This window comes from Muntiacus reevesi, chromosome 3 (assembly GCF_963930625.1).
Source record: "Muntiacus reevesi chromosome 3, mMunRee1.1, whole genome shotgun sequence".
NCBI lineage: Eukaryota > Metazoa > Chordata > Mammalia > Artiodactyla > Cervidae > Muntiacus > Muntiacus reevesi.
Window position 1 is genome coordinate 187,542,407 of NC_089251.1, and position 60,948 is coordinate 187,603,354.

At 41.0% G+C, this 60,948-nt stretch overlaps 2 protein-coding genes and 3 non-coding genes across 6 annotated transcripts; 1 reads left to right on the forward strand and 4 right to left on the reverse strand.

The window, feature by feature from the left end:
- Nucleotides 1-15,644: 15,644 nt before the first annotated feature.
- On the reverse strand, nucleotides 15,645-18,723 carry RPS12 (ribosomal protein S12). The gene is made up of 6 exons (XM_065927776.1): nucleotides 18,619-18,723; nucleotides 18,443-18,493; nucleotides 18,153-18,269; nucleotides 17,315-17,417; nucleotides 16,770-16,871; nucleotides 15,645-15,734 (listed from the first exon to the last, which is right to left on the reverse strand). Exons 2-6 carry the CDS (start codon nucleotides 18,454-18,456, stop codon nucleotides 15,672-15,674), a joined length of 399 nt encoding a protein of 132 aa, XP_065783848.1. The 5' UTR covers nucleotides 18,457-18,493; nucleotides 18,619-18,723; the 3' UTR covers nucleotides 15,645-15,671.
- On the reverse strand, nucleotides 15,865-15,994 carry LOC136165843 (small nucleolar RNA SNORA33). The gene has a single exon (XR_010662810.1). It is a non-coding gene; the product is annotated as a small nucleolar RNA SNORA33 (small nucleolar RNA).
- LOC136165866 (small nucleolar RNA SNORD100) lies at nucleotides 16,952-17,028 on the reverse strand. Its single transcript, XR_010662830.1, has one exon. It is a non-coding gene; the product is annotated as a small nucleolar RNA SNORD100 (small nucleolar RNA).
- On the reverse strand, nucleotides 17,859-17,931 carry LOC136165798 (small nucleolar RNA SNORD101). The gene has a single exon (XR_010662768.1). It is a non-coding gene; the product is annotated as a small nucleolar RNA SNORD101 (small nucleolar RNA).
- Nucleotides 18,724-28,775: 10,052 nt separating the features above from the next.
- SLC18B1 (solute carrier family 18 member B1) lies at nucleotides 28,776-58,933 on the forward strand. Of its 2 annotated transcripts, XM_065927777.1 has the most exons (14): nucleotides 28,776-28,948; nucleotides 30,541-30,680; nucleotides 40,232-40,327; nucleotides 40,644-40,717; nucleotides 41,436-41,583; nucleotides 43,147-43,303; nucleotides 49,558-49,694; nucleotides 51,658-51,759; nucleotides 53,047-53,138; nucleotides 54,421-54,516; nucleotides 56,212-56,286; nucleotides 57,633-57,726; nucleotides 57,822-57,874; nucleotides 58,101-58,933. In XM_065927777.1, the coding sequence occupies exons 1-14, from the start codon at nucleotides 28,906-28,908 to the stop codon at nucleotides 58,165-58,167; spliced, it is 1,374 nt and encodes a 457-aa protein (XP_065783849.1). In that variant the 5' UTR covers nucleotides 28,776-28,905; the 3' UTR covers nucleotides 58,168-58,933. The 2 variants fall into 2 exon arrangements, 1 of the variants encoding a protein (XP_065783849.1); XR_010662224.1 differs by lacking the exons at nucleotides 57,822-57,874; nucleotides 58,101-58,933 and adding an exon at nucleotides 54,949-55,055 and having other exon boundaries at nucleotides 57,633-57,687.
- The last annotated feature ends 2,015 nt before the right edge of the window (nucleotides 58,934-60,948 follow it).

A 60,948-nucleotide genomic window follows, 5' to 3' on the forward strand; every position in this document is an offset into this window, starting at 1 on the left:
CAGAGGTGTTAAGTAAGCAGTGCAAGGATGCTTCCAGAGTTCAGGGAAAAGGTCTGCAACAGACATATAAATCGGAAGCCCTCCACATCTGTGTGGATGAGACCACTAAAAGAGTGTGCATAGACAGAGAAGAGATTCGGGGGATGAAACCTGCATTCTCCAACATCAGGTCAGAGACAGGATGAAGAACTGGTGATGCAGACCAAGAAGAAGGAGCCAATGAAGTAGTAAAAACAGAAGACTAGAAAGTATTTCAGAGAGGAGGAGGCAGTCAACTGGCAAATGCTACTGAGAAGTCAAAAACAGGTAAGGGCTGAGACATGACCATTAAGTTTAACAACATGGGCATGAGTCTGAGCAAGTTCTGGGGCTTAGTGATGGACAGGGAAGCCTGGCGTGCTACAGTCCACGGGGTCCCAAAGAGTTGGACATGACTGAGTGACTGAACTGAACTCGCCAGTGACCCTGAGAAGTCTCAGAGAAATTCTGAGTGAATACATGACTGGAGTGATTTGAAGATGAACTGGAAGCAGAACTGAAGACAGGGAATATAGGCAACTCTTGTGGGTAGTTCTGCTCTAAATGAGAACTGAGTAACAAGGATGATATCTGAAGAGGATTTGGGATCAGATGCTTTGCCCATGGACTTTGTCACTCTCCTCTCACCTCAGATCTTCACCTCACCCTGCATGCTGATTCTGGCTGGTGACCTTGCTTTTTTCAGTGAGAAAGAAAGAGAAACAGTCAGGAAGAAACATCAAGTTGCCACCACAATTTTAACCTCCTACCTGCATTCTTATATATTCAACATGAAACCAGTTGGTTTGGTTGTACGCTTTTATGCAGAGGTGTTTGCCTATGTGGTTCACGGATGGACCGGGAGAAGTACTGTATTAACCAGGGTTAGGGGTGTGCTAGGTGAGGATGATGAGGGTGCCAGGGACATGAATAAAATAACTATAACTCATACATTCCATTGTTTTTGAGTCCTAAAAAATATAAGACAGCCTGATTGTCAAAGTCAGGCTTCCCTGGTAGCTCAATGGTAAAGCCAATGCAGGAGACACAAGATATGTGGGTTCGATCCCTGGGTTGGGAAGATCATCTGGAAAAGAAATAGAAACCCACTGTAGTATTCTTGCCTGGGAAATCCCAGTGACAGAGGAGCCTGGAGGGCTAGAGTCCATGGGGTCTCAAAAGAGCTGGACATGACTTAGCAACCACACGACACCACTGTCAAAGTCAGGGCCCTGCCGGTCTAGTAGAATGACTCAATCCTGGTGGAATTTGGCAACAAGGAGTTCATGATCTGAGCTACAGTCAGCTCTCAGTCTTGTTTTTGCTCACTGTATAGAGCTACCCCATTTTTGGCTGCAAAGAATATAATCGATCTGATTTTGATACTGACCATCTGGTGATGTCCATGTGTAGAGTCTTCTCTTGTGTTGTTGGAAGAGGGTGTTTGCTATGACCAGTGTGTTCTCTTGGCAAAACTCTGTTAGCCTTTGACCTGGTTCAGTTTGTACTCCAAGGTCAAATTTGCCTGTTACTCCAGGTATCTCTTGACTTCCTACTTTTGCATTCCAGTCCCCTATAATTAAAAGGACATCTTTTTGGGGTGATAGTTCTAGAAGCTCTTGTGGGTCTTCATAAACCATTACGTCCAGATTCTTCAGCATTACTGGTTGGGACATAGGCTTGGATTACTGTGATATTGAATGGCTTGCCATGAAAACGAACAGAGATCATTCTGTCATTTTTGAGATCACATCCAAGTACTGCATTTTGGGCTCTTTTGTTGACTGCGATGGCTACTCCATTTCTTCTAAGGGATTCTTGCTCTTAAATTAAAGAAAGTAGGGAAAATCAATAGACCATTCAGGTATAACCTAAATCAAACCCCTTGTGATTATACAGTGGAAGTAGCAAATAGATTCAAGGGATTAGAACTGACAGACAGAGAGCCTGAAGAACTATGGATCCATGACATTGTACAGGAGGCAGTGATCAAGGCCAGCCCCAAGAGAAATAAATGGAAAAAGGCAAAATGGTTGTCTGAGGAGGCCTTACAAATAGCTGAGAAAAGAAGAGAAGGCCTTACAAACAGCTGAGAAAAGAAGAGAAGCTAAAGGCAAAGGAAAAAGGAAAGATATACCCATTTGAATGCAGAGTGCCAAAGAATAGCAAAGAGAAATAATAAAGTTTTCCTTAGCATTCAATGCAAAGAAATAGAGGAAAACAATAGACTAGGAAAGACTAAAGGTCTCTTCAAGAAAATTAGAGATACCAAAGGAACATTTCATGCGAAGATGTGCACAATAAAGGACAGAAATCATATGGGCCTAACAGAAGCAGAAAATATTAAGAAGACATGGTAAGAATACGCAGAAGAACTATACAAAAAAGATCTTCATGACCCAGATAATCACAATGATGTGATCACTCACCTAGAGCCAGACATCCTGGAATGTAAAGTCAACTAGACCTTAGGAAGCCTCACTATGAACAAAGCTAGTGGAGGTGATGGAATTCCAGCTGAGCTATTTCAAATCCTAAAAAATGATGCTCTGAAAGTGCTGCACTCAATACGCCAGCAAATTTGGAAAACTCAGCAGTGGCCACAGGACTGGAAAAGGTCAATTTTCATTCCAATCCCAAAGAAAGGCAATGCCAAAGAATGTTCAAACCTCCGCACAATTGCACTCATCTCACATGCTAGCAAAGTAATGCTCAAAATTCTCCAAGACAGGTTCAAACGTACATGAACCGTGAACTTGTAGATGCTCAGGCTGGATTTAGAAAAGGCAGAGGAACCAGAGATCAAATTGCCAACATCCGTTGGATCATCAAAAAAGCAAGAGGGTTCCAGAAAAACATCTACTTCTGCTTTACTGACTACAACAAAGCCTTTGACTGTGTGGATCACAGCAAACTGTGGAATTCTTAAAGAGATGGGAATACCAGACCATCTGACCTCCTCCTGAGAAACCTGTATGCAGGTCAAGAAGCAACAGTTAGAACTGGACATGGAACAACAGACTGGTTCCAAATCGGGAAAGGAGTACATCAAGTCTGTATATTGTCACCCTGCTTATTTAACTTATTAGTAGAGTACATCATGAGAAATGCCAAGCTGGATGAAGCACAAGCTGGAATCAAGATTGCCGGGAGAAATATCAATAACTCAGATACACAGATGACAACACCCTTACAGCAGAAAGCGAAGAACTAAAGAGTCTCTTGATGAAAGTGAAAGAGGGGAGTGAAAATTTTGGCTTAAAACTCAACATTCAGAAAACTAAGATCATGGCATCCAGTCCTATCACTTCACGGCAAATGGATGGGTAAACAATGGAAACAGTGAGAGACTTTATTTTGGGGGGCTCCAAAATCACTGCAGATGGTGACTGCAGCCATGAAATTAAAAGACACTTGTTCCTTGGCAGAAAAGCTACGACCAACCTTACAGCATATTTAAAAGCAGAGACATTACTTTGTCAACAAAGGTCCGTCTATTCAAGGCTATGGTTTTTCCAGTGGTCATGTATGGATGTGAGAGCTGGACTATAAGAAAAGCTGAGCACCAAAAAATTGATGCTCTTGATGCTTTTCTGGGAGTTGGTGATGGACAAGGAAGCCTGGCGTGCTGCAGGCCATGGGACCACAAAGAGTTGGACATGACTGAGCGACTGAACTGAACTGAATCCTGGTAGAACTGCCAAGATGGCAGCAGTTCACGGTAACTTTAAAGCCCAGAGATTTGTTAAGAGCTGCCGCCTCCATTAACCATTCCTTCTACACTTGCCTCTACACTTAACTAAACTTACTCTTCTCAGCCCATATCACCACTTGCAGTTACATATTACCTACTCAGTCCATAAAGTAACTTTCTGTTTTATTTCTTTCCTAAGTTAGCCTAAATTATAATGGGAAGACTGTTGGTTAATCTATACCATACGCATTCCCCATCATAGTATTCAATTGTCATCCTTCCAGGATAAAGAGCCTCCATTTCAGCCTAATCATTCTTGGCAGTGTTTATATCCCTAATACACAAAATATGACTGCAGTTCATAGTCACATCTTCATTTTTAAGCAGCATTTGAACAAAATATCTTACCAGGCATTAGGGAAAGTACATAAGAAGAGTGTTTCCTACCTTCAAGAAACTCTTACTCAAGTCTGCAATTTATAAGCTGATGTGGGCAGCACAAATGGGCAACCAGAAGGAAGGACAGAGAAAGAAGCATGATTATCTGACCTCTCTGCTCAAAGACCTAACCTGTAACTGAAAACAAACAAACAAAGGACCCAAAGTCAAAGGGTTTTCAAGGAAAAGACCAAGATTTTCAAAATACTTATTTTGTTTCTTAGGCAAAAACAACAACAGAGTAATTCTACAGAAATAAAGTGAACACGTTGTGTTAAACATCCAGTATGTTCGTACGAACAAAATTTTCTTGTTTGGGAAATACTGTTCAGAGTAAAAGTTCTAAATGACCACAACCAACGCTCTTAACTCAACATGCATGTTGTCTATGGAGGTACAAAGCCAGTTGAGAGCTGAAGCCAAGAATAGAAGCCTGAACAGACATAAACTCCCACTGGGCAGAACACTTTTCTATAATCTTTTTAAATAATCTTCAGACCAGCTTCTGTGAATCCCTTAGGAACAGGACCCTAATAAAGTCCATGGCCTATGAAAGCTATTTATAAAACTTTTCTGAGAAGGTTACACAAATATATTGTCTCAAGCACTGTGTAACGATAAGTTATAACCTATTCCTTAGAGGATATCCAAGTTTTTAACAGATCTTAAAGCTATCTTTATGTAGGTTAGGGATTTGCAAGGAAAAAGTAGTCTGATTATACTTGTTATATGTATTCAAATCTGCTGTGATAATTCTTTATCATCATAATAACCACCATCATTTATCTTCTAGACACTAAACTAAGCACTTTACATATACTTTCTCAGTTAATCTTCACACTCACACATACACACAAAACTATGAAACAGTAATAGTATTTCTATTTTAGAGGAAAAAATTGGGATTTAAATAAACTAAACGACTTTTCTAGCATCTCATAACAACTAACCAGCGAAACCAGGATTCACCCCCAAGCCTCCACCCCAACCACTGACCATAAAGCCAGTGTGGGCTAAGCAGTCACTATGTGTATGTGTGTGTGTGTGTGTGTGCGCGCACACACGCACTGCAATACCCTTATCAAGTGGATTGGTATGAACACTATAACAACCTGTACTAACCAATCTGATGCCCAGACATCAGCCTTACAAAAACACCAAAAACCTGTCAAATCCCATTTTTAAATTCTTCATATGTCAGAAGGGATGAAAATTAGTACCAGTGATTTTGTTTACAATTATTTAATGGGGAGACCCAGCATATTGAAAAAGAAAGGTGGAATGGGTTTTAAAATCAGATATTCCCTCCCTACTAAGTATAGGCTCAGTGGTAAAGAATCTGTCTGCCAATGTAGGAGACGAAGGTTCAATCCCTGGCTCAGAAGGATCCCTGGAAGGAAGAAATGGCAACCCATTCCAGTATTCTGGACTGAGAAATCTCATGGACAGAGGAGTCTGGTGGGCTACAGTCCATGGGGTTGCAAAGAGTCAGACACAGCTCAGAGCACACACACTAAGTGTGGAAGCCAGGATAAACCTCTGACCGCATTATGATTAAATGTCTACGGTTTTCATTTATTCAAATTCACACTCAAGTAATTATTTCTGATAAAGTAATCCTGCCAGTGATATTAGCTGCCAAGCGGTAAACTAGATTTCATGTTCACCTGCTGAATCTATAAATGCTATATTTATGCATTTATTAACCCAAGATTTTAATGGAAAAAATGAACATATTATTAAAATGTTCTATTTAGAACACACAAGTCAAATTTATGCCATTAAGGAAGGGTTGCTTTCTCAAAATGGGGCCGGGGTCAGGGAAAGGCAAGTACTACCCAAAGCAGATTATATGCAGACATGAGGAAATTAAAAATGAAAAGTAAATGAAAATGAGCAACAGAAATCCATATTTCAGAGATAAGGTTTTTGCGAAATATCTCCTAAATGAAACTTTAAAGAATATAGAATTTTTAAATGAAAGTTGAGGCTGGGATGCAACTCACCAATGTAAAATAATCCTTTGAATCTCTTCTTTTCTAACCAGAGTAAAGACCTAACATAAGTAGCAAGAAAATTTCTCAATTTCGGCCCTCATTTTCTCCTCTTTTTCTTAAAACCAATACCTGGTAATTCACCATGGTTAAATTTACTGAAAGAAGCTAAGAAAGCATACAAGTTCTTTACACACATGCAAATTTATGTATATAGATAGATAGATATAGATATTTATATATATATATGTATTTAGGCAAAATATATCCCAGTTGCACATTGCAGGCTTGTATTCCATGGAAGCTGCCCCCTCAAGGAAAGCAAACTGGATACTAAATAGAAGCTGAGGTCTTAAGATCTTGAGGTCCATAGATTTACCAATCTAATCTTTTCTCTCGTGTACTAATATTGCAACAAAACAGATGGTAATAATTCAGATGCATATATGTAATTTTTTCAGCCTGAGATCTGGGTTCCTTATTCCTTATTATTAAGATCACTTTAGAAATTTGAGAAGAAATAAGGCAGATGAGTCTACTGCTCTTAGAAAATTACGACTCCATAAGAAAAAATAAAAAATTAGAGATTAAAAATCTCCCAGCTAGGGATTCAAGGTCTTAGTTAGGCATGTACAGCTTTCTAAATCCCATAAAAATCTCAACATCTGACCCATTTCATTTTTACAAGGGAAGGGGCGATTGCTCTGGAAAATATGCGTAAAAATCCGCAGCATTCAGAGGCATTAAACAGTTTTATTTCACATTTGTTTCCTGTGTATCCGGCTTGATAGACACGCCGCACCACCTGCCGCAGTAACTCTGCTCCTCGTCAGCTCCCCGCCTTCTTGGTTCGGAAAGCGCTGTTTGCGCAGCTTTCCCCACAGCCGAGGTCATGCTGCCCCCTTCTGGCCACTGCGCAGAATGTCCTGAAATGACCCTCGAAAGGAATGCAGAGGAGAGCTAGAGATTGTTGGCTCGTTTATAAAGTGTCTTTCAGCCAGTAAATTAAAACCAATTTTATTCAAGATGGCAACGCTATAATAATTCTAAATTTGGTATGTTTTAATAGAAGCTATTCCTGAGAAGTTTTGAAGTCTTTATCTAAACATTAAATTGATAGCTCTGATTTTTTTGAATACGGTTTTCATATTACCTAAAGTTTAATGATCTATTTTGTACAACGTAAACATAAATAAAACATTTTAAAATATTAAGAATAACAATCATGTATGGTAAATTGTAATACTGGCTAAGGCATTCTATTTCTCGCCAATGAATCCAAATTTAGCAACACTCAAAGGGAAGCAAGGAAGTGAAAGACAAAAGCTAACAACAACAGAAATTACACTGGAATTTCACCAAAGCACATATACAAGAAAATAAAGGCACTTTTCAAAAGGTTCTTTTTGTCTCTAATTTTCAGAATCTGAAAACATATCCACTAGAATTCCATATCTCAAAAAAATAGTTTTTCTTCTGCTCTTGTTATCACTACAAATCAATAACTGGCATGTTAATGCAATTGTCTCTCCAGATTTTTGTGGACAGGAACTGCATGTTAGTTGAGCATGAGAATCCATGTCTTATGCTCATTCATCTTAGATATCTTTAAAAAGCAGGTTCTTCTCTGTAAACATTAGCAACATTCTGTCAACACTATAGAATGGATACCTAATCCTGGATTATTTTTTAAAAGCCCAATTCCCCTAACAACCAATTATAGATAGCAATATTCCTTTATTTATAACTGCTTTCAAAAATTACATTAATTTTTTACTTTATTTGACGGCAAAGAACTAGCTGTAATCTTTTGCAAAATACTCTTTCACGATTTCACCTGCAGGCAGGTCTTCACATCACTCATTTCTGGACAAATGGCTCCCCTTGTCTTTCCTTCTCTTTAAAGGCACATCCTTGAATCTGCCAGTTCACTTGTGTATTAAGGGCCTAACAAGGATTCCGTTGTTAAGCCCCTAATTCAGGAGACTCCATTGTTCTACATCACTGCTGGTGGCCTAAATTAAAGGGAACAAGGGCGGATCAGGAAAATACTGCACAGACTCGAAGTGCAGAGTGCAAACGATGGCCTGAGGGAGATGATGCTTGTACATATTGGTTTTGTAAGAGACATTCTTCCACATCCGTACACACCTCCGTGGAAGCTAACAAATTGCCCTTGTAGCTTATTTTTCAGGCACTAGAAAGTGTTTCTGGACTCATAGTATGTTTATGGTCCTTATCCCTGATAGTCTTCACCAACACAACTGTATCAATTTACAAAGTATATTCCTTCCACATATATTAAATAGAGAATATTTTAATCTTTAACAAAATGACAATTCCTATCATCAGTTTAGCCACAACTCCAAAGGCTTCTTGGAGCATATCCTGGGATATGGGGCTCTGTCCTCTCAGGTGGAAAATGAGGGAACCAAACGAGATCATTTTTCAGGCCTTTCCAACTGAAAAAATTCAGGTTCTTACTGCAAGTAGAGTCTGCAGTGGGAGACTTCAAGCCTCAATTCCCAGCTCAGTTCTCTCTGGTCAAGACAGAGCATCTTCTCCAGAAATACAGGAAGAAAGTAGCAAGGCCACATTTTGGTGAACATACAGTTATTTCTAGAAAATAACACAGCCAGTAATGATGCTACTAACTCTAGAGAATAATTTACCACAGTCACCATTAATGATTAGTTTAGGTGATCGTATTAAAGGATATCACTTGTGCCATTAAGCAGAAGACTTTGTCTAATTCCCTAAATTTTGTATCATTTAGAAATAAGCTGAGAGGTAATCATGATAGATATTATAGAAATACAATGTTTTTTTACACTAAATCAGTCATCTTAAATAGAATCCAGAACCCAGAATTACATAAGAACCCCTTCCTGTTAGACCCTCTTCAAAGGACTAAAATGAAACATGAAGCAGTTTGGGAATTGCCTGGGATAGCAAAATGTCAAGATAAAAGAAATGCCTGTATTTCTTTTCACAGTTGGTTAACTTTCATTATCAAAATACCAAAGCAGAAATCAAGGAATCATAGAATTACAGGGATAAGGAACAGTTTACATGCTGCTCCACTCAATGCTACATAGGGGTTTTGCTTTTGTTACATGTTGTTTATATGTTGGGGAAATTTTTCTTTGGTTATTTCCCAGTTTAGATAAAGCAATAAATAAGACTTTGCATCTCTGATCCAAACTGGCTGATAATCACCAAATGTGAATGCCTTACTAGGAAGGCAGAGTTGAACTGTCTAAGTAGAGCAAAATATTTTACTTTGCTGCTGAGAAAAAATTTCAACATATAAGGACAAGTCTGGGGACTGGCAATGATTAAAGTGCACAGATACCATTTCAGCTGAGACTCACCAGGGAAAGGAACTACTGGGGCTACACCCGATGCAACAGATGTGTGACTGCTCAGCTAATACGCAACTAAATTATATTTATTTTCAACTAATGATTTCTAATGTTAAGTGAATGCTGACCTTCTAAAATCAAAGGTGAATGTTGACATTCTCGCTTTTTTAACTGAAGAAAATGTGTAGACTAAGTAAATCTTTTTAACTAGTTCATAATAACCTGAATATGCATCATTTCTCTCTCTCTCCCTCTCCCCTCCCCACATCTCCCTCCTTCCATCTCTCTTCCTTTCTGCCTCCTTCTCCACCCGCCCATCACTCCTCTCCAGTCTTGTCTTTCTCTGCCTTCTTCTCTCCTGCATCCCTCAGAAATACAGCTTGCTTTAAAAATGTTACCTTCACTTGCCACAAATAACCTGTACTCTTACTTGAAAATGGAGAGTCCTGAGATTCATCCAACAGGCAGGTTTCTGCTTCATTAAAGAAACCTGTTGTCCACTGTTCTACTAGCCTGATAAGAGAAAGGTCCTCAGCAGTTTTACCAAAACACATTAGTTTCTTTAAAGAGCAGCTCATTTCTTCACCTGTCTTATTTTTACTACCACCCAAAAGGATAGTTTCAAACTGTAACGGAATGTCAGCTAAACCTCCATCTGCCCTGCAGTCTATTAGCAAGACTCCACGGGGCAGTAATACAGCCTGGGACACTTTGAATGAGCCTCACTTTACACAGCAACGCTAGGCAGGCAATAATAAAGGTAATAACAAGCACAAGTTTTATGCCTTGACCAGTTATTTAAAAATCTAAAAAAACCTCAGTTTCCTCTCTACATAGGGCTTTGAACTTTGCTTCTGCACGTTCACGTCATCTGCATTATCATTTTCATATTTTCTTGAATATAAAATTTCTAGACTCCATACATGAGAGAAATCTGGAATCAAATTTTGAACTGGATTATTTTATTTCAAAATGCAGCTTGTGGGTGGGGGTAGAAAAGGTTTTATTTCTTCTTTAAAATTATACATGTATACTCCTACTAAAATAATGGCATAACTGTATCGCTTTATGATCCATGTGTGGGTAGATACCTCCCAGCAAGACACAACACACACCCATTTAGCCACGCATCTGCTGACCCCTGGAACTCACTACAGTATATCCAAGCATCAAATCTAAAAGAGAAGACAGGATTTTTAATTTGCAGCGTTTTGTATGTTAATACTTTATTTTCCCCTTACAGATCTCATATTTATTTTTTTATATGCATTTTGCTCCTTTTAACCTGGTGTTAGCCCTGCAAAATAGCACAAGCCTTTGACCCCGTATTTCTCTAACAAGCCAACCAGGTTCAAACGGGATTTTTACATCTGTTTGTAAATTTTAGTTGGGGGCAGTTGAGAGAAGGAAAACTAAAAAGACAAATACTACATTTGTGTACGGTTTAATTCACATCAGAGGTACAATTTTGTGCTGTTGGCATGTGTCTCAATAAACAGGCTTCAAAAAGAAATTACTGCAGCGTAAAAATAGTTTCCCTGAACTCATGTGCTTTTTACTGTTCCCGGGTCTCATAATAGCTTTTAATATTATTTTTTCAGGCTCTTAGAGCCATGTACCCCATATTGTGATAGGATATGTTTCTCTGCCCTGCTCCCTACAGGAGAGTTGGACACAGGGGAAGTTCAGACAATGTGGCACCATCCTAGTGTAGAAGAGGCCCAACTCGGGAGTCATTTCTGTTGCCAGGGAAAAAAAAAGAAAGAAATTAAAGTGTCAAAAATGGTTAAGGAATTTAAGCCTATGAAGAGAACCCTCAAATTAGCTAAACATAAATTGGCAGTTCAAATCTACTCATCCGACAGAAAATATTTGAGTGCCTACCACACCTAGCACTATTCTAGGCACCAGAGATAAGAAAGTCAGTGTTTCCATGGAGCTATACCTTCGATTATAATCCAGAGTACAGTTGTAACTTTGAGGCTTTCGAAATTATGCCCATTTTTAAGAACAGGCCTGCTCTGAAACCTTGGGGCTTTCAGGTGGCTTCAGATAAATTCTTGGTATAGTGGCAGAGAAGGAGGCTTAATATACAATCGACTATCACAGAGCAAAACCTCTTCCTCCAGGAACATGTAGAGTTCAATTTCTTAGTTGTAGTTAGTCACCACTATTGACCTCCCCAGCTAGGGAGTGTGGATTCTGCAATATCAAGACAAAAAAGCAAGCGCAACCAGAAATAGTACACTAAAGCCCAACAATTTTACGGGGGTGGGAGAAGCCTCTTTTTCTACCGGGAGCTTGCAGTCCAGTCTCTGCTCATCTTCACACGGATAGGTCGCTCTGACACTAGCTTCTTAGCGCCCTCTGCTGGCCAGGTCTGAATTCAGTCTTTTAAACCTGTCTTGATGCATCCAAGTGCTATTTTTACTATTAGACAAACCACGTGTACACAAAACATAAAAAAAATTGTTAAAGCTTTATATTAATGCTACTTAAAATTAACCCTAAGAAAGTCGTGTACCATTCTTTCATTTCTTCAAGAATTTTTTCTTACTAAAAATGCAATGCACATTAAAGAGGAAAAAAAGCAAAAGCAGCAAAACACCCATCTTTCCAGAAACAACCATTAAAACCTTGATGTATAACTCTTCTGCAGGGATGTGCCCTTATAGTCCTTTCTTTTTTTAATTTTTACAAAATGTAGTCTTACTGTACATTTTCTGAATATTGCTTAAAAATATACTGACAAATGCCCTTCCATTCTGTCCTTATAGCACAGTAAAATCCCACTAAGAAGATGTACCTTTTACCATCAGAAAATGCAAGGTTAACAGAATCTTCCAGGTTGGCGGAGCACAGAATAACCACCAGTCTCTATCTTCATGATTCAAAACCCAGTTTAGTTCCTTGACAGTATATTTGAGGCTCAGCTTCTACCTACAAAACACTTCGGTTTCTTCTCCTGTTCACTCCCTTCCCAAAGCCAATGTGCCACTAAAAACAAATTAGGGATGTATGTGATGAAGGCAGTCACTGAACATAAGTCAACACTCTTAAGGAAGGTACGCGTCATACAAACTAGGAGAGAGCTTAGAAAACTGTCCATTTTAGTGCAGGTCTTAAAAACTCAGGGTAACCCACCTCCCTCCTTTCTAAGACTTTCCAAGCAAAACCCAGGTTGCAATGCAATTCTAATCAGCAGACCGTGACTGGGCCTTGTAGGTTTTGGATAACAAGCTTAAGTATCTCACACGTGATAACGCATTAATTTAGGTGTGCCTATGCCATCTGAAGCCACTGGCGCCCCACTCCAGTGCTCTTGCCTGAAGAATCCCATGGATGAAGGAGCCTGGTGGGCGGCAGTCCATGGGGTCACCAAGAGTCAGACATGACTGAGCGGCTTCATTTTCACTTGCATGCACTGGAGAACGAAATGGCAACCCACTCCACTGTTCTTGCCTGGAGGATCCCAGGGATGGGGGAGCCTGGTGGGCTGCCGTCTATGGGGTCGCACAGAGTCGGACACGACCGAAGCGACTTAGCAGCATGCCTTCTTAAGTGTTAGCCGTGCTTTTTAAAAAGGGTTGAAATTTTTGCCAAGAGCAACAGCACCACCAGTCCTTCTGACCACTGATATTTTATGTAGCCCAAACTGATCACCTTCTGGGAAATTCATCTTCGACTTTGATCGCCAGCTACCCCTCTACCCCCAGCACCTGGCCACCTGAAACAATTCAGACTTCAGCCAACAGGTTCTCGCGGGAGGGTGGGAAGATGTGGTGGCCTTTGGGGCACCTCTACAGCCCAGCCATGACACCTCCATTGCACTTGGGTATCACTGCTGCAAACTCTGCTTTGCGGATTGAGCTTCACGAGGACCCCAGCTGGGACAACGCCCTACCCCTGTGCCATCATCCTGCCCCATCCTCAGCCTAGAATGAAGACCAAGATCTCATTTCCCCTCCTGGGTTAAAATACCACCTCTTCCCACTATCGATCAAGTGTAGGGTGCATTCAAATCCTGCTTGTGCCTAACATTTTCCTTGAGCCCAGCTCTTTGTACTCATCTACAAAGAAAATAAAGCAAATTCAAGCACCGTATTAGTCTTCAGTAAGACTAACAGATACTTCCAGGGTTTGTAACACCGCTGCCTACATAGTGGTTTCATTGTCTCAAGAGTTATCAACCTGATACAGTGTTTTTACAGTTTTTCTATGGATGTCCTTGTGGTTCTTTGGTGAGAATTTGAAGTGGCTTACCAAAAACACACATGCTAGATATTTTAATAAAATCAGGACCAGAGAAAAAAATTAGAACAGGAAAAAAACCAGCATGGAGGTTTTCTTGCAGCTCAAGTCAACTGGGCGTCTCACTGTCCCTGGGAGATAAAAACAGTATTGTGTAATGGACTGGCCGGAATCCCTTTGGTAATGCCATTTTCTCCCTGACATTTCTGCCCTGACATTTTAGGATGGATGAGCTCCCTCACATAAACCTGGGCTTCCCCGGTGGCTCAGATGGTCAAGTTACCTGTCTGCAATGCAGGAGACCCAGGTTCAATCCCTAGGTTGGGAAGATCCCCTGGAGGAGATGGCAGCCCACTCCAGTACTCTTGCCTGGAAAACCCCATGGACAGAGGAGCCTGATGGGCTACACGACTGAACGACTTCATTTTCCTATCAACTACAGACATGTCACAACCAGAAGTCACAAGTCACAACTATAATTCTTAGAGCTGGGTTTTAAAGGATGCACTTCAGGAGAGAGAAAACAGGTTATGAAGAACATCATTCCACTGCAACCGGAAAGTGTGGATCCAACACTGGGGCCATTGAAACCTGGAGTCTATGGGCCGTGCAACAAGGCAGTGGGAAGCAGAGGACACTCAGAGGACACTTGGGGAACACAAGCCTAGTAAAGCTACTCAGTCTAGATCAATAGCCCTTCCTCTAGCTCTTCAAAGTCGCGGTCATGTCCAACTCTGCAACCCCATGGACTAGCCTGCCTTGCTCAGACTATGGAATTCTCCAGGCCACAAGACTGGAGTGGGTAGCCCTTCCCTTCTCCAGGAAATCTTCCCAATACAGGGATCAAACCCAGGTCTCCCACAAGGTAGGTAGACTCTTTACAGCTCAGCCACCAGGGAAGCCCCTTACTCTTACACAAAGGGACAAAATTCAGTTGTTCACTGAGTCCTGTCCAACTCTGCGACCCCATCTACTTACTGCAGCTCGCCCAGGCTTCTGACCATCATCTCTTGGTGTTTACTCAAACTCAGGTCCCTTGAGCAAGGGCTCTATGGATGGAGAGCTGGTGATGGACAGGGAAGACTAGTGTGCTGCGGTCCATGGGACTGCAGAGTCAGACGAAACTGAATGAGCTCAAAGTTCAAAAGTCAACAAAGCCTTCCCAGCACTAATTTCGAGATGGGCCAGTGAGTCAATATGAAAATGCACACTGCAGTAATTCAATTTTTCCAAGCCTGAACAACACTATTTCCCATAAAAAAATCAAACAGAAATATGGTTTTCCCACTGCATAAACACTCAAATGGCACCAAATGCAGAGAATTTATCAAGATATGTAAACTACAATTACTTTTCCCACATGCCCTGTCACTGCATAGACTGGTAAACTAAGGGAAACTCAAAAGTACCCCACTTGGTTATCTGTGAGGGAATTTCATATTCCTCCTATCTCAACTTGACTCAGGCTAAGTACAGTCACTATCACCTCTCCCTGAGGATTTTGGGGAGTTGAGTACCTGGAAGCACGTTTCTGTGCCTGATATTTAAAGAAACCATGACCTACCCTAATGGGCATGTACAAAAGCCCCACAGCCTAAATCCTATCCAGTCCCCTTTGTACTTTGCTGATTTGTCCAGTTCACTTTTCTAGGTTATAGTTTGGCTTATCAGTCATAAATATCCATCCAAGAAAACCCTGACCATCACCAAGCCTATCTTCACTTGGGCTCTGCTACTTGCCAACTGATATTACTTATTGGTTGGGAAAAATGTTTTCCCTTAGAAAACAGGACAAACAAGATGCATCCAGTTATTTTGCAATGAATCTTTTGTCCTTCATTAACACAGACTTTAATTTTACTGCCCCAAATAAAAAGCCAGAGATGAAAAACAAGAGCTCAGTTTATTTCATCATTTCTTGCATTTGAAGTACTCCTCGATGACATCCTTGGCCTGAGATTCTTTGCCATAGTCCTAAAAAACAAATGTGATTTTACTAAAATTTACAAACTCCCAAGTTGTTAGCACTACTAGTAACAGTGAAGCTTTAAAAAAAAACAAACAAAACAGCACATCTTATGAAGTATTCCCCACCATTTTAATGCCTTGTAGCCATTTTCAGGGACCTTAATGACCTCAATGTCTTTAAGGCTCGTAACATGGCTTTCCTATTGCCAGCATTTTCTAAATTTCTGCAGAAACACATTCAGGTAAGCAGATTCTTTGGCTGGCTTAATTATGGCTTATTTCCTTTTCCTGTAAGAAAGACTCTACATCTGTTGAGAATTACACATTTGCTTTTAAGTGATTTTTGACTCATTACAGGGTTAACTCATTATTGACCAGGAGATTTTTGCTGAAACTAATGCCTGTGGCCTGACCAAAAATTGTTATTTCATTTACACTCTGAAGACTATTACATTCAATATTTATATCTGATACAATTGTATTATCCAGCACCATGATTTTCATTTTCAATATCAGAATCAACCTCTAAGATGTTGTTGCTTGTTTTGAATCTGACCGTGACACGGAAGACCCGGGTTTGATCCCTGGGTCAGGATTACCCCCGAAAGGGAATGGCTAGCCACTCCAGTATTCTTGCCTGGAGAATTCCATGGACAGAGGAGCCTGGTGGGCTACAGTCCATGGGGTCACAGAGTCAGATACGACTGCATGACTAACACACTGAAAAACAATCATCTCTGAGACACTAATGTCACTTGAACAGAAGGTAGCTACCTAAAACTCATCCAAAAATTCACACAAAATTCCACGTGTCGTTTCTGACAATTTTACCATGACATGTTTGTGCTTGTAATATACACAAGGATGGGACAAAAATATAACCACAAAATATAATAGTCATAGTTTGTAAATGAACCCTCGATCACTTTTAAGCTCTAAAAGTTTTGCATGGTAATGTAAAATCCCAATATACATTAATACATATCCCGTGTTAAGCATGGTTACCCAGTACATTTATCCCAGACATAAATATCAACTTACCTTAACTACCACACAACTGCAACCAACCACTTTACGGGGTTTTCCCTCTCTGTCAATTTTACAGAGGCCTACCCATTCCCCTAGTTTCTTGTTGTCATCAACCTGTTAGGGGAATAATAACGAAAATAAATCACCACACTAGTAGGCACTAATACTACTGACAATACACTAGATTAAAGGTGGCTGGAGTCAGATAGGGTGACATGGCAGTTTCCTCACCGCGGTTCAGTAGAGGGAGCCAGTTGTCATCATGTACAGCCCCAAGAAACCTATCAATACCCTAACGCAGGTTATTCTGCATCGACGTAAAACCAGCATTTAAATCTGCAGGAATAAAACTGCTTCCCCAACTAGCTTTAGCATAGCCAACAAATGCCAAGTTTGTGATGCTTTTCAGACCTGCAGAAGAGAGGTCTTTACAAACTTTCTCTGGTATGACAAAAATCATTATGGATAGCCTTTATGTGGACACAGGTCTGTAACTGGCCTAATTTACAATAAGCTAATTTGGCTCTCACAAAAGCTAAATCCAAGGAGTAACTTACCTTAATCAGGTTGATCTGATGCTCAGCACAAAGGGCCTCCACCAACTTGACATACATGGGCTCATCACAGTTGGATGCGAGCACACACAGATGGGCCTGGCGCCTGAAATGCAAAATCCAACAGCAGAAGCTGAAATCTGGGTCTAAATCTACCTGCAATCTGTAAGAGAATTATCTTTGCACTGGATACTGGCAAAAATCTAACCAGGCATTGGAGAACACAACTTCAGTTTGACATAGCTGCCAGAAAGCATATATTTCTTTACTTCCATCGATAGAACCACCACCTAATCTTCAATAACTTGTAAAATTCTAAGTTTCACCTATAGCAACTGTTTTAACCACCCCAAAGACCTCACTGAGTAAATTTACAAGTATTTCTCACCCACACTGACCTCTACAGCTGCTGCTCTTACTAACTTCATGCTAAATCTACATGTTTCTGCCACAGTACTTTAGTGGTTTAAGTCTCCAAAGTGCAAAATGAAGGTTCCCATCTCTTCCATAACGAACAGTGAAATTAAATTAGCCCCCAAAGCTACAGGTTTGTCAGACTATGAGATTTCACTCATAGAAGGAGTGAAGGGGTATCCGACAACTTAAGTCATCATTCAAACACTGTAGTTTTACTTCAAGAATCAAACGTTCATCCCCATTCAAAACCCACACACTCAGCGGGCCATCAGAGTTCTGAATTGATACCTTTTCCTATGTTTCCTGTAGAACGGATGTCATTCAGAACTTTTGTGCTAACACCATGAAACTTCACGCTTTCTTCCCTCGGCTGCAGTTTTGTTCCGGTTCCAACACCCCACAGTATTGAGACTGATACACGTACTTGTCTAAAGCTTTCGCGGCTTCGCGAATTCCACGTGCTAAGCCATCGTGGATGAGGGCGGTCTTCAGAACCTCTTGCAGAGCAGTATTAACGTCCATTACACCTCCAGCAGCAATGCTAAAAAACAGAAATTTAAATTTTTAATTCTCGCCCACCATCTAACGCCTTGGATACGGCAGTCATCAGCAAGGTAAGCCAGACGCGCTTACGACTCGACGGCACAACTAGAAACCACGCTACCGGGTCCAGGCCCACGCCTTGCCCCCCCGACCACCCAGCCCTAGGCTCACCCTTCCTCGGCCATGGCGGTGGGTTACGGGTGGAGCCGAATCTTGAATGCACTGCAAAACAAACAGCGATAAGTTAGGTAAAGAAACGACCCCGATTAGCCCCACATACTCAACGCCAACTCAAAGTAAAATGCAGCCACGCTGCATAACCAACACCTCTACTTTGCCTAACTCACCCCGAGCCTCCGCCTCCGCGCGGCTCCGCGGCGGCAGGGAAAGAGAACGAACGCGCCCGCATGACGGTATTTAAGGGTTTCCCAGGACCCCTGGGCGCACGCGCACTCCCTTCTATGGAAGAGCTGGCTCTGGCAATGCCGGGCCTGGAGAATTTCTGTTTCCGGATTGAGGCGGTCCTGAGACAGGACTCCTGCTAACTTTCTGACTCTGCGCGGCCGGTCATTGGCTCACGAAACAGGCACTAACGCGGGCAGCTTCTTAACGTCATTTCCGCCGGAGGCGAGGCCTGCAGAGGCCCCGAGAGCCTCTACGGAGCGCGAGAAGGGCCAGGCGCTCCTGTCCGCGCGATCCTGTCAAGCTCCGGGAGCCCCTGCAGCCCCGGCTGAGGCGGAAAACTAATTTTAACCCTTTCTACGCCCAAGGTGTAATTTCCTGTCGACTCGCTAACTGGTCCTCCCCGAGCGGCACCCTCTCTCGCTTCCTTTCTGAGTCACTCTGAATGTTCGTGAATTTGTCAGTCTGTGGGTGATCGCGCGCGTGCGTGTGTGTCTGCGTGTTTTTCTGAAACGACAGCCAACACGTTTTCGCTGCTTCTGAAGCAGCTTCTGAAGCACATCGCAAATTCCACTGTCCTGACCAGTGTTAAGTGAAAAACCCCTGGCCAGCCTAGTGATTGGTTACGGTTTCCTAATGTAGTTGGTTGTAAAAGAAGTTTTGGTTTGGGGGGTTTTGTTTTTAGGATTTGGGGTTTTGGCTTTTTGGGTTTTTTTTAACACTAAATTGCCCCGTGGATTCGTAATCCCGCCCAAATCAGGATTCAGCAGGTGCATTTGAAACACAGTGTACCAAACATAGGGACGGGGTCTGGGAACACAGAGATGGAAACGTAGTCTTTGAGAAATCCGGCGTTAATTTCGCCTTCCCGGACTGGCGGAGTTAGTGGAATCTTCTCTGAGAAGTCAGTTTTAACTTTGACTTTCTCGGAAAGAAATATTCTGAATTTTGCGTTGACTGACCATTCCCCCACCGGCACCTCCAACGCTAATACGTGAACTACAGCCTGATGTCATCAGTACAGTCCTTTTTCTTGTGTTCTAAATTCCTCTTCTGACAAGTAACCCAGACAGCAGTTATTAAGCGTTTGATAGGTGCTAGCATCAATGCATTTAGCGAACAACGAAGAACAAACAGATAACATTAAATTCTTGAGTACTGTGGAAAAAAAAAAAATGACTAACATGTTCAGAGTGTGAGATAGAGTTAGCCAGAATAGTGATATACTGGAATTTTAATCCATGTTGTTCAGTATTAACTTTCAAGCTTTGTTGTATAAACGTTGAACCTACTTATTTCCACCCATAGCTCATCCTAAAAAATTGTTCACTTATTCACTTAATTATTGAGCTTTTGGGGGAGGGGGACAGTTTATAAAGATGAGTATATTTATTCCTGCTGCTCTCATATCTGTGGTGAGATTAAGATTTGAGCCAAAGTTGGTAACACCTGAAGGCCTCAGGGGAGTTAATAGCTAAAGACACTCATACTGGCAGATTATAACTGGCTTGAATAATGTACACAAATATGTGTCTGAAATACCTATGAAAAATAAATTCTAAAGTTTGTGTGTTTTAGAAACAATGATAATAGGTAATTTTGTTTAGATGTCAGTTTATGTACTAATTATTATATTTTCTCCCTTAAGTATCATTGAAACTTCATGTGGTAGTGGTGGGGTTAGCCCTTTTAATAGGGAAAGAAACTTAGGCATAAGGAGTTCCCAAGCTACCCAGCTAGTAAATGTGGCAACTGGTATTTGAGCCCAGTTGACTTCAAAGCTGATGCTTCTAACCCTTCAGCCATTTGGATGATTGCCCAAATGTGGGAGGGAGGTCAAGATTTCAAAGATAACTCCTGACATCTCACATTTGGCAATGATACCACTGGTTCTGCCTTCATCATGTAAAAAGGCACATAGAGAAAAGGAATATTGCAGTGTCAGGCAGAAAAAGAGACAGCAGTAGAAATCTGAGTTTCTGAATCATCTAAGTGTAGATGTATTAGTTTGCTAGGGCTGCCTTAACAAAGTATGGCAAACTGTTAGCTTAAACAACAAAGTTATTTTCTCATAGTTTTGAAGACAGGAAGTTTGAAATCAAGGTATCAGCAGGACTGGTTACTACTAAGTGGGGGAATCTGGTCAATGCCTTTCTCTTAACTTCTGAGGTTTGCCAGCAATCTTGATGTTCCTTTGTTTCTGACAGCATAACTCCAATCCACATGATGTTCTCCCTGTGTGCATATCTGTCTCTGTGTCCAAATTAATTATATATAGAATAATTCTATATATAAAGTCTTGATATGGGGTGCTGGGGTTGGGACTTTGACCTATGTATTTTGTGGGGACAGAATTCAACCCATGACAGATGTCAAAAAAGAAGCAGATGAAGAACAGTTTAAATAATAGGAAAGATCTTTGTGTTGAGCTGCAAAAAACTTTACTTGGAAGACCAAAGCTGGGAACAGAAGCTAAACCAGTGCACTGGAAGGATTTTATATCATGAAGTGGTAGGGCCTAGCTGAGCTGAGTTCAAATTCTGGCTAACTGTGGCCTTTGGCAAATGGCTTTTTTTTTTTTTTTTTCTGAGTCAGTAAAGTGGTGATAATACTAGAATATTGTGAGGAGTAAGAAGAGATAATTGTTTAAAGTGTTCACCACTGCCTGTGAAGTAGTAGCTGTTGTTCAGTCTCAGCCATGTTTGACTCTTTGCGACCCCATGGACTGCAGCATGCCAGGCTTCCCTGTCCATCACCATCTCCCAGAGCTTGCTCAAACTCAAGTCCATCAAGTCGGTGATGCCCTCCAACCATCTCATCCTCTGTCGTCCCCTTCTCCGCCTGCCCCCAATCCCTCCCAGCATCAGGGTCCTTTCCAGTGAGTCAGCTCTTCACATCAGGTGGCCGAAGTATTGGAGCTTCAGTTTCAGTATCAGTCCGACTTTCAGTGAGTATTCAGGGTTGATTTCCCTCAGGATTGACTGGTTTGATCATCTTGCTGTCTGAGGGACTGTCAAGAGCCTTCTACAGTGAAGTAGTTACTTAACTTATAAAGAACTTCATAGGAGAATACATGGAAGGGTTCTTAATATAAACTTTCTCTTGTCCTAAAGCATCTAGCATTTAGTACAGTGACTTACATATTGGAGTCCCTAAACCAATGTGTACTAAATGAATTCATGGAATGAAATAAGATTAAAGAAGCATCTGGGTAGTCACACCAAAAAGAAAGCCATGCTGACAATTACTGTGACAAATTAATGCCTGTTGTGAGCTAGTTGGAGGCTGTGGGAATCCCAGAAAACCACTTTTAATTTGAAAACTTTTGTTTTCAAATGTTTCCACTTTGGAGAGTAGAAATAAATATAATGGATGGAAATGGAAACTAAAAACATGAAAACAACACAAAACTGTTATCCCGCTGGAGCTTCAGAACATAGGTCTAGCCTCGGCTTCTGAATCATGTGGTTTTAAACATATTGAAGAAAAATAATTGCAACTGAAAAACAGCTGTAGCTGAACCATATTATATCAAAGGATGAATCAAAGGAGAAAGAAGTTGGTGAGAGGAAACAGCATTAAAAAGAATAAAATAGATGAATGAGAGTGGCGTGGAATAGATTAATGAAGTCTCTAAGTAGCAGTTTGTAAAAATAATGTGTATGATTTCTGAAGTCTTACTAAACATGTTCCCTCAGCCCTTGTTTTCCTTGCTACCAGATGCTACCCAGAGCTGTCTGGGTGCTGTGGCAGCTCACCACAGGCCTGGTTCAGGATTGGTAGGAACGAAACAATTAGAGGCAATACTTAATGCTCATGAATAAACTAATTATAAACCAGCAACATGGGCAATTTATAGGCCAAGTAAATAATGGCTAATGGAGCACACCCTACATTCACATTAAATTTATTCACTTGGCCAACAAGGAGGACCTGGGTGTGCAAAATTTCAGCTCCCAACACTGCTTGCTATAGACCAGCTCTGCTGTTATCTGTGTAGCTTTTTTTTTTTTTGAAAAATGGGTCCTGATGCTCTAACGTGTATTTGACAACTGCAGTTTTTATTGGAGAATCACTGGAATGAAGCCAGGTCCACTGCCGTGCTTAAAACTAGAGCTATATTAAAGGGCGGGGGTGGTGGTTGGGAGGGCAGCTTCCCTGGTGACGCAGACAGTAAAGAATCTGCCTGCAATGCGAGAGACGTGAGTTCCATTTCTGTGTTGGGAAGATCCCTGGAGGAGGGCATGGCAACGCACTCCAGTATTCTTGCCTGGAGAATCCCCGTGGGCAGAGGAGCCTGGTGGGCTACAGTCCGTGGGGTCACAGAGACTCTGACACGACTGAGCGACTAAGCACACACTTGAAAGGGGGGAGAAAAGTGCTTCTTACACAACCAGTTTAACCCCAGCAGAGAAGTTAAAAGGCAGACTGGAGGTTAAGAGTTCTTCATATAGATTCCACTCTGTACTATTTTCTGGCTCTGTAGTCCTGGTCAAAGTACTTCTAGTCTCTGGGTCTCAAAAATGCTTCGGCTGTAAAATGAAGTAGAGAATTGATGAGATGCTCTTAAGCACATGGTTTGGACGTTCTATGTCATCATTTAAACACTGGTTTTAGCTTTTAGTAAATGTTGAGCATCTATGTGGTCTGCCATAGTCATTTTGCAATATTGTAAGACTTCAGCCACTTGACACTTAGCTGTGGTTGCTGTCAGCTTCCTTCCTGTGTCTCCGGATTACAAGTGGTTTCTTTATTTGTAAATGACAGCTGTTCCTTTTTTCCATTAAGACAAGTAAGCATGTTCAGTGTAGAAAATTTGGATAATATTGTATCAATTACAGTTCATTGCATGCAACAGAGTAACCTATGGTCTACATAAACCACCACCCACCCCACCCCCACCACTGCAAAATGAATATACTATAGAAAGCAACTAGTTGGCTCAGAGAATAAAAGGGTTTGCTGAGCAATCAGGTTTAGGAAAGGATAGAAACAGGGTGACTCCAGAGATTTTGGTTACAGGAACTTTTACAAATTATTTTAATTTAGTACTTCTCAAACTATCTGGCTAACCATATGACTAAATGAAGATCTTTCACCCAACCCATCACAGTCAAATAGTTTAACAAAATACAACAAATATTAATTACTAGTGGTTTTGCAAGACTAACCCTCTTGCAGATAACAAATGTAAGTCTGAAAATTTTAGAAACAACTACCTGAAGATACTGGAGGATGGCCTAAAGCAGACCGAAGTGGAGAGTGGGGCTGGAGACTGACACTGGGAGAAGGCATGGCCCCGGCTGCATTCCTGTGTTATGGTTTTAGTGTGAGGGGGCCCCAGTCACAGCTCACAGTCAGAGGTCCTCAATCTGACTGCCTTGAAAACCAGAGGACAGAGTTTAGAGCAAACACAGCTGCCGAAAATGGAGGGGAGGGGTAGTTCCAGAAAGGAGAGAGCCAGAAAGGTGGAGACTAGTATTCTGTGTAGGATTCTGTGTAGTCAGTTCAGTCGCTCAGTCGTGTCTGACTCTTTGAGATCCCATGAATTGCAGCACACCAGGCCTCCCTGTCCATCACCAACTCCCGGAGTTTACTCAAACCCATGTCCATCGAGTCGGTGATTCCATCCAGCCATCTCATCCTCTGTCATCCCCTTCTCCTCCTGCCCTCAATCTTTCCCAGCATCAGGGTCTTTTCCAATGAGTCAGCTCTTCACATCAGGTGGCCAAAGGATTGGAGTTTCAGCTTCAGCATCAGTCCTTCCAATGAACACTCAGGACTGATCTCCTTTAGGATGGACTGGTTGGATCTCCTTGCAGTCCAAGGGACTCTCAGGAGTCTTCTCCAACACCACAGTTCAAAAGCATCAATTTTTCAGCACTCAGCTTTCTTTGTAGTCCAACTCTCACATCCATACATGACCACTGGAAAAACCATAGCCTTGACCAGATGGACCTTTAAATACTCAGCTAAATCTCTGATTGGCCGTATTGTTCGTCGTCGCTGTTGTTCAGTCACGACGTCCTGTCCAGGTCTCTGTGACGCCCTGGACTGCAGCACATCAAGCTCCCCTGTCCTTCACTGTCTCCCAGAATTTGCTCAGATTCATGTCTATTGAGTTGGTGATGCTATCTAATCATAAAGTTTGAGTCAAGGTAGCTTAACTCTGCAGAAATTAGAAAAGAAAAACCAATCCATATTCTTTGAAAGAACACAAGAGAATCCAGAGTTTCCAAAATGTATTATTCATGATACATTATTTTTCTCTTATTAATTAAAAATACAACTATTAATTAAAAATACATACAACTATTTAAAGCAAAAAATGCTTATGAAATGCTTAATGAAGACTAGAACATAAATAATTGGCAGCTGACACTGGATAACTGGACCTATATGGTGGTAAGGTTCTCATGCTTTGCATGAAGTGCTGCAATATTAACTCAAAATAGACCAGAAATGTTAGGAATGTGTTTTGAAAACACGAACTAACCACTAAAAAATAATACAAAATGACATAGCTAAAAACACAATAGATAAATTCCAATGTAATTCCAAAATTTGTTTTCAATTAAACAAAAAGACCATACGAAAGAAGAAACTAATTAAAAAAAAAAAACAGATGGGAAGATATAAAACAAATAATAAAATAGTAGACTTAGGGGACTTGCCTGGTGGCTCAGTGGTAAAGAATTCGCCCGCCAATGCAGGAGAGATATGGGTTTGATCCCTGGTTCAAGAGGATCCCACATGCCACAGAGCAGCTAAACCTACGTGCCACAACTATTGAACCTGTACTCAAACTGCAACTGCTGAACCCACGCCTCACAACCACTAAAGCCCCCACGCCTAGAGCCTGTGCTCTGCAACGAAGAGTAGCCCCACTTGCCACAACTGGAGGCAGCAGAGGCAGCAATGAAGACCTAGCACAGCCAAAAATAAGTGAATAAAATTTTAAAAAATAGTACTTAAATCCAACCATGTCAATACTCACCTTAAATGTAAATAAGCTATTTGCTCAAATTAAAAAATAGAGATCATTAGAACAGAGTTTTAAAAAATCAACTATGTTCTACTCGAGATACATTTTTAATATCCAAGACATGAATACGTTAAGAGTAAGAGGAGGGAAAAAGATAAATACCATGCAACCAATAAACACGGGATGTGATTTTAGGCACATAGTCCCTGAGTGGTGTGTACAGCCCTACTGATGTGTTACCAAATAACTTATGATAAATTCATTTGCTGCTCAAATGAACAAAAGTCAGTTATTTTAATAGAAACAGGGAACCCTGATTGATACAGATACTAGGAAGAAAAACGAAGAAGGATGAAGGGACAAAGGGTTATGGGGGTTATTTTGGATAGAGAGATAAGATTGAACTCAGAGGAGATGACATTTAAACAGAGACCATATTAGTATTCCATTTTAGTTTGTAAAGAAAAAAAATGTTTCATATGTGTATGTATGTCTAGATGAACATATAAAAATATGAATAGATAGTTGTGGTAGGCTGATAATGGATCCCAAAGATACATGCACATTCTAAATCCCTGCAAGTTATAAACGCTACCTTTTGACAAAAAGGGTCCAGATGTGATTAAGTTAAAGATCTTGAGATTAAGAGATTATTTTGGATTTTGTCTCAGTGAAATTGATCTTGAACTATTGGCCTGCAGGGCTGTGTTATTTTGAGCTGCCAAATTCATGGTTATTTGTTATAGTAGATGCAGAAAACTAATAACATGATAATATTTTCCATGATAACACTAAGGATCTGGAAAGAGGATTGGAGGTAGAGGTTAGATGTGAGAGGAAGATAGGAGTATGAATATATGTACCACAAAATCTTCATGTAAATTAAAAATAGATAGTTGCAAAACAAGAATATAAAATATATACAAATTTTGTATTAAACATGCAAGAATGATTGTTGATGGGGAGAGAATGGGAATAGAGGGATACAGAGAAAGAGATGACAGCAAATGAAAAATTCAGTTGAAGGATGGGAAGATGAAGTTAAGGAAACTTCTTATAAGATGGAGCAAAAAGAGAAAGAGATGAAAAGTAGAGTAATAAATAAGAGGACCAGTCTAGCAACCCAATAGCTGCATAAAGAACAGTCTGGAAAGAAAGAACAAAAAAAAAAAAGAGAATGTAGTCATCAAAGAAGTAATTCAAGAAAATTCTCTTCTATGGTTTGATATTAGATTGGAGCGAGAATGTAGAGTAAAATAAGATTGGAGAAACTGGCAGGGGTTAGATCAGAAAGATTCTGGAGTCCACTTTAAGAAAACTTTGCTAGAGCTAATCCTGTTTAGAATGCCTCTATAGGCCCTCCTTACCTACTTGATTTCCCAGAAATATTTTCATAATCTTCAAGACACACTGTAATACAAGTAAACAGTTCTTCCAATGTGTTTCTCTTACAGACCTCATTGCATTATAACAAATTGTTAATCAGTGTCTATTTATCTGCTAGAAGGGAGTATGTATGCTACCTAAGGGCAGAGACTGGATGGGGCTCACTTATTTTTGAATTCACAATGCTTGGCACAGGATGGTAACTCAATAGTCCTAAGTTATTGTACTTTACCTTGGCCCCAAATTAAGAATTTTCCAGCCCTTAAACTTTAACACTTCCCAAACAGTAAATCAGTTGAAGATAAGTGAAGCCTCTATTTTTTTGTGCCAGAGAATTGTGAGGGTGAGAATAACAGAGCAGTCTTCACTTTTCAGAGCCAAGCCCTTCACATACTTTATCACCACTGCTCACAGCCACTCTCCATGACAGCCGTTATAATCCCAGTCACACAGATAGAGAAACTGACCAGCGATGCAGGGTCACAACCAGCTAGTACAGTCATCCCTGGATATCCAAGGGTATCAGTTCCAGGACCCCCAACACCCCAACGCACATGCTTAAGTCCCCTATATATAATGGCGTAGCCTTTGCATGTAACCTACAGCACATCCTTCTATGTGCTTTAAATCATTTCTAGATGATTTATAATACCCAATGCAATGTAAATGTTATAAATGAAATTTAAATAATTTACAAATCGTTGTTCCTGCTTGGCAAATTCAAGTTTCGCTTTTTGGAAATTTCTAGAAAAAAATTTTAAAAATATTTTCAATTTCCTTCCTCCTTATTTGATTTCCAGGAATGCAGAAAGAGGGTATGTCCCGCTGAGGACAAGTGCCTGAACTTGTGCCTGAGGACCAGTGCCTCAAGCCTCTCTTTCCAGAAGTGGTTCTCCCAGCCACTCCACCACATGTCTTCAACATTCATTATAATTCTTGCAATTTTTTTTTTAACTCAGAGTACTTCACATCAGTTAGTTCATTTCCAGGTTACTAATGTCTGGCTTCAGTGGTTACAAACGCTGTGCCCTTCATCCATTATAAAGAATAACTCACTCAATAAAAATGTCCTGGCTACTCTCCCCTTCTGAGATGGGCTGCATTCTGCCTATGGAATGTGCATCTCTATAAATAAACTTGATTTTACTATTAAAAAAAAAAAGAGTCGTTATAAACCTAATTTTCTAATTCATATTTGCATTTTTAAGTTTCTCAGTCGTGTCCGACTCTTTGCCACTATGGACTGTAGCCCGCCAGGCTCCTCTGTCCATGGGATTTCTCAGGCAAGAATACTGGAGTGGGTTGCCATTTTCTTCTCCAGGGGACCTTCCCCACCCAGGGACGGATCCCACGTCTCCTGCATTGCAGGTGCATTCTTTATCACTGAACCGCCAGGAAAGCCAGTTTTCAATTTTATGTGCTACCTATTTTTCTGTGTCTACATAAGCTTCCTTTCTTACTCTTGGTATTCCTAAATTTTACTCATTTTAAGATGGGGGTTCAGTTATATGAAATACTGATTCTTTTTTTTTTTTTTTTTTTTCTCTTTCCCATACATTAAGAAAATGGACAAGACGTGAGTGTTATTGGACAGGACAGGTCCTGACTGTAGCTGGATAACAGGCTGAGCCTTAAAAAAAAAAAAAAAAAAAAAAGAAGCCATTGCTCCGCCCCCGCCCCGCCCCGCCTCCGGGAGCTCTTCCCTCCCGTCCAGGTCTGCGTGGAATTCCGAGCCGCGCTGTCCGTAGGCAATCCGGGATGTCTAGGCCGCGCTGAGCGGTGGCCGTCTGCGCTTCTGCTCGTTCGAGGCCGAGTCCCGGGGGCTTGGACCCGGGAGCCGAGGCGAGACCGCGCAGCGCCTATGGACTCACCGGGAGACCCCGAAGGCCCACGCCCCCCAGGAGGTGACGGAGAGCCCGAGGCCAGCTGCACCTCTGTGGCTTGGTTTCCGTGTCTTTAACAGCGATTGAATTGCCTTTAGCTTGGTTTGTTTTAGAGAGATTGGAGAAGGCAGGGTCCTGGCAGTGGGTTTTTTCCTCCCTGGAAAGGGTTAAAGTGTGAACACTGGCGTGACAGGATGTGGTCTCCGATGCCTTTCGTGGTTCTACTTTTAAGTAGTGTGTGTGTTTAAGAATGCATTCAAATAAGAATGCCCTTTAGGAAAACGCAGATGGTGACATTTCCAGCGGTTATCCCCCAACCCCTTTAACTCTTTCAGTTCCTTTCCTCCTCCACTACCAAAATTTTTAAAACTTCTTAAGACTTCTTTCTGTTTCACAGATTTCTTTTTCTAGACAGCAATGGCAACCTCTGAAAATACAGAGCCATTCAAATATATTTTCTTAAATTTCTTTTCTCTCAAAACCATTTATAATTTTAAAATTGCAAATAGATCTACTGGGTGTTTGGAACTGAGTAAGTGACCTGATGTCTTTAAATTAAATGGTAATTTAGCCCTGGGAATAAATATTAAATTAATTGATGCAGACCAGTAATTACTGTAAAACACAACTGATTTATAGATTTATGACACTTGTTTTTCCAGGAGCTGCCATTGTAAGTATTACTTCTCCAGTTGAATGATTTAGTTTGTTTTTTCCTACTTAGACTTCACTTGACTTCAGTAGTTTTTCTGCTGTTCAGTCAATAAGTCATGTCTGACTGTTTCAGATTCCATGCACTATAGCCGGCCAGGCTCCTCTGTCCATGGGATTCTCCAGGCAGGAATACTGGAGTGGTTGCCATTTCCTTCTCCAGGGGTCTTCCCAATGCAGGGACTGAACCCGCAACCCTTCATGGGCAGGCGGGTTCTTTGCCACTGAGCCACCTTAACAAACCACTAACATGAAGTGGTTAAAACATGACTGAGTCCATGTAGCATACAAAGCTAGTAACCTGAGAAAGTGGGGTTCCCCGGCAGCTCTGACAGTAAAGGATCACCTGCAATGAAGTAGACCCAGGTTTGATCCCTGGGTCGGGAAGATCCCCTTGGAGAAGAGAGTGGCTATCCACTCCAGTATTCTTGCCTGGAGAATTCCATGGACAGAGGAACCTGGCGGGCTACAATCCAAGGGGTCCCAAAGAATTGGACACAACTGAGTGAGTAACACTTTCACTTTTCAACCTGAGAAAGTACATTACTTCAGAGGACAGTACCATTTGGAGAGCACCCTGTGGCCTCATCATTCTTGAAAGAATCTATTAAAGGTGAAACAAATAAGCCTTAAGGTGAAGGCAAAACAAAGGATGGTTTGATAAATTCTGCACTGAAATTCTGATAGGGCACAGTAATGTAAGTGAAAGTGATATGCTTTGAAAATCGCAGTGATATACAAGGATTGTGTTACATTGGACCAAATATGCTATATTCAAAATAGCCTTTAGCTCAGCAGATATTACCTTCAGAGTGCATTGTCTGCACACAGAAATGACATTTCTGTACTTTGATCAGTAGCCCCAATTACATTTCTTTAATTGCAGCCTATTTGCTTTCAAGGTGATGGCACTCCAGGAGTTGCAATGGAGACATCCAGGCGGCTTTCAAGAGAACAGATTTTTGTACTGATATCAGCAGCTTCCATTAACTTAGGTTCCATGATGTGCTATTCTATCCTTGGACCCTTTTTCCCCAAGGAGGTAGGACATCTTGATATTCATATGAACTCTTAATGTTTTTAAAAAGCCTTTGACAAACTTCACTTGACAGTATGGAGAATGTAAAAACCTGCATATAGCAAAGATGATGTATTAGAACTTAAGCAAACAGAAGAATTCTTATAGAATATTTGATCCCAGAAGGAAAAAAAATCAATCATAATAACGAGAAGTAATTTACCTAAATATAATTGACCTTCTGAAGATTGCTTTGCTTACCATGAAGTTTGATTCATCTGTTTGGTTTCTGCAGCTGATAACAAAAAAAGGAAGTGCACTGAATAGCTGAGATTTCAGTGTTATTGCAAAAGATCTATGTTCAGACAGTAACAGTTTCCTGGAGTTGGGTTTATGAGTATTTTGTGATTAGGAAGGCATGGTCTGCTCCCTTTTCTGAGTTGAATTTCGTATGAAATTGTGTAGGGAATCTAGTTGCAATGTTTGTGCCAAGGAGGAATTCTGATTAATATTGATTAGGTCCTTCTAATCATAGCATTTTATGTGATGTTCGGGTCTATGGGTAATGGCACAGACACGAAGGAATAACCCCTAGGGAATCCACCTGGAATCTGCAGGTTGGTGAGGTGTAGTATGAAGGAAATGACACTGTCTTGGCTGGGTGCAGACAATATGCCTGTGTGTTCTGCTTCATGCCCTCTTCGAAAGCCTCAGCTCATGATGCAGGGGTCCTTCCCAGTCCTCTGACTTCTTTGATAGCATGTGGTCCTTCCTTCTGTGTGCTCCAAAAGACAATAAACATGGCTTCTCTGCTAAAAGAACAGTAGTACAACCCTGTACCCATGAAGTTCCTTTTAGCTTTCAGTGTACTCCCAACATGTTTATCCCATTTGGTTTCTGGAGCAACTCCGTAAGATAGGCAGAGTAGACAGAATCCCATCCTGTTGCAAATGAAGAAACAGATCCCAAAGTTAAGTGACTGACCCAGTTCAGTTCTGTTTACTGAATGGGAGTGGGATGTTTAACCATTTCCCACCCTAGAGTGTGCTAGGTATTGGATGTGTTAGGGCTGGAATAAAACTAGGAAAATGTCCCTGTCTCATCTGTCCATTGGAAGGGAAAAAATATGAAAAGAAAGTTGCAGAGTATTTGAATCTCCTTGAAGAGGATGTCCAAAGTGTAAGGAGACTCTAGGGAAAGGAATGGTTAATTTTGCGATGAGTGAGGCTGGCGGGTGTGGGAGGGAAGGAGAGAAGGAGTAATACTAAAAGGGACTTGGCAGGGTAACCCCAAGGTGAGTCTTGAGAAATGGTAGTTTCCAAGGTGAACAAGAGAGGCAAGGGTCCTCTAGGTTAGAAACTCACAGGAGACAGTCACGAGATGAGCAAAGGAAATAGCATGTTCTTAGGGAACCAGGGACAGTGGTGGGGCTTGGGTCTGGGTGCAGAAAGGCCCATGGGAGCGAAGGATCTGAAAAGGCAGGTTGGTGCTCAAATGCAAGGGTCCTTCCATACAGATCAAAGATGTCGTCAGTGAGAAGTCATCAGAGATGTTTGGGGAAGACAGGTTAGACTGGGCAGATGTGGATTTGGGGGAAGGAAAATGAGGAATGGAAGCTGTGGAATTAAGTCAGAGGAGAACAGGAGTAGTGGCCAGCTAGATAGAAGGGCATGTCCGATTCAGCTGGAACTCAGCGAGAGTAACTAGTGTTAGATTCTTCTTAGTGAAATACAGCAGAGAAGGCAATGGCAGCCCACTCCAGTACTCTTGCCTGGAAAACCCCATGGACGGAGGAGCCTGGTAGGCTGCAGTCCATGGGGTCACTAGGAGTCAGACACGACTGAGCGACTTCACTTTTGCTTTTCACTCTCGTGCATTGGAGGAGGAAATGGCAACCCACTCCAGTGTTCTTGCCTGGAGAATCCCAGGGACGGGGGCGCCTGGTGGGCTGCCGTCTATGGGGTCGCACAGAGTTGGACACGACTGAAGCGACTTAGCAGCAGCAGCAGTGAAATACAGACAGAGGAAAAGCAGGCTGTGGGTATGTGCTTCCTTTCTTTTTTCTTAAGTACTTGATTTAGATTTTTGCTTGCAAGAGGCAGGAGAGAGAGCATTCTAACTTTAAAAGGTATGGTCATGAAGAGTGGGCTCTTCTTTTTCATTTTTAATAAAAGCATTAGGGTTGAGAAACACTGGCAAAGCTTGCTCTTCCCCCTGTGTATTCTGTTATTCTTTCCTGTTTTGTTGGTGTTTAGTTGCTAAATTGTACCCGACTCAGGGCAATTCCATGGATTATTGCCCACCAGGCTCCTCTGTCCATGGGGTTTCCCAAGCAAGAATACTGGAGTGGGTTGCCATTTCCTCCTCCAGGGAATCTTCCTGACCCAGGGATTGAACTCTTATCTCCTGCACTGGCAGACCGTTTCTTTACCACTGAGCCACTGGGGAAGCCCCATCATGCTTCTTATTAATGAGCTAATTAGGTCAAGGAAAAACAAGATCCTTCTTCTTAACTTGTGGTGTAGAATTAATGTTTCTACTCACCCTTTTTCTGGCCCCCTCCTTCTTTGGCAGAGGATAATGAATAAACTATTACTTTTGATAACCGTACTTGCCATCCTAACATGCAGCAGGATCCGCATGTCAAAAGCAATATTAGTTGCTGCTGTGGTGTGTGATTCTAGAACATGCTAAGTCTCCATCCCGCTTTCACAGAGAATGTGGGAACCCGTGCAAGATGGAAACTGATAGGACTGCTATGACCATGAGACAAGTAACTTGCAAGTCTGTGTCCTCATCTATGGAAAGGGGCCAGCTAAAAGTACATCCCTTACTTGTTGTTTGAAACCATATCGATCAGCATGGCTCATAATGAGGGGCCAATAAATGTTAGCTGCTGTAACTACTACATATTTTCAGCCAGACTTGAGAACTAAATAACTTTCAGATCTATTAAGCAAACAACATGGATATAACTTGACCCATGAATGTTCTTTCTACATCTTTTTTTTTTTTTTTTTTTGCCACATCTCAGCCACTGGGATCGGTGGCTGAGGGATCATACCCGACCAGGGATCATACCTGCGCCTCCTGCATTGGGAACATGGAGTCTTAACCACTGGAGCACCAGCGAAGTTCTTGTTTCCACATCTTAATTGATCCCTTTGATAACACCTTCCCTTTGAGTTACCTGTTCTATGTGACTAGGGCTGCTATAACAAAGTACCACAGACTGTGGACCACAGAAGTGTATTGTCTCACAGCTCAGAAGTCCACAACCAAGGTGTCATTGGTAGGGTCGGTTCCTTCTGAGGGCTGCGAGGGGAGGATCTGTCCCAGGCCTCTCTCTTTGGCTTGTGGGTGGGCAACTTCTCCCTGTGTCTTCTCATGTTATCTTCCCTCTGCACCTGTCTCTCTGAGGACACCTCCCCTTTTTACAAAGATATGAGTAATACTGGGTTAGACTCCACCCTCCGTGACCTCTTTCAACTGGTTACTCCCACAAAGAGTTTCTCTCCAAATAATGTCACCTTCTAAGTTGCTATGAGAAACCTAGACAGTGTATTCAAAAGCAGAGATACCACTTTGTCCATATAGTTAGAGCTATGGCTTTTCCAGTAGTCACATGCAGATGTGAAATTTAGACCATAAAGAAGGCTGAGTGCCAAAGAATTGATGCTTTTGAACTGTGGTGTTGGAGAAGACTCTTGAGAGTCCCTTGGACTGCAAGGACATCAAACCAGTCAATCCTAAAGGAAATCAATCCTGAATATTCATTGGAAGAACTGATGCTGAAGCTGAAGTTCCAGTACTTTGGCCACCTGATGCAAAGAACTGACTCATTGGAAAAGACCTTGATGCTGGGAAAGATTGAAGGCAGGAAGAGAAGAGGGTGACAGAGGATGAGATGGTTGGACGGCATCACTGTCTCAATGGACATGAGTTTGAGCAAATTCCAGGAAATAGTGAAGGACAGGGAAGCCTGGCATGTTGCAGTCCATGGGGTCACAAAGAGGCGGACATGACTTAGTGACTCAACAAGAACAACAGCTGAAGTGCTGAGAGTCAGGACATCAGCATGAGTTTGAGGGACACAGTGAGCCCCCTGGCACCCCTGACGCTTGGTGTGGTAGAAACACGGACTCCACGTTCCTGTCTACATACAGCATAACCTTTGGCTAGGATGCCAGCGGAGGCATTTTTCATAGTGAGAGCTCTCTTTTCTCTATACCGATATGTCGTATGATGATTAGTGATGGAAAAGGAATGGTTAATCCTGAGTCTCATCAAATTATGGGCTGAAATCCCACCATCCCACCCAAGCAGTTTCTAGAATGCTCTAGGTTCAACTTCTCCACTTTCTCCCACCACCGGGTACTTAGGGACCACACTTCAGGGGTAGGAAGTGCTTCCCAGAGTGAGAGGGCCTTTGCTTCCTGTAGTTTAGCAATGAAAAGTAGAGTTCACCTGGGCTTCCCTGGGGGTCTAGGAGTTAAGACTGTGCTTCCACTGCAGGGGTTACAGGTTCAATCCCTGGTCTGGAAGTTTCACAAGCCATGTGATGGGGCCAAAATTAGAAAAAATGAAGTTCACCCATCTGATTTCCTGTGGTATGATGTTTTGAGAAAGGTAGGATTTATTTAGGAACACAATGTAAGAATATATATTTTTAAAGACAAGGATTGAATGATTATCATAACTTCCTGTAGGAAGCGATAAACTAATTTTTTATCTTGGAATTGTAATTAGGGTGAAAAGATAAATAAATAGAATTAAGCCTGTTGTGGATGACAGATTTTAAAGGGAGTATGTGTGTGCACACACATTCCTGTATTCAGAGTAGAGTGATTTGTGGAAGAGCTGAAGCTCTGGCAAAGGATGAATCTAAGTCACATCTTCTAACTATAAATATTCACTGCTGGCTCCTGTGTGATGCATAGAAGGTGCTGGATAAATGACCACTGACTGCCTGAGAGGACAGATGTGTGTTTCAGACTTAATGCTTCATGGTGTGCCAAGTTGCCAATCTTATCTTAAAAAATTAAACTCATATTTTAACCCCTTAAATGGTTATAGCTAGAACCTGATCTAAGGATCCACCATAATTCCAGGGTTTTAGAAAGGTTTTCAAACCTCTGTCTATTCAGTTGTACAACACAACTAATAGTATCATTTGAAGTCCAAAAGCAGTAGTTTTAGAATGAACACTATATCATCTATAGCAATTGGAGAATGTAGTGGCAACCCACTCCGGTACTCTTGCCTGGAGAATCCCATAGATAGCGGAGCCTGGCAGGCTACAGTCCATGGGGTCATAAGAGCCAGACACAACTTAATAACTAAACCACCACTATCATCTGTAGCAAATTTAGGAGTCACTGGTAGAGTAGTCTGTAAACAATCATAGGAATCATTGATGGGTGATAAATTACTCCAAATGTTTCAGCAGCATGTTGGAAGGAGAGGGAGCTTCTTTCATCTGTGTCATTGATGTCAGGAAAGGAAACTTGATCTTCTGTGAACTGTTAGGTAGTTGGTATCAGAAATAGAGAACTGAATGGTCTGATCAGTCCTTGGGATGACTCCTGTACCAGTTTAAGGAACTTTCTGTTCTTAGATTTTTTGACCAGCAAAGTAAAGTGGTTGCTTGGGGGTTTTTTGTGTATTTTTATTGACATTTGATTCTATAACTAAATGTGATACTGAGTTGGAAAACCTTCTTCCAGTGTGTTTCACCTTTATGCTCACGCTGCTAGCACACTCACAACACATGTGATACCAGATGTGTAGGTTTCTTCCCCCACACCAAGCAATTCTCTGTAACACCAATTGGATGTCCTACCATTCAGTTCAGTTCTGACACTGATCTGTGTTAGCCCAGACCCCACAAGTTAAGAACTCAGTCCCACAAGACTGCCCTCCGCTTCAGATGCCAGTTGCAATTAGTAGGTCTCCAGATTACCCCCAACTTCTGTCCAACTTGGCTACAAGTCACAGGTTCCCATGTGGTGTGTGTGTGTGTGTGTGTGTGAAGCTTCTTCAGTCATGTCCGACTCTTTGCGACCCTATGAACCGTAGCCCGCCAGGCTCCTCTGTCCATGAGATTCTCCAGGCGAGAATACTGGAGTGGGTTGCCATGCCCTTCTCCAGGGATCTTCCTGACCCAGGGATGGAACCTGTGCCTCTTATGTCTTCTGCATTAGCAGGTGGGTTCTTTACCAGTAGCACCACTTGGGAAGCCCTCCCATGTGTTAGGGAGATTAAAATGGAGGAAACCCTGTTCAGACTTTGGAAGCAGGAGAGTGGGCCTCTGCCCTACTTCTGACCTGCCTGGACACCGCAGATCCTTCCTGCAAGCACCGCAAGTGCTTAGATAAGAAAAGGAGTGGCTCTTGGAATTCTCGAGCCTCTGAAGATCCGGCCAATCCCTGGGGTCTAACAAAATCCTATGACTCACAAAATGAAACAAAGTGCAGTGTAAAGGTTAAAAGAGAACCCCGAAACCAAAGCTGCATTTTTGCATGCAAACTGCTGATGATATCAGTCTGAGGCCTGGGATTATAAGTGGAAGCCCCCTAACCACAATTTGAAGTCTCACCCATGGGGTGGACACACCACTCGGGACCCTTTCCCATTGCGACTCCAGATTGCTATTAACAAGGGACTTTCCAGCCCTGTTCAAGTCTGGATGTAAGTTGTTGGCTCAGTTTGGTGGTTTATTGTCTGTTAGTTCTCTCTCTTGTTTCTTTTTTTTCTTTAATGACTGCATATTGAAATTAAGTCAAACCTATAAAAATTGAAATTGCTTATTTGTGTGTAATGAATGGTTTCTTTTCTTAGCAAATCCTTTGAACTTATAGGTAAAACTTTAGGCAAGACACAATGACCCCCTACTTCTCCACCTAGGATTCAGTTACTTGCTGGAATGGCTTCTAGAACTCAAAGGAAACTCTTGCTTAACACTATTATAAAAGGATGTGATAAAGTATACAGCTGAGCATGTAGATGGAAGTGATACAGAGGGCAAGGTATGTGGCAGGGGCTTGCAGCTCCCATGTCCCTGCAGGTGAGCGACATTCCCAGATCCTCCATGCGTTCACCAACCCCAGTCCCACACCTTAGGGATTTTTATGGGGACTTAGTCACATAGCCACGATCAATCATTAACTCAGTTTCCAGCCCTTCTCTGGAGAATGGGGTGTGGGACCAAAAGTTCTAAGCTTCTAATCATGGCTTGGTCTTTCTGGTGACTAATCCCCAAACAGGAATCACCAAGAGTCACCCAGGAGATACCAAGGGACTAGGAGCTTGGTGTCAGGAACCAGGGTCAAAGACCGAATATTAGAACATTATTACTCCTGGGGCTCTTATCACTAAGGAAGTTACAAGGATAGTCAGGGTTCTGTGCCAAGAACTGGGGGCAGAGACCAATAAGTATATTTTCTATGAACTCAAAGATACCGAAAAGAAAGCGTTTCAAGATCAACTGTTGGCTTAGTTCTACAAGAGAAGCTGAGCTTACATTTCCTCAACCAAGACTTTTTGTTTTGTTTATACTCTAGTTCTGATTTTGGCCTGCTAAAGCTAACAATTCTTATTTTGGTTGGGGGCAGATGTTATTGAGGTATAATTGTTATACAAAAATTATACACTCATTATATATTAAATGAGTGTATTAAATGTTATACACTCATTTAATATATCCATCTTGATGAGTTTGGACATATGCACACTATCTATGATGTCATCATTGCAACCAAAATATTAAACTTATTCAGCACCTCCAAAAAATCCCTTGGGTTTTCTTCTTCTTCTTCTTTTTGTGGTGAGAACATAACATGAGCTTATCTCACTTAACAGAAAATTTATGTCCAAAGAGCTATACTTCCCCACTGCCTCCTTCCCAAGCCCCTGACAACCACCATTCTAAACTCTGCTTCTATGAATTTGGCTATTGTAGATACTTGGTACAAGCAGAATCATGCAGTGTTTGTTCATCTATGAGGGCTTACTTCGTTTAGTATCATTTCCTCAAGATTCTTGCACCCATATTCTTGCAGATGCCAAGATTTCCTTATTTTTGAGGTGAATAATATTCTGTGTTCTGTATATACCACAGTTTCTTTGTCCATCCATCTGTCGATGGACATTTGGGTTATTTCTATATTATCTTAGTTATTTCTTAGTTGTTTCTGTATTATCTTAACTAGTGCCACAGTGAGCATGGGATTGCAAATATCTCTGAGATGCTGCTCTCATTTCTTTTGGGTATATACACAGAAGAGGGATTGTTGGGTGATATGGTAGTTCTGTTTGTAATGTTTTGGGGATCCTCCATATTGTTTCTGTAGTGGCTGCACCATTCTGCATTCCTGCCAACAGTGTATAAGGGTTCTGATTTCTTCACCTCCTCACCAACAGTTGTTATCTTCTGTGTTTTCAGTTATTGGTATCTGTCCTAACTGGTGTGAGATGATATTCCATTATGATTTTAATTTGCATTTCCCTGATGATTAGTCATCTTGAGCAGCTTTTCTTACACCTGGTGGCCATTTGCATGTATCTTTTTTAGAGAAATGTCTGTTGAAATCCTTTTCTCATTTTTAAGTCATGTTCTTTGTGGTGGTTTTTATTAATTATTGAATTGTAGGAGAGTCTTACATATTTTGAATATTAGCTACTTATATAGAGATGGTTTACAAATTGCTTTCTCCCATTCTGTAGATTGCCTTTTCATTCTGTTGATCGTTTCCTTTGCTGTGAAGATTTTTAGTTCAGTGTAATTCCACTTGTTTGATTTATCCTGTTGCTTAGATTTTTGGTGTCAAATACAAGAAATCATTGCCAAGATCAATGTTATGACCTATATGGGAAAAGAATCTAAATAAGAGTAGACATGTGTATATGTATAACTGATTTACTTTGCTGTACAGTGAACTAACACAACATTGTAAATCAACTATACTCCAATAAAAATAATTTTTACAAAGTCCCCCATCCTCCATTTTCTTCAAGAAGTTTAACAGTTTCAGGTTTTATGTTTAAGTCTAGTTTGCTTTGAGTTTAGTTGGTGAGTGGTATAAGATAGGGATCCACTTTCATTCTTTAGCATGTGGATATCCAGTTTTTCTGACATCATTTGTTGAAGAGAATATCTCTTCCCCATTGTTTTATTGATCATGCTTGTTTAGGTTTATTTCTGAGCTCTCTCTTCTATTCCATTGATCCATATGTCTGTCTTTAGGCCAGTATTGTACTGTTTTAATTACTACACTTTTGTAATCTATTTTCAAAGTCAAGAGGTGTGATACCTCCAGTTTTGCTCTTTTTCCCTCAAGATCATAAAGTTAACAGTTTGTTTTAGGCTTGGTGAGTGAATTATTTTCATGTCATAGAACTGGGTTTTACTACAAGTTCTCTTTCCTTTCTTAGCCTTTATTCTGAAATAATAATCTCTGAAATTGCTTTACAGACAAAGGTTACAGGAGGATGGTCCTCTGATCTAATAGCTCCATTTTTTCCCCATACTGTTGCTAATTTATCTTTCAAACTTTTTCTTTTCTGTTTCTTTAAAGGCTGAAAAGAAAGGAGCCAGCAATACAGTTATTGGTATGATCTTTGGATGTTATGCTTTGTTTGACTTTCTGGCATCTTTGGTATTTGGAAAATATGTAAGTATTAATTTTTTAAAATGGTGTAATAAGTTATTCTAACTTACAAGTCTAAAATTTCCACTGATGCAGAAATAACCAGCATCGTATGTTATGAACTGTGCTTCAGCTGACAGTTCCATTCTTACAGTTGATTGATTTTTAACTTCTTCCATGTTTGTAAGAATGCATGTTATCATTCCACTGAAGAATTATGTTTTGTTAACTGTATATATCTTCCCCAAATCTTCTGTTTCCTGATACAGTGGATTTGTTTATGTCACTATAGACTTGTAGCAGTCATCAATTTACCACTTTTCTTTGACGTTTATTATAGCTTGTACATATTGGAGCAAAATTTATGTTTGTAGCAGGAATGTTTGTCTCAGGAGCAGTTACAGTTCTCTTTGGGTAAGTCATGTTCTGATATGTTTGGGAGCCTGAACAGATTTTCTAATTTATCTTCAGTTTAAACTGTTAATGGTTTCTTTAAACCAATCATTACCATTGATTATCAAATGCCTGGCATATGACTAATGGTGAAGGGAGTTGGATGGTGTGGAGAATTAAATGAATGACATTGATCTTAAGAAAAAAATCCTCTAGGGAATCACCATTAAGTTGTCTGCTAAATCTGTTCTTTAGGACTTCTGTGACTTGAGTGACAGAAACTTAACTCAGTTTTCTGAGTCACAGATTTTTTTGGCTTAAGCAAAAATGTAAGTTTCTTGTCTAAACAATCAGCTAAAGAAGATCAGAATACAGATGTTAAGATAATGTTATCAGAAGTCTTTCTCAGGTTCCTGATTTTGCTTTTTTTTTTTGCTTGGGGAAGACCTAAATCTAAGTCATTCTACATAGGTTCTTGTTAGATTGACTCTATATTTTTCAAAAGGTCTATTTAGTATTATTATTTAAGACATCAAATGTGTCAGTAGAAAAGGACAATGAGGCTGTTATTATGACACAAATTCCTCCTACTAAAAATGTAACAAAGAAACTCTTAAAAATTCATATTCTAAACTGACTTATTTTAATAACTGTGATTGAGGTATTACTGCTTTCAGTGAGTACAGTTAAAAAAAGTAAAATAAATTTGGTATCTGAGGATTGTCTTATTATTTTTTAGTCTCTTGGACCAAGTTCCAGAAGGACCAGTGTTTATTGCTATGTGTTTTCTACTGAGAATAACTGATGCAGTAAGTTTCGAGGCAGCTATAACTGCGTCTTCTTCTATCCTTGCAAAGGCTTTTCCAAACAACGTGGCGACAGTATTGGTGAGTTTATACACTTTTCCTGTTTTCCTTTTAGTGTAGGCTAAAATATTTGCTTGACCTTTCAAGCCAAAGCTGGGGCCCATTCTTCTAGACCTGCTTTTTTTCCTACTCTCTGTGTATTTGTTACCTTTTACCCCAGTTTCTACTTTCAGCAGCAGGCTGTCAATAGACGTACCCTTAGTCTTACTTAGGTGCTTTTCCTGGGCTCAGAAGCCCCTAAATGGGCAAAACCAAATACTCTTTTTTACCTCTTAAAAAAAAAAGCCTCGGTAGTAGTATTTGCTATCTCTCTGTAGCCTAGATTGTGGCTGGGCTGCCTGAAGCAGATTTATACTAGAGTCCTGCTTCCATTTCTCCCAGAGTCATGCAAAGGATCTTGGAGATTGTCTTGAAGTCCATATGTGCTTCTGCGCAGTAGGTCTGAGGACAAACTTACTTTACCATAAAAATCCAGAGCCTGATAGCATTGTATGGACATACATTCTCATATATTGCCCAAAAGCCTTGACACAGAGTATTAGTGACATAGCAGATTCTTGTCGCAGCTCTTGGCTGCTGCCTCCCTGATCCCAGTGAGACTTTCCCATATCTCTCTCCTCCGGACCCAGGCATTCCTGAAGGACTCCTGGTTTGTATGTGAGAATAGGCACCACCCTCAGAGACCTCAGGTCTAATCAGTTCAGTACCACATTTCCTCATTTACCCATATTAATACTACAGTTTGAAAGCTTTGACCATCAGGTAAACCACTTGCTGTATAAATATAAATATTTACACTTTTATTAAGTATATATACTCATATGCATTTACACACTTATTGTAAGTACACATATCTGTATATGTGTTGTACATCTGGATAAATTCACTTTAGGTTCTACAGCAATTTGTCAGGCCATGGTGGCCACTGTAACAGATACACTATTTTCATTTCCAAAAAGTATATTTTTCAGAAGGGGTTCAGGAAGATGCTAGTCGGTTGACATGCTCTGTAAAACAAGGTTTTGTGGCTGAACATGATTGGAGTAGGGCTTTGCTGTCCTGCAAGTTAGAGGTGGTCAGTTCACGTTAGTGTGAGTTGTTTTCATTTTATGTGTGAACAGACTATAACATTTGCCCGTTTTCCCATAGTACTGCTGATTTGTCTCATTCATTAATAGTTGCTGTCATGGTGCTTTTGGGAAATTAGTCTTTTGTTAGTACTTTTTCCCCATTCTTCGTTTGTCTTTTTTTTTTTTTTTCTTTTTTGCTGTCCATAGTTATTCATTTTTTCGTGTAATCAGAGTTATCAGTCTTCTTTTGTGTCTTCTGAGTTTTTATGTCATAATTAGAAAATTTACTTCACTGTGAGGATTAGGAAAAAACTCTCATATTTTATTTTTCTAGTACTTTTATAATTAATTTCAGGGTGCATGTTTAAATTTTTAGTCTATCTTGGATGTGTGTAGGTGGTGTGTGTATAAATTGTAAAGTAGATAGAATTTTTCCTGAACTTTCCATTAAATCTTTGTTCATTTTTCAAATGAAACATATTAACTCAATCTTCTTTTGTTTTCCCATTTTTAGGGAAGTCTTGAGACTTTCTCTGGCCTGGGGCTTGTGCTGGGGCCTCCTCTGGGTGGCTTTTTGTACCAGTCCTTTGGATATGAGGTGCCTTTCATTTTTCTGGGATGCATAGTTCTGCTGATGGTTCCCCTCAACATGTGTATTTTACCCAATTATGGTAAGACCTCATTTATTGCTCATTTTAAGAATCTTAAATTTAAATATTTTTATGCCTTTGTAGGAGACCAATTTAACATATGCACACTTTCATTTTATATAATCACTAATAAATTTGTAGTGCATGCTGAAAGAATCAATTCTCTTTTCAGAAATGTTGTGGTAGGCAATTAGCTTACATAAATTGTCATAAATTCTTTCTGACCTATAGAACTAGCAAATATTAAATTCCTTATCATAAAACATATGCAATGCCCACCTTGTCTTCTTGGGTTCTAAATTAGATTCTTTACATCTTTTAATATAAAGAATCTTTCCATTACAAGGCACTGTGACAGGAGGACAGTTAGACCTTCCTCCCCCAGGCTTCTTGTAGCTGTGCGTGCCGCACGACTCAAGTGTGAGACCCAGGGCCACAGCAGGCAGTAATGGGAATCATCTTGGCTCCGAAGCTTCATAGGAGTCAACCTATCCCGTAACAACTCCATAGTCACAGCTGCCAGGGTCTCCACGAGGCACGTTCTGGGTACAAGAGTCCCCAGGCTCAGGAAGGCACGAAGCCTCGGGTGTTGATGGCTTGTTTATAGTTCCTTCTGTGCAGATGAAATTCACCAGCCAGGGGTCGTTTTCATTATAAGCCAGATTGCCTAGTAATGGAGTTGGCATTTTACCACTATCAGATGACCACTACGACAGAACCGCTGAGTTAGCTCGAGAACTGGAGGAGAGCCTGTCATCTTTCTGTACATCGTGATAGTTGTTTCTGTAGTCAAGCATCCCAGACTGGCCTCCGATGGGGTTCACAGGTGAACACTTGGCTATTAACTCAGAAACTGACACCAGGTCAGATTCTCTTGCAACAGGAGAAAGAGTTCTGTTTACTCTTTATCAATAACATCATATAGGGAAAAATGATGACTTACTAGTTAATTGTGGGATGTGGTATTTAGAACTTCTGTGATTAGGTGCTGGGCTGACCCCAGCATCAGTAATTCTTTGAGTCCTGACTTGCTCTCCTCATCTCTGCCCCTCACTCCTACAACATGGTATCTTTTGAAGCCCCTCTAAGCCTAGTTATTTGGTACTTATTTCTCTTCATTCCTGTTATTCCTCAATTAAAATTTTCCTACATCTTCAATTAACTTAAAGTTCCAGTTGTTGTTCAGTTGCTCAGTCATGTCAGACTCTTTGCAACCCCATGGACTGCAATATGTCAGGCTTCCCTGTCCTTCACTATCTCCCGGAGCTTGCTCAAACTCATGTCTATTGAGTCAGCAATGCCTTCCAATCATTTCATCCTCTGTCATTCCCTTCTCCTCCTGCCTTCAATCTTTCCCAGCATAAGAGTCTTTTCTAATGAGTCAGCTCTTCAAATCAGGTGGCCAAAGTATTGGAGCTTCAGCTTCAACAACAGTCCTTTGAATGATTATTCAGGATTGATTTCCTTTAAGATTGACTGGTTTGATCTCCTTGCAGTCCAGGGAACTCTCAAGAATCTTCTCCAACACCACAGCTCAAAAGCATCAATTTTTCATCGTTCAGCCTTCTTTATGGTCCAACTCTCACATCCATACATGACTACTGGAAAAACCGCAGCTTTGACTAGGTGGACCTTTGTCGGTAAAATAATGCCTCTGCTTTTTAATACGTTGTCTAGGTTCGTCATAGGTTTTCTTCCAAGGAGCAAGCATCTTTTAATTTCATGGCCACAGTCACCATCTGCAGTGATTTTGGAGCCCAAAAAATAAAGTCTGTCACTGTTTCCATTGTTTCTCCATCTATTTGCCATGAAGTGATGGGACCAGATGCCAAGATCTTCGTTTTTTGAATGTTGAATTTTAAGCCAGTTTTCTCAACTCTCCTCTTTCACTTTCATCAAGAGATTCTTTAGTTCCTCTTCACTTTCTGCCATTAGGGTGGTGTCATCTGTGTATCTGAGGTTATTGATATTTCTCATGCAACCTTGATTCTAGCTTGTGCTTCCTCCAGCCCAGCATTTCCCATGATGTACTCTGCATGTAAGTTAAATAGGCAGGGTGACAATATACAGTCTTGACGTTCTTCTTTCCCAATTTGGAACCAGTCCATTTTTCCATGTCCTGTTCTAACTATTGCTTCCTGACCTGCATACAGATTTCTCAGGAGGCAGGTAAGGCAGTCTGGCATTCCCATCTCTTGAAGAATTTTCCGCAGTTTGTTGTCATCCACACAGTTAAAGGCTTTAGTGTAGTCAGTGAAGCAGAAGTAGATGTTTTTTCTGGAATTCTCTTGCTCTTTCTATGTTCCAACAGATGTTGACTATTTGATCTCTGGTTCCTCTGCCTTTTCTAAGTCCAGCTTGAACATGTGAAATTTCTCGATTCATGTACTATCGAAACCTGGCTTGGAGAATTTTGAGCAATACTTTGCTAGTGTGTAAGACAAGTGCAATTGTGCAGTAGTTTGAACATTCTTTGGCATTGCCTTTGGGGTGGAATGAAAACTGACCTTTTCCAGTCCTGTGGCCACTGCTGAGTTTTCCATATTTGCTGGCATATTGAGTGCAGCATTTTCACAGCATCATCTTTTAGGGTTTAAAATAGCTCAGCTGGAATTACATCACCTCCACTATGCTTTGTTTTGCTTCCTAAGGCCCACTATGTTTTCATGAACAAAATGGTTTGGCAAACTTTCTGTTTATCTAAGTAAGGATTTTGTATTTAGATTGAATGGGAAAAACTGATATATATACTTTTAAATCTCACAATTTATAATGTTAAAGCTATAAATATAGATTTAGGTGTTCCCATTAAGGAGTGCCTTTGAAAATTATTGTTTTAGGAAAGCTTATAGGTAAAGCTGGAAAGTTAAATTTCCTTTTATTTTGATGATATTGGCAGAATTTTGTGTCTATAAGTTCTACTCCACTAGTTTGCTTCCTTTTAAACCCATGAACACTGTGGATTTGGATTACTAAGAGTCAATTTCAATCCCTCACTGTCCCTCATCCTTTATATTTGTTTGCCAAGTCTCCTCTTCTGTATTGTGCTAAAGAAAAAATCCACCTCCCCGCCTGGCCATGCTATTTGGCTTGTGGGATCTTAGTTCCCTGACCCGGGGACAAGGGATGAACCCATGCCCCCTGCAGGGCAATGTGGAATCTTAACCATTGGACTGCCAGGGAAGTCCCTAAAGAAATATTTTTAAAACACAGGCATGTACATGACAGTCCTCTTTTTTAAAATTTAATTTTTTAAGATTTATGTTTTTAATCGGAGGATAATTGCTTCAGAATGTTGTGCTGATTTCTGCCGTACAAAAATGTGAATTAGTCTTTAGTATACACGTCTCCTCCCTCCTGAGTCTCCCTCCTCCCACCACTCCCTCCTCCCACCCCTCTAGGGATGCCTGAGTGTGGTGCTCAGCCGCTTCAGTCATGTCTCACGCTTTGAGACCCTGTGAATAGTAGCCCGCCAGGCTCCCCTGTCCATGGGATACTCCAGGCAGGAATACTGGAGTGGGTTGTCAAGCTCTCCTCCAGGGGATCTGCCCCACCCGGGGATCGAACCCACATCTCCTGCGTCTCCTGCATTGCCGGTGGATTTTTTTTTTTTTTTTTATACCACTGAGCCACTGGGAAGCCCCCTGTAGGGATGACAATCTCTCAATAAAAATGCCTGAATCCCTGAATTGTGAGCTTTACCTTGAAAGCCACTAGAAGCTGTTGTTAGAGGTTTCAGGCAAGTCATATGAGCTGGACTGTCTCCCACTTCCGCTCTATCTAACTCCGACTCATCCTTCAAAACAATTGTATGACCTCCTCTGGAAAGTTGCCCTGAACCCTCTGAATCACTGATCTAAATGCTGATCAATAGTGCCACAGTGCTCCGCGTTTTTCCTATCCCTTCACACCTGAGGGCCTCTCCGCTTCCTCACCTCTCAGAGCAGCTTCCTGTGGCAGACATTGTCCACCATGGAGTCATGTCCTCCAAGAAGAATGTTTCAAAACTGGAGGAAGCAGAGAGATTACTTAAGCAGGTTGGAAAAGCTGCCTGGGTGATTCTGCTATGTGTCTCTGGAAACAGGTATCACCCTAAGTTTTCATTACTTGGGCTTCTTGAACGAACAGCTTAGCTAAACTCATGTGTTATTTTCATGGATATTCCTGTATGTTCTTATGGTGATAATCCCCCTTCCCACTCTGCATTCAGAGAAAGGGACCATTTATTTCATAATAGTTTGTCTTATGCCATAGACCCATAATACCTCTATATACACAATAAATGTAATTGATTAAAGTTGGTCCTTTATCATTGTTATTTTAAACATCGGTAATATACAGTCCAAAATCCATAACCAGTGAAGTCTCCCTGCTGGCCTGCCTCACTGAGACGCATGGTGGGCTTAGCCCTTTTCTAAGTCAAATCTGTAGTGAAATGGGCTGGGCTCACATTTGGTTCATCACTGACTATTTGGCTAGTAATTAAGAAACCAACAACACAGTTTGACTGTATCCCTCTTATCCTGACAAATATAGCTGGACCACACTTGATGCTTCTTTTGTACTTTGCTTCCTACTGGATCATTATTCACCAAGAATTTATTACATAATGAGCTCTGTTGGGCACTCTTGGAGAAATGAGGCTATGTCAGTGCTGATCTGGCCCTCAGGGCATCCTGGCCTAGCTCCTTGCAGTCTCCTAACTCGCCTCCTGTCTATTTCCCAGGAGACACAGAGGTAGCTCTTTGAACTGCAAATCTGAGTCTCACTTCTTGTTTGAAACCTCTAGTGACTTCCTGGGCTCCTTAGCCTGCTTTACAAAGTCCTGCATCATCTTCTCACTACATCCTTCTGTAGTGTGACCTCTCCTCCCGACACTCCAATCCCCACCCTCCTTCTTTACTTCTGCTCTTCCATTTCCTCAAACAGAATACTTTCCCCTCACTTTTGAGTCTCACAGTGAGTCATTCCTGGATAGTATGCCTGGGTTCTTCCTTCCTCCATCTGTGCTTGCTCATCTCAAGCTCATCCTTTACGCAGTAATTTGGACATTACTACTTTCATAAATTCTCTCCTAAACCGCTTTCGCTCTTCTTTTAGGCAACCGTCTCACATGCTCCAGTTGGTACCCTCCTGGCTCCATCCTGCCTCTCGCCACACCTTTTTGTAACTTCTCCGTGAGGTCAGGATCTGAGTTCGTCTTCCTTGGCTTTGTGTGCCCAGGGATGTGGCGTGGTATTGACTCAGCAGAGATTTTGTTGAGCACATCACTTGGAAGATAGGAAAGTCATCAAACAATAAACCATGTGAGATGAAACGCAGCTTAGGTTGCTCCATTACATGGTAATGGAGGTAAAATTTGCAGGATGCTCAGGACCAGAATGGGGCTTTACAGAGTGGCTAGAGATTGAAAAATTAGCAGGAGAAAAAGAAGGGAGTTATAGGATATGATTGGAGGCTTAGGAACAACCAAACCTGGTACTTGGGACAGTGCAGAAGTTGTGTTGCTATTGGGGAAGTGGCAGCACCTGAGGTTGGTGCCTCCCTATAGCTCAAAGGACTTTCCTGTAGCTCAAACGGTAAGGAATCTGCTTGCAATGCAGAAGACCAGGGTTCGATCCTCGGGTTGAGAAGACCCTCTGGAGAAGGGAATGGCAAGCCACTCCAGTATTCTTGCTTGGAGAACCCCATGGACACAGTAGCCTGGCAGGCTGCAGTCTGTGGGGCTGCAAAGAGTCAGACACAACTAAGCGACTAACACGAGGTTGGCTCTCAGCTGACCTTGTGCCAAATCGAATGTACTCATGATTCACTAGCATCCCTTTCAATCCAGTGTTTTTCCGTAAGCAGAAAGAAATTGTCTTCTGTTCTTTGATTGACTCAGATTCCTCCTCAGCACACACACATCGTTGCCTGATAAAGCATCTGGTTTTTCCTACCACCAAGTGCAACTTTATGCGCTCTCCATTCCATCTGGGGAAAGCCTTCTAGATGATGACCTATAACCAAGACCACTTCTTCTCCTCATATTCTGATTCCAGTTGATTTTTTTTGAATCTGAGAAATTATTTTTTAAGTACCTGGAAATGGCCTCTAGGTTTGAATAACTTATATGCAACTGTTGATAATGTGCAATTTTAGGCAAACTCAGAGGTGTGGTTTTTTTGATTACTGGATAAAGATGGTGTTACTGATTTTACTTTTGAAAATAGACTGAAAGGTTAAGTTCAGTAGTTTTAATTACTCTAATTTCTTTTTAAATTTTTACCCCAAAGAGTCTGATAAAGGGAAACACTCATTCTGGAAACTCATCACTTTACCCAAGGTTGCCTTTTTATCCTTTGTCATCACCTCATTCAGCTCCTGTTTTGGCTTCCTTGATCCTACACTGTCCCTCTTTGTTTTGGAGAAGGTGAGTAGCCTGGTGATGAAGACTCCCCATTGTGGTAGGTGCACATAACTGTTTGTTCTCAGGCCCTGCTTGCTAGGAAGTCCTGGGTGTGGCTGCAAGGAGGAGGCAGAATGAAATCTATACATCAAGGTAGCCCCTACCTTCCCTCTGTGATGTCCCTATAAGTAGGGGTCTGCTTTGTGTAAATGAAAGAAGGCTTTCATCTGGTCTCTTTCTCCTAGGCCTCGCTCTAGTCATCATAGATCTGGCTTGGGCAGCATCCTGACTGCTTAACAAGGATACTTTCCTCTGTTTTAATTCCACTGAGGCATTTGAGCTTCTGGGTGGCTCATTTAATGTGAGGTGTCCTTCTTTTCTGGACTTCCCTGACCCCCTCTGGGTCCATTTACTTTTAGTCTATTGTGTATATTTGAAAGACTATGAACTATATTGATCTGAAATGGGAGAAAGTAATCAGAAGTGTCTATCTTTTTAATGCTGAAAATGACTGAATTTTAAAGTTTGATGTCATAGCAATTTGTTCTTTGATATTTTTGAAAAAAGATTATTAAGAAATAATACAATAGAGTATATTGCTGAGTCTGACAGTTAATTATACTAGAGAGCTAATCTGAGTTTATAAAGACAGAAATCTACTAGCTGCAGCCCAAGTTCACCTTGAGGCCCTAGAATGAAGAAAGTACCATTTATCAGAAACACAACCCCTTGAAGTCACTCGACAGTTTGTGGGTATTCTACGGGTAAACTTGGGGACTGTAATTTTAGTGCCAGGCCCAAGTGTTGGAAAATAATGTAATATCACAATTAAGCAGTGAGCATCTATGAGGTAATGCATAAGAAAAATATCTTGTGTTTTTGATGACACATTCCATTCACATTATCAACAACGAGTCTGCTTAAGAGTCATTTTTCTTCCTTTAAGAACTCTGTCCAAACCTAGAAAAAAAGTGTAACAATCTTTCATAAACCCAGGTTGCTCATGTCTAACTTATAAAAATCTTTAGGAATGTACTTCTCTGTTTTTATATCACATTTTTTTTTCCTATTGCTCTTCTTCTGCCTTATCTGTTGTTTCAATTGGCTTTTTACTGTCCCATCATTGATCGACCAGTCTTTTAGGGAAGGAAGGGGTCCACCCTGTCTCCGCCTAGCTGTAAAATCAGAAGAGGATATTTCTGACTTTTATATCTTGCTACTGTCTTTAAAGGGCTAATTTTTAGCTTGAATTATGTCATAAAAATTGTTAAAACATATACTGACCTAAGTAGATCCCATGTGCTTAATTAAAGAGTAGTTAAGGAAATTAAGGAAAATAAGAATGACTCAGATAACCAAGAAAGGCATTTGTATCATGTTGGTAATAGTAACAGAGTTATGAGGTAGCTTACTATTATAAAAGCCTTATAAGAAGTGTCATACCATCTAATTCTTTAATTAGAGATTAATATCCCTTTGAGATGGACAGAATAGGTATTATTGTCAGTGCTTTTTACAGAAATGCACTTTCGTCTATAGACAGACAGTATACCTGGCATTGTTGTTTGACATGCAGATTCTCAGGCCTCCTCCCAGACTTTTTGAATTAGAAATTCTTGAGCTGGGGTTTCCGAACCTCTTATAACAAGTTCTCCAGGTAATTTTTTTGTGTATACTAACGCTTGGAAAGCACTGGTTGACATGTAAATATGCTATGGTTCATAGAAGGATAATTATACAATATTTACTATCAAATGCTAACAAAGCAAAAGCATCCTGGATTTGTGACCTCTGGTTAGGTTTCTTCTCCCACAATGAAAAATAATCCATTTACAAGCATAAGACAAAAATCACAAAGGATGCTAAGTGTTAGTGGTAGCCTCATGGCAGGTGATAAGAGCTGAAGAGATGGTAGAAGGAAAAGATAGATATTTATTTTTAAAAAATGACTTAACCATGTCACTTTAACGTGGGATTTCTTTTACAGTTTAGCTTACCAGCTGGATATGTGGGACTGGTATTCCTGGGTTTGGCACTGTCCTATGCCATTTCTTCACCACTGGTGGGCCTGCTCAGTGATAAAATGCCAGTAAGTACACTTCATTGATATTTAAGAATGACTTTTGTATGTCTAGACTGGTGGTTGTCCAACTGTACTTCTGGAGTTCTGCAGGGCTACTGATTAGAATTAACATATTCAAATTTTAAAAAATGTTATCTTTATTGAAGTATAGTTGACAAAGAAAACTTTAAGATATTTGAAGTATACATCATGGTGATTTGGTATATCTACACATTGTGAAAGGATTCACTCCATCTAGTTAATTAATCTATCCGTCACCACAGTTATCTCTGGGGGGAGAGGGAGCAGGGAGAACATTTAAATTCGAATATACTCATTTTTTTGAGCTGATGGAGAGGTTTCAGGATCTTCCAACTTGTCAACACCCTGAACAGACTCACTTTTTAATTGCTTCAGCTGGGAAAAAGGGAAGCTTATGCCAAAACTGTTGAAAAACTCCTGGATTAGACTTTCTAAAGGAAAAGGTTCCCTTGATGCAAAAAAAATGGATTGACCTTAATAATGAGGACAGAGCTCAAAGGTACTTAGGACTTGACCAACTTGAAAGGATAAAATGTAGTTTTTCTACGAAAGTGAAAGGACTGGTCATGTCAATGTGCATTGTTATCCCAGAGCCATCCTGAAAGAAAATTTCTTCTGTTCTCCTTTAACTAGGTTTAAATGATTCAGTCTAGATGACTAGAGAGCTTAGTACTATTAACCAAGTCTCAAGCGTCTGTGATCCTAGTGCTTATTTTCATGTTTCCCCTCTTTATTGCACGTGGGTATGTATTTATGAAGACTGGTTAAGTGGCGATTACTTGGTAATCCAGGTGGGAAAAAGCAAGTATCTTAAAGTGTTTGGAGCTTAGTTTTAAGATATAGCCATATATATAACTGAATGGATATCATCCCCTTGTAATGTTTAGCCTGCATTTCAGTAGTTTATAAGAAAACATTTATTTGATACTTTTTAAAATGTGAATTTTTCTAGATAATGCATCTACTTGCTTGTTTCTTGTGGTGACTGCTTCTTTGAAATTGTTATATCTGAAACAGTTCATCATTTGCAAAATCTACAATATACTCCCTTTCCAAAGGGTTCCTGTCCTTTGCTCACACCCTGTCTTGGGGTAGACTGATTGCACTTGCTTTGTGTTTACCATCTACCCTGTTTTCTCTTCCATGTAAAGTTTTGTTTTCAATGTATTAATTTTTTTTTAATACCATGACTTGTGTTCCTTGATGATTTCTTTATATTCTTGGATTATGGGAGGTTTTTACCTCTAAGTTTCTCTGGACTTTCTTTCTCAGCACCTAAGGAAATGGCTTCTGGTTTTTGGAAACTTAACCTTAGCAGGTTGCTACATGGTCTTAGGACCTGCCCCCTTCTTGCACATTAAGAGGTAAATTTTTTTTTTCTTCTTTCAAATTTTCGGCCAAGTATTATTAAGAATTATTTTTTAAAAATGTTGGTGTAACTCTGATATGCTTAGGATCTTTGAATCTTATTATTTAAATAATGATCAGATTTAGGACTATACTGAAATATTTGTTTTACTGACAGTATTACTGGATGCTAGCAATGGTCTAGTTTCTGAGTCATCCTTAGTATGTGATAGCTGCTTATGAAAGCTTGTTTATTATAATTTCTTTGCTAAAATAAAGTGAGCTACTTAGAGCTTTTTAGGTACCTCTGGGACAAAGCATGACATGGAAAAAAGCAAGGATTTCAGAGTCCTTCATGTTTGGATTTGTATTTGGGCCTTGTACCTTCTTTGGTATGTGAACTTGGGTAACTCATTTAACTTCCAAGAGCCTAGGTTTTCTTATCCACACACACACACAAAACAGGTGATAATAGTACCATTGGAATAACTTTCTAGGCTCAGGATGGAAGTGGCTCCAGCCCAGGGTTCCATATCAGCAAACCGAAGCTTAGAAAACTTTAATGTCCCTGTAAATGTTCCTCCTGGCCAGAAAGCAGTGTATCCAGTCAGCCCGTCACCCCCAGATCGCCAACCCTGCTCTGGCTTTTTCACCCCAGACAAGACAGACGGTGTGGCCCTGGCCAATCAGATATTTTCTGATTTTCCCTTCCTTGTTCTTTACTCTTTACCCTGTAAAAGCTTCCTGCCTTCCATCCCATTTTGCAGTCCTCTGAAAGGAGACCATCCGCCTCATGAAGTGTTAAGTCAAGTTTGCTTCTATCACCTAGATTGTCTTCTTTAATTGTTTTCACAGACCCCCATTGCAGGGTCGCTGCAAGGATTCTAAAGAGCAGTGGATGTGAAGTAACTGACGTGGGCCTGGCATGAAATAGCAGGTTCCTGCCACCACCTTTACCACGTCCCTTCTGTGCCCTTTTCCAGTCAATGGAATTTTAAAACTAAGTGCTTGAATGAGTGACATTAACATTGACATTTTAATCAACTTTGGAAGGATTTTATATGGTGATAAGGCAGGTTGACTCCAGGCATTTAATATGTGTGGCCAAAGATCTTGGGATAGCAGAATGTATTGATTTTTTTCCATCAAAATATAAAGATCAGATGGGAATAAGAATCAGACTAGTCTTGTAATCTGTGAAAGGAACTTCTCCCAAGTTCCTTGCCCTTTTGGGCATGAAGCTTTGCTGTCTCTTTCAATGTTAATTTTTTTTTTTTTTTCTCCAAAACTTTTTTGCAGTCAGCTCTGGTTGCTGGTGCTGATGTTGGTCATAAATGGTATCTCTGCTGGAATGAGCTTAATTCCAATTTTCCCAGAGATTCTCACTTGTGCACAGTAAGTTACTTCCGTTGCTTGAACTGTTGTTACAATTAACGGTAAACATCACAAGCTTTCTTGAATTTCTCAGTTTTGTAGGATGTTGGATATTTTTTTTACATTACTAAATCTTCATGATTTCATGTCACACAATATTGTTATAAATACTATAAGCAACAATACAATAATATAAATGATGATGTAGAGTAGTATTAACACAGTGACAGGTAAAATGGGTTGTGGGTAGAAGCTTGGCTCGGTTTACACCTTGGTACAGATATACTTTTAAAAAGTCAAAGCACATATATTTGTGTATATGTATATGCATAACTGAAGCCCTTTGCTTACAATAGGAATTAATACAACATTGTAAATCAATTATCCTTCAATAAATTTTAAAATAAAGCCCAAGCACAGTGGAAAACCCTCAGCATCATTTCCCTCTCACAGCAGAGGTCCATACAAGGACACAGAGTGACCAGGTGAAATGATTTTAGCTCCAATTCCAACGTGTGCGTTTTCCCCCCTCACTCCACCAAGCACTTCTCTGAAACCAGGTGAGTGTCCTGCAATTCAGTTAATTCTGAAACCATTTAGCTGGAGATGGCAGCAGGTCCACCAGGTTAAGGGCTCAGTCCCACAAGACCGCTCTCTGCTGCAGAAGCCAGTTTCAAGTGCGGGTTGTTACCTGTGCTTCTGACCCACTGGCTGTAAATAGGCAGTTCCCGTGACTTGGATTTGGTTAATTTACTGGAGTAGCTCATAGATCTCAGGAAACCAGTTCACTCGTCAATAGTCAGATGACTAGATACCAAGGGCAGTGAGGTCCCAGCAACGGGGCCTCTCTCCAGGCCCAGCACTGGGGCAAGAGGAAGCATTCTGGCTTCCCAAGCTGGGAGCATCCTGAACTCAGTCCCTTTGGATGTTTATGAAAGCTTCATTATGTAGGCACGGCTGATTAAATCACTGGCCAGTTGGCAACTGATTTAATCTCTAGCCCCATTCCCATCCTTATGGGGAAGGGGTTTGCAGGGCTGAAATTTCCAACCCTCTAATCCATATTGATTCTCCATGCAACGTGGGTGCTGGTCCCAAAATCATCTCATCAATACAACAAAAGACACTTTTTTAAAAATGGCTCTCATCTTTTAAGAAATTCCACAAATTTTAGGAGCTCTGTGCCAGGAATGGGGAAGAAGACCAAATGTATCTTTTTATTGTGAAGTACCATACCACACCAGGGATTTGTCACTTGGCCGTCAGTCTTCAGTAGATGTGATGATGAAGAACACAAAGTGAACTTGAGCAGGAAAATAACTGTTGGTTCTGATGTGCCAATTCAACAGTCCTCATAGGAATTAGGAGCTGCTTCTGTACTTTCTGAAAGTTGCCCATTGTTCTCTTTACATGTTCGTTTCATTTTAAGATTTCTTAATTGTATACTTTAACATGTAATGCAAGTGGGTTGGGATTCTTAATATTATATCCTATATATATATACAGTAGAAGCATTTCTAGAAAACTCTGGAGTAGTCATAACTAGGAGAATAGCTTCAAATTAGGTTAACTTTTTATTTTAGAAATGGAGTGTTCTTGCTGTTGGGTTTGTCCAGATAATCCCTGGTTTGGTTTAGTTTATCTACCATACGCTGTTCGTTTGTTTCATGAAAGTCTCCCTTTTAATCGTGAATATACTCTTGTTCCTTTTTGCAGTGAAAACGGATTTGAAGAAGGATTAAGTACCCTGGGGCTTGTGTCGGGCCTCTTTGGTGCAATGTGGTCAGTTGGGTGAGTAGCTTTGGAATTTAATTCACACTTGTAAGTTGAAGACTCCTATTCCCATTTTACAGATGGAGAAATTCAGACACTGAGAGATCAGAGGAGCTGCCAGAAGGCACATAATTCTCTTAGGGCAGGGCTGCAGTTTTGACCCATGCTATCTGACTTCAAGATCAGTGGTTAAAAAAAAAAAAGATCAGTAGTTATACCAACAGTTTTCATAAGATAACCACAATGGTCTCATATACTTTGTCTTATTTAAGTGATATTTTAAAGTTCTTTTAACAGGAGCATGTCTCAGGTTTAAAGATGTATTCATTTATTCATTCATTTTTGTATTTATTTTTTACTCTGTACTAATGGCAACCCACTCCAGCATTCTTGCCTCGAAAATCCCGAGGATGGAGGAGCCTAGGAGGCTACAGTCCACTGGGTCGCAAAGAGTCGGACATGACTGAGCAACTTCACTTCACGCAACTTCACTTCATGTTGTTGTTCAGTTGCTAAGTCGTGTCTTGACTCTTTGCGACCTCATGGACTGTAGCACGCCAGGCTCCTCTGTCCATGGGATTTCCCAGGCAAGATTACTAGAGTGGGTTGCTATGCCCTCCTCCAGGGAATCTTCCCGACCCAGGGATCAGACCCACATCTACTGCCTCTTCTGCATGGGCAGGAGGATTCTTTTCCTTTAAGACTCTTTTGAATGCATGCCATCTTTTAAAAATTCTCATATAAGGCACCAGCTTTTCAGAAGCAATCATAATCTTAGGATTGTTTAAACATTTCAAACATCATCCTTTTCAGGCAGAATTATTTTCTTACTTCCCTTGTGGCTCAGCTGGTAAAGAATCCGCCTGCAATGCGGGAGACCTGGGTTCAACCCCTGGCTTGGGAAGATACCCTGGAGAAGAGAAAGGCTACCCACTCCAGTATTCTGGCCTAGAGAACTCCATGAACTGTACAATCCATGGGGTCGAAAAGAGTCAGACACGTCTGAGCGACTTTCACTTTCTATGTTCTTACACCTAATCCCTGTTCAGGGCTTCCCAGGTGGTGCTAGTGGTAACGGATCCGCCAACAAGCAGGAGACAAGATGAGGGTTTGGTCCCTGGGTGGGGAAGATCCCCTGGAGGAGGGCATGGCAACCCACTCCAGTATTCTTGCCTGGAGAATCCCATGGACAGAGGAGCCTGGAGGGCTACAGTCCACGGGGTCACAAAGAGCTGGACAGGACTGAAGTGACTTAGCATGCACGCACACGTAGTTTCAGCATAATGAATTGAAGAGGTCATGTAGCCCAATAGCGGTAGCTTTTTTCGGCTCCTTTTAATCTTCTTTCTTCTTTCCACTGTTAGTGCTTTTGTAGGACCGACGCTGGGGGGATTTCTCTACGAGAAAATCGGTTTCGAATGGGCAGCTGCCCTGCAGGGTCTCTGGGCTCTGACCAGCGTGAGTGATTGGTCTTTTACTTCCATTTTTCTTATGTTTATGGAGCAACATGACTTGGGTAATTGACGCTAACCATATCTTTCATTATGTTAAAGGGACTAGTGATGGGCTCGTTTTATCTGTTGGAGCACTTGAGGAGAAGGAGGAGGTATGGTCAACTCTGGAGCTTTTTCCCTCCCTTTAAAATGTGGCTTGTGGGAGTGGAAAACAAACACCGTTTTACACCCATTCTTCCAGTCTGAAGCTCTCTGGGCTCTCTGTGCCTCATCACTTGATAGACACATATATGGAAATAGTTGGGTAGCGATGTAGGTACTGAGGTTTTTTTTAAGGTGAGAAATATTGAGGTTGGCCTCTTTTTTCCTTCAATATAGATCTGAACTTCAAAATATCCTTGGCACAGAGGAGGAACAGACTGCTCTCTTGTCTGATGAAAGGTAGCCTTAGGAATTTCAACCAATACAGGACTGGAAGATGGATGCTCCTGGCCTTGAACATCAGTGTTGGACTTTCTTAATTTTTACGCACAAAACTCCGTGGACTCCACACCAGCATCCTGGAAATGTTAACATAGTTTTGGGTGATCCTGTGTTGGGCTGTACATTCTGCTGTCCTGAAGAACTGGCCTACTGAACCAGGCATATTTGAAATCTTAAGTATGAGAGGAGTCATTGAAAATTAACAGAAGTTTGTGGTCTTGAGTGACTAGACTGGGCCTTGAAGATGTTGTTGACTCTGTTTCATCTGTTTACTTTTTTATTGAGTGCACTGATTCTGTGAATGTACCTTTTTTATTAACAGGAAAAGAACTGATTTGACATGCCTATAAATAATGTAAAGATAACTCAAAATATACAGAATAATTACTGTGAAATCAGTTTTTAAAATAGTTGCTTTCTCTGTGCCCTGAGTTTTTGTTTGTTTGTTTTCATTCAAAAAGCAATTTCCAGCCTATGGTATAAAAACTCTATTGTATATCCTGGCCATCAGCTCTTCTAAAAATTTTGTTTGTGTGAAAGATACAAGAATAATATTACTTAGCACTTCCAATATTGTAGCATACTGTGAATTAGGATCTTGATTTATAAATAATGCTTGGTTTAATATTATTCATTTCTCTTAATGTCTCTGTTTTAGTTCTATCATTAAAAAAATTAAATATTTCCAATAGATGTATCCCATTTCCAGAGCAAGTGAGTCCACAGGAATACTTGTTCTATGTTAGGGAAGGGGTTCCTCTGACTTCATGTAAAATCCATGTCATTGTTTTGAGTGAATCTCTAATGTATAATTCTCATACCTCCTGATCCATTTTCATAGTTTAGTAGCCACATTTACCACCACCCCCATTTTTTTAGTAGACTAAATGGTTTTTCTTCTATTTAGTAATTCAAACATATTAAATGCCTTCTCTAAGCAGACATTGTGCTTGGTATTACAGAGTTAGCTGTGATCAAGATAAACAGTCTAGCCTTTATGGAACAAATATTTCAGTGGAAGGGATAAAGAATAAATAAATGGCAGAATCTCTAATTATCTATGATAGAAAAAACCTGGTGATATGAAAGAGTAATTGGCTGGAGTTGATTAGGTGTGAGGGTCCTCCTTTAGATAAGGCCTGTCTGTGGAGGGGCTTTTGAACCGAGATCTGAAGGATGACAATGAGGCAGCTGTTGAGAGGGGAGAGCCCTCCTCAGCTTGCGCAAAAAGGCTTGGCATGGTCAAAGAGAAGGCGGCCGTGGTCCTCAAGGCTGGAGACCAGTAAACAGGAATTTGGAGAGGTGGGGAGGGACTGGCTTTTGAATGGAGGATGCCAGAATTTGATTCATATTTCAGAAAGCTTGCTGTGTTTGCATACTAGGGGTAGAGGGAGATCTTTGGAAGCCTTGAGACAGTCATTAATAGTTCCAAGCAAAAAGGTGATGATGTAGAGAGAAAAGGATGTTTTGGAAGTGGAAGCAACAGGGCTTGTTGATACGGAGAGAGGAGAGGGAAATTCAGGACGACTTCTGGGATCTGGCTTGAGGGTATGGGTGGGCAGCGATGCCTCTTAGTAAAATGGGGAAGAATGGGAGCAAAGCAGATCCTGAAGAAGCAAATTAAACCTTGCCCTTTCACACCACTAGAAGGGGGAAAAAAAATCACAATACCCAGATTGGATAATACGGACAGAAACTGGACCTAAGGACCATTTCGGAAGGCTGCTTGGCATTAATTCCCCAAACTGAAGATTCACAAACCCCATGAACTCTTCATTCCCCCTCTCCCTCCAAGCCCCATAACCCTGAGAACTCCACAGAGTGGTCCAGGGCGTGCCAAGCCAAGCGCAAATGGCCTATCACTCCTCCCCCGCTTGCCGGAGCGGCACTAGGACGAGTGTGAGCCCGGCCCGCTGCACTCGTGTGCATCCTGGCTGCATCCCAGTGCTTTTCTTCTCTGGGCGAAGGCTAGAGGAAAATAGCCCTCCTCCGCGCAGGGGTCAAGGATGCCGCCGAGGGCCTGCAGTTCCCAATTCTGCCACGTGGGGCCGCTATTAAAGCGCCGCCGGGATCCGTCGGCGGCTCAGAGCAGGGACTCGCGCCGCCCCGACCTGGCGTCCAGACGTCACTGGGACTGGCGGCCTGTTAGCCTCAGCGCGCTGCTGACTGTTGGAGAGAAGTTCAGAGTCACCGCAAAGATGCCACGCTGTCTGGCGAGAGAAGATTTTGTTCCCACTCCCCAAACACCGCTGTCCATCCGTGCTGTGGGTACTGGTGTAGTTAAAGCCACTTTGTACCAAACCAACTTTGCACTTTCCTCATGTGATGATTTTGAAATATTCAATGAAAGAAAGGTTAAAAGTAGGAGAAATGATAGCAGAACTTTGAACAATGAAACCAAGAAGTAGGTCAAAACTATCAAGGGAAATCTTTGTTTGTGTTTATGGTTGGTTGGTTTAGTGGCTGAATCGTGTCCAACTCTTGCGACCCCACGGACTGTAGCCTGCGCGGCTCCTCTGTCCCTGGGATTCTCCAGGCAAGAATATTGGAGTGAGTTGCCACTTCCTTCTCCAGGGGATCTTCCCGACCCAGGAATCGAACCCAGGTCTCCTTCACTGAGGCAGATGATTTACTGACTGAGTTGTGGTCTTCTAAATGTAACAAAATGTAGGTAAGTGTCCAGTTTAAAAAAACTCCTTTTTTTAAAAAATGAGGCTGAATGTAGAATTACTAAAAACTATCT

What these genes read in the sequence shown, in the direction of transcription:
- RPS12 (XM_065927776.1), bottom strand. An exon ending in ATCAGATCAACCTGATTAAG is followed by an intron (nt 16,872 to 17,314) that starts GTAAGTTACTCC and finishes TTCCCCTAACAG; the next exon opens with GTTGATGACAACAAGAAACT. An exon ending in GCAGTTGTGTGGTAGTTAAG is followed by an intron (nt 15,735 to 16,769) that starts GTAAGTTGATAT and finishes TTTGTTTTTTAG; the next exon opens with GACTATGGCAAAGAATCTCA.
- SLC18B1 (XM_065927777.1), top strand. Translation starts at nt 28,906, where the DNA reads ATGGACTCACCGGGAGACCCCGAAGGCCCACGCCCCCCAGGAG. An exon ending in ACAACGTGGCGACAGTATTG is followed by an intron (nt 41,584 to 43,146) that starts GTGAGTTTATAC and finishes TCCCATTTTTAG; the next exon opens with GGAAGTCTTGAGACTTTCTC. An exon ending in GTGTATTTTACCCAATTATG is followed by an intron (nt 43,304 to 49,557) that starts GTAAGACCTCAT and finishes TTTACCCCAAAG; the next exon opens with AGTCTGATAAAGGGAAACAC.